The 72,089-nt window shown below is 42.7% G+C and overlaps 2 protein-coding genes across 2 annotated transcripts in view; both read right to left on the reverse strand.

The window, feature by feature from the left end:
- Window positions 1-18,953: 18,953 nt before the first annotated feature.
- Window positions 18,954-41,975, reverse strand: LOC111978571 (eukaryotic translation initiation factor 3 subunit C-like). The gene is made up of 14 exons (XM_024008692.1): window positions 41,875-41,975; window positions 41,724-41,789; window positions 40,274-40,463; window positions 40,059-40,184; window positions 37,587-37,638; window positions 37,050-37,162; window positions 25,723-25,847; window positions 25,140-25,302; window positions 23,228-23,319; window positions 22,741-22,882; window positions 22,040-22,168; window positions 21,649-21,742; window positions 21,155-21,342; window positions 18,954-19,184 (listed from the first exon to the last, which is right to left on the reverse strand). The coding sequence occupies exons 1-14, from the start codon at window positions 41,973-41,975 to the stop codon at window positions 18,954-18,956; spliced, it is 1,812 nt and encodes a 603-aa protein (XP_023864460.1).
- Window positions 41,976-71,622: 29,647 nt separating this feature from the next.
- The window catches only part of si:ch211-180a12.2 (uncharacterized), a 71,969-nt gene continuing 71,502 nt past the window's right edge, over window positions 71,623-72,089 (reverse strand). The window contains exon 13 of the mRNA XM_024006710.1: window positions 71,623-71,974. Within this exon, the coding sequence (XP_023862478.1) occupies window positions 71,943-71,974 (32 nt within the window). The 3' untranslated portion in view covers window positions 71,623-71,942. The remainder of the gene's footprint in view (window positions 71,975-72,089) is intronic.

Raw genomic sequence — 72,089 nt, forward strand, 5'->3', positions numbered from 1 at the left:
AGAATGACCTTTTTGCCTTTATTCAGATTACACCTGCTCACTTTCGGTTGTTTGAAAAGGAAATAATCTCCAAAATATCATTATTTTTTAAACAAGCCTTAGAAGGTTGATTGCAATTTCAGTTTAATCCACCTGAAAAGACAGAACAAATAATACAACAAATATTGTGGTTAAACTCAAATAAACTAATTGATAAAAAAAACTTTTTTCAAAGAATAAAAAAAAAATAGGTATAATTTCAGTGAATGACATAAATAGGACTGGTGGAGTTGTCACACATGCAGCTAACACAGACAAATGGCTGCTCTACCCAAAATTACAACCAATTAATTGCAGCATTATCACAAAAATGGAAGAGGCAAGTATTAAAGAAAGGTGTGATAAATAAAAACATATACCGATTTAATTGAAGGACCAAAAAACTGACAGCTGTGCCATATAAATTGCAAAATAGTTGGGAAGAGATTTTCGATGTACCCATTCCATGGGTAATGAATTGATACGTAAAACAACGCCGGATTCAAGTTATAATTTTTCAATTACTACAAAATTCTTGCAAACAATAGAATGTTATATATATGGGCGATACGATCTGCTGTGAGGAGGCAGAGTCATTAGATCATTTATTTTGGTATTGTCCATATGTAGCTCGTTTTTGGTCACAGGTCCAGGAATGGCTGAAGAATTGCAACATTTGCCTAGACCTAACGCTGCAGATAGCAATACTGGGTGATATGAAAAGCCATAGTCAACCAATAATATAATAATTATTTTAGCAACATTTTTGATTTTTTATTTACAATCTGTAGAAGCTATGAGAATAGAAAGGTTCAGTACTATTGTGAAGCATCACAGCACAGTTGAAAAATATATGGCAAATAGAAATCCAATATGGATGATGTTGAAAGATAGATTGGAGGGGTTGAATGGAGCTGAAGGGTGGGACTAATATCAAGATAACCAATGTAAAACATATGGGGTCTGTAAAATGTATATAGGTTCAGAAATTTTGTGAAACAGTACAGTTACAAATAGAAATCAAACTATCCAAATAGAGGAAGGACTAAAAATAAACTAAATATAACTATTGTAAAATAGATTGTGCCTGTAAAATGTGTATAAAATGTATAAACTGAAGGTAGAAGCCTACGTGTTTATTAGTTTACTCCAATTGGGGGAAGGGTGGTAGGGTTTGCGGGGAATAATAAAGGTATATTCTTTAAAAAGTATGTATATCTATATAGGTATGTGTATGTATATATGTGTATATGTATGCATGCGTGTATATATATGGATATATATACAGTGGGGAGAACAAGTATTTGATACACTGCCGATTGAATTTGATACACTTCACAGTTTGTGCCAGCAGCATACCACCCTGCATACCACTGCTGGCTTGCTTCTGAAGCTAAGCAGGGTTGGTCCTGGTCAGTCCCTGGATGGGAGACCAGGTGCTGCTGGAAGTGGTGTTGGAGGGCCAGTAGGAGGCACTCTTTCCTCTGGTCTAAACAAAGATCCCAATGCCCCAGGGCAGTGATTGGGGACACTGCTCTGTGTAGGGTGCTGTCTTTCGGATGGGACGTTAAACGGGTGTCCTGACTCTCTGAGGTCATTAAAGATCCCATGGCACTTATCGTAAGAGTAGGGGTGTTAACCCCGGTGTCCTGGCTAAATTCCCAATCTGGCCCTCAACCATCACGGTCACCTAATAATCCCCAGTMTACAATTGGCTCATTCATCCCCCTCCTCTCCCCTGTAACTATTCCCCAGGTCGTTGCTGCAAATGAGAACGTGTTCTCAGTCAACTTACCTGGTAAAATAACGGTAAAAAAAAAATTAAACAAATTAAAAAAATAAATAATAATAAAATAAAATAAAAAAACAGTTGAAGTGTACCTATGATAAAAATTACAGACCTCTACATGCTTTGTAAGTAGGAAAACCTGCAAAATCGGCAGTGTATCAAATACTTGTTCTCCCCACTGTATTTACCCCCCAAAAATATGCCGGATTGGAAATGATGCAGACAATTACATTGATGGAAGCAACAATCTATTAAGATGATCCACCCCTTAAAATAAAAATTAAAAAAAGATTGGTAGACCTGAATTGACTATTTTAATTTCTACATAATCCCAAAATCATGCTGTGTTTGTGGGTGCAAGGCCGTATTTTCAAAAAGAGGGGGGATTAGGGTTTTATCGATTCGCCACAGGGAAATAATATATTGTGAAAAGTCAAAGAAGCTTGGATAAACAAGCTCAAAACGAGAAGATCCTGATTAAGCTACTCTACAAACTGTTGCTCCTTTCCAGCGGTGGTGTTTGGTAAACAAAGGAAAAACGGCAAATGACTGGCAGCCTACGATTAACCATCAGATTTGTGGGAAGCAATTTGTAACAAGTTGCTAGAATAGTTTCTTACTTTGGTTTCATTGTAGGTTGCATGAGTCATTAGCCAGCAACAACGTGGCTAACATTAGCTACACTAACATGCTGACCAGACCACGTCAACGCGCGCATGTTGATTTTGTCCACCTACACCAGACGCGATCAGGACACGCAGGTTGAAATATCAAAATGAAGTCTGAAATATCAAAACTAACTCTTTGCTGTTGCTAGCTAATTTGTCCTGGGATATAAACATTGGGTGGTTATTTTACCTGAAATGTACAAGGTCCCCTACTCCGACAAATGAATCCACAGATAAAAGGGTAAACTCAGTTTGTTTCTAGTGATCTCTCCTCCTTCAGGCTTCTTCTTCTTTGGACTTTATACGGCGATTGGCAACAAACTTTAAGGTGACGTACTACCGTCAACTGGAGCAAACTTTAAGGTGACGTACTACCGTCAACTGGAGTGAGGATCTCAGTTCATCTTTCAATCCCCAACATGGGTATATGCTCCTAAAAAAACTATGGGAGATGGGAGAGGCGGGACTTGCAGCGCATCAAGCATCAGAAATGGCACCAAGTTCTATTTTACCGCATGGCTATGCAGACGCTCGTTTATGAACGCGAGCAGTGTGGGTGCAATGATTGAAAAACATGTGTACATTTATTTTGCAACGCGAGCAGTGTGGTCAACATGTAACGCTTGTTTTTCTAACTGTCCAGTGCAGTGGTTTGCGTAGATAACCTTTGATTGCTGTAAAGCACTGTCTGTTGCAAATGTTGCTACTCAATAGAATCATCAATGCATATAAATACAAGACACTGATGTCATGAGGGGCCTGTGAGGATCAGGTTACAATGAATCACGGTTCTCCCGCAGAGAGGGAGAGGTATAGAGGGATTGATTGGGGGGGGGGATTATGACCTCACGCCCATCGTAATTTATAAGGCAGTAGCCCAACTCCTTCCTAGTCTCTAATGTAAGAGACTGGAATGCATGTGCCTCATGAAGAATCTACCTTAGAACTGTAACATGCAAAAAATGTACTATGGACACGTTATATTTCATCAGCCAAAATGGTGGTATCAACGACAGATGGAATATGAAAATGAATGTCGTTTTTGTAATGTAATTAAAAGTTAAATGACGACGGTACAACGAAAACATTGTAACTTGAAGAGTTTTCATAATATGTACACGACGTTTACATACATGTGCGTTGTGTAGAAAATATCCAGATCAAAGAGAATGTTTTTTATTTTTTTATTTCACCTTTATTTAGCCAGGTAGGCAAGTTTACAACTCTCATTTATAACTGCGACCTGGCCAAGAATAAAGCAAAGCATTTCGACACATACAACAACACAGAGTTACARATTGAATAAACAAAACATACAGTCAATAATACAGTTGAAGAAAATCTATATACAGTGTGTGCAAATGAGGTAAGAAAAGGCAGGTAAGGCAATAAATAGGCCATGGTGGCGAAGTAATTACAATATACCAATTAGACACTAGAGTGATTGATGTGCAGAAGATGAATGTGCAAGGAGAGATACAGGGGTGCAAAGGAGCAAGATAAATAAATAAATACAGTATGGGGATGAGGTAGTTGGATGGGCTTATTACAGATGGGCTATGTCCAGTTGCAGTGATCTGTGAGCTGCTCAGACACCTGGTGCTTAAAGCTAGTGAGGGAGGTAAGAGTCTCCAGCTTCAGTGATTTTTCAATTCATTCCAGTCATTGGCAGCAGAGAACTGGAAGGAAAGGCGGCCAAAGTAGGAATTGGCTTTGGGGGTGACTAGAGAGATATACCTGCTGGAGAGCGTGCTACGGGTGGGTGCTGCTATGGTGACCAGTGAGCTGAGATAAGGCAGGGCATTACCTATCAAAGACTTGTAGATGACCTGAAGCCAGTGGGTTTGGCGACGAGTATGAAGCGAGTGCCAGCCAACGAGAGCATACAGGTCGCAGTGGTGGGTAGTATATGGGGCTTGGGTGAAAAAACAGATGGCACTGTGATAGACTGCATCCAATTTGTTGAGTAGAGTGTTGGGGGCTATTTTGTAAATGACATCGCCGAAGTCGAGGATCGGTAGGATGGTCAGTTTTACGAGGGTATGTTTGGCAGCATGAGTGAAGGATGCTTTGTTGCAAAATAGGAAGCCGATTCTAGATTTAATTTTGGATTGGAGATGCTTAATGTGAGTCTGGAAGGAGAGTTTACAGTCTAACCAAACACCTAGGTATTTGTAGTTGTCCACATATTCTAAGTCAGAACCATCCAGAGTAGTGATGCTGGGTGGGCAGCGATCAGTTGAAGAGCATGCATTTAGTTTTACTTTCATTTAAGAGCAGTTGGAGGCCACGGAAGGAGAGTTGTATGGCTTTGAAGCTCGTCTGGAGGTAAATACACACAGTGTCCAAAGAAGGGCCAGAAGTATACAGAATGGTGTCGTCTGCGTAGAGGTGGATCAGAGAATCACCAGCAGCAAGAACGACATCATTGATGTATACAGAGAAGCGAGTCGGCACGAGAATTGAACCCTGTGGCACCCCCATAGAGACTGCCAGAAATCCGGACAACAGGCCCTCCAAATTGACACACTGAACTCTATCTGAGAAGTAGTTGGTGAACCAGACGAGGCAGTCATTTGAGAAACCAAGGCTGTTTAGTCTGCCGATAAGAATGTGGTGATTGACAGAGTCAAAAGCCTTGGCCAGGTTGATGAATACGGCTGCACAGTAATGTTTCTTATCGATGGCAGTTATGATATTGTTTAGGACCTTGAGCGTAGCTGTGGTGCACCCATGACCAGCTCAGAAACCAGATTGCATAGCGGAGAAGGTACGATGGCATTCGAAATGGTCGGTGATCTCTTTGTTAACTTGGTTTTCGAAGACCTTAGAAAGGCAGGGTAGGATAGACATAGGACTGTAACAGTTTGGGTCTAGAGTGTCTCCCCCTTTGAAGAGGGGGATGACCGCAGCAGCTTTCCAATCTTTGGGAATCTCAGACGATACGAAAGAGAGGTTGAACAGGCTAGTAATAGGGGTTGCAACAATTTCGGCAGTTAAGAAAGAGAGAGGGTCCAGATTGTCTAGCCCGGCTGATTTGTAGGGTTCCAGATTTTGCAGCTATCTGGATTCGGGTGAAGGAGAAATGGTGGGGGCTTGGGCGGGTTGCTGTGGAGGGTGCTGGGCAATTGACCGGGGTAGGGGTAGCCAGGTGGAAAGCATGGCCAGCCGCAGAAAAATGCTTATTGAAATTCTCAATTACAGTGGATTTATCGGTAGTGACAGTGTTTCCTAGCCTCAGTGCAGTGGGCAGCTGGGAGGAGGTGCTCTTACTCTTATTACAGTGTCCCAGAATTTTGAGTTTGTACTACAGGATGCAAATTTCTGTTTGAAAAAGCTAGCTTTAGCTTTCCTAACTGCCTGTGTATATTGGTTCGTAACTTGCATATCACTGGGGCTATTCGATGCTAATGCAGAACGCCACATGATATTTTTGTGCTGGTCAAGAGCAGACAGGTCTGGAGTGAACCAAGGGCTATATATATTCCTGGTTCTACATTTTTTGAATGGAGCATGCTTATTTAAGATGGCGAGAAAGGCACTTTTAAAGAATAACCAGGCATCCTCTACTGACGGGATGAGGTCAATGTCATGCCAGGATACCCCGGCCAGGTCGATTATAAAGGCCTGTTCACTGAAGTGTTTTAGGGAGTGTTTGACAGTGATGAGGGGTGGCCGTTTGACCGCAGACCCATTACGGATACAGGCAATGAGGCAGTGATTGCTGAGATCTTGGTTGAAAACAGCAGAGGTGTATTTGGAGGGTGAGTTAGTTAGGATGATATCTATGAGGGTGCTCGTGTTTACGGATTTGGGGTTGTACCTGGTAGGTTCCTTGATAATTTGTGTGAGATTGAGGGCATCAAGCTTAGATTGTAGGATGGCCGGGGTGTTAAGCATGTCCCAATTTAGGTCACCTAGCAGCACGATGAACTGTGATTTTAGTTGTCTAAACGAGATCATAGTAAGTTCTAATACCTTGCCTTGTAACGGGCTACACGTCATAAAGACGGAAACGTGAGTTAAGAATATATGTGCAGAATAAGTTTACCAAGCGCTGCAGCTGAGGTTAACGACTAGTCGTGACCCCGAAACGCAACACGAGGTTGAAGACAAAGAAAATCTCTGAACAATCATGTCCATTGTCGAGTAGCTATTCTGTATCTAAGATTGTGAATTCAAGAAGGACAAACCAGTTATTCTCTTCAAATTATCGGTTGTCTACCCAAGCTGGGAGCGTCGACACGGCTGATGACTATTCTCACACAACGAGTGCAAGGAAACAGACAACCAAGAGAAAGAACATTGTGACGTGTGGACAATCAGAGACTTACACCTGGTAATGAAGGAGACGCGGCCATCAAAAGAAAAGGGCGTGGGCCAAACCTATCCCACTAAGTGGAACTCGGTCTATGAAGAGATACCCAACGGAGATCTTCAACACATAAATACATTAATTATAATTCTGACCCATAAGAGCAGCAGGTGTTAGGGCTAAACTAAGCATAGTTTACAAATGTATCCAAGTGTGCTTTTCTCTCGTGCACTCTCTCTCTCTCTCTCTCTCTTTAAATCTCCATCTTGTGTAACACGTGTCATATTGTGTTGGTCCGCTAGGGACTTGTTGCCATTGTAGGTCTAATCAATAGACTAGACTGTGTGTGTGTGTGTGTGTGTATGTTATCATTTAGTAGTAGTAGTTAGTAAATAAATAAATCAACTCAATTTGTGGTACGGAATGATTGTGAGACCTGGGCTTGTGCAGATTTACAAATTATGCGACGTTCCTAATGAGACTGATGAAATTAGTGACTAATGAAATCGATATTCTTGAGTTAAATCATTAAACAAACTTCTCCCGTGGTGCCCGAGGTTACGGAGTTAATGGTTACCTGATTAATGTAACGTTGTTATAAAACATAGTTAATTATTCAATAAATAGAATGTCATCACATTAACGAGAATACGTCACAACACTGATTTATGCTTGACATCACATTCAATGTTTACTCACTTGCAATCTAGTTAGTCAGGTATTTTGTTTTCTTAAACACTGAGTGTACAAAACATTAGGAACTCTTTAAAATGACTGACCAGGTGAATCCAGGTTGAAGCCAAGATCCCTTATTGATGTCACCGGTTAAATCCACTCCAATCAGTGTAGATAAAGGGGAGGAGACCGGTTAAAGAAGGATTTTTAAAAGTCTTGAGACATGGATTGTGTGTGTGTCATTCAGAGGGCGAATGGACAAGACAAAGTGCCTTTGAACGGGGTATGGTAGTAGGTGCCAGGCGCACCAATTTGAGTGTGTCAAGTACTGCAATACTGCTGGGTTACATCAGAGAGAGACTTCTACAAAGAGAAGGCATCTAAATCCTCTCTGACACCTTTACAAGCAGAAACAGCAATGAAACACGAAGAGGGAGGGGAAAGAGATCTTTCTCGTACTACTGTTGGATTCCCAGCATGGCTGTTTTTGTGTGGATTTTTTTTTTTACCTGGTATCACAATTCATTAGTGAGAGGATTCTTTACAGTGTTCCTTACATTGGTTAAGTTACGCCAGTGGTATTAAAAGTCAGGGTCACGGCCCCAGGGAACTGCAGTATGGTCGCCAAAATGTTTTAAAAAATGAACTTTTTTTTTGAAGACCATCAGGGACCAAATAAGGTGAGAAAATTGGTCAACTACAACAGCTAAGACATTTGCTACCTTTTGAAAACTGTGAGGTAACTATTAGTTGCAACAGCAGCAACTTAGCCATCTATTCACGTTTATTCATCAATGCTAAATCTTGCTCCTCAATGCTAACGTTACCCATTTGAACAAATATTGGGTAAAGGCTGTCGTTATGTTTATAAAATTTTATTAGTCACATGCAACGAATACAGTGAAATGCTTACTTACGAGCCCCTAACCAACAATGCAGTTAAAAAAAACATGGATAAGAATAAGAAATTAAAGAGCAGCAGTAAAATAACAATAGCAAGACTATATACAGGGGGCTACTGGTACAGAGTCAATTAGTTAGTTGAGGTAATATGTACATGTTGATAGAGTTATTAAAGTGACTCTGCATAGATGATAACAGAGACTAGCAGCAGTGTAAAAGAGGCGGGGGGGCAATGCAAATAGTCTGGGTAGCCATTTGATTAGATGTTCAGGAGTCTTATGGCTTGGGGGCAGAAGCTGTTAGAAGCCTTTTGGACCTAGACTTGGTGCTCCGGTACCGCTTGCCGTGAGGTAGCAGTGAGAACAGTCTATGACTAGGGTGGCTGGAGTCTGACTATTTTTAGGGCCTTCCTCTGACACAGCCTGGTATAGAGGTCCTGGAGGGCAGGAAGCTTGGCCCCTGTGATGTACTGGGCCGTTCGCACTACCCTCTGTAGTGCCTTGCGGTCGGAGGCCGAGCAGTTGCCATACCAGGCAGTGATGCAACCAGTCAGGATGCTCTCGATGGTGCAGCTGTAGAACCTTTTGAGGATCTGAGGACCCATGCTAAATCTTTTCAGTCTCCTGAAGGGAAATAGGTTTTGTCGTGCCCTCTTTACGACTGTCTTGGTGTGCTTGGACCATGTGAGTTTGTTGGTGATGTGAACACCAAGGAACTTGAAGCTCTCAACCTGCTCCACTACAGCCCCGTCAATGAGAATGGGGGCGTGCTCGGTCCTCCTTTTCTTGTAGTCCACAATAATCTCCTTTGTCTTGATTACGTTGAGGGAGAGGTTGCTGTCCTGGAACCACACAACCAGTTCTCAGACCTCCTCCCTATAGGCTGTCTCGTCATTGTCGGTGATCAGGCCAACCACTGTGGTGTCATCGGCAAACTTAATGATGGAGTTGGAGTCGTGGCTGTCCATGCAGTCATGAGTAAACAGGGAGTACAGGACGGGACTGAGGATCATAGGCGGAAATCCCAGGGGGGACGGGGGGGACACGACCCCCCCATCCTGGGAAAAATATGATTTGTCCCCCCCAATATATCACTGTAAACATAACTATGTAATTTCAATAATATTAATAATACGCAATGAAAGCACTTGTGCTGATTATAGACACTTAATAGCGCGTTTTTAAGTTTCACAAGATTGCGACCCCCCCGCCCTTTGCCCCACAATGATTTGATCCACTGCCAGTTCTTTAGCTTGCAAGGTAATAGAGGGTTCGTATCTACTGTCCGAAAGGCACTCAGTGTACGTAACTGATGTGAGGTAATCAGTCAATCGCTCCATAGCAATGTATATATTTTTTAATGTTGCAGGGTTCACACACTAGCTGAATTTGCAGAGCTAGCGCGCAAACTAAAGCAAACATTAACTATCAAGCTAGCTAGTACCTATTCCATTTATGTGGCGTCGTCAAGATGGAATATTTGCTATCGTGAGTTTATTCCAAGATTAGCATGCAGCTGTAGTGCTTCAAAGTCCCCGTGATAAGGTTAGCATAAACTGAAGTCCAAACTGAACAGAACTACACTCTCTTATACCATTGTCTTAAATATATTAAATGGTCTCGTTGCAAAAGCAAAATTGTCGCTAGTGAATATTATTTTTTTCCCACCTTTAACCAGGTAGCAAAGTTATAGCAAACACCACAGAAACGGAATTGGTGCTCGCTAGCTTTGCAAATTCAGCTATTGTTGGAAGCCTGCCAATATGAAACAAACTAGGTTAAAATTTCAAAACGTTGCAGCATGTGTTTGTGTAAATGTGTGTGTGTGCAGCTAGACCGGTCAGCCAGCCAGCCAGCCAGCCAGGTAGAAAAATGTCAGAAAAAAGACGACATCATGAGTATTTTCAGACACCAAAACGCAAAGTAAGAACTCTAGTAGCCTAATATCTCAAAGACCAGTTGATAAAATGTTCATAAGAAAGAAGTGAAATGCTAATGGAATGTTTCACAATGATTTCATTAGGCAGAGCAGGGCAACAGATGGCACACAGACAGCAGAGCTGTGGACAGATAGGCAGGGACCAGACTGGCAGGACAGACTGCAGAGACAGGGAGTCTCAGGTAAGTTTGTTGAGTCTTTGTTTGCAAACATTATGAAAGGTTCTCCATTTTTTTTACTTGTAAAATAGGACATAATTTGGAAAATGCCATGGATACCCCAGCTCTCAACTTAAACTGGTGAACTAAACTAAGATTTGGTTTAAGGCAATTGGTATTGCTGTTGTGATTATTGTGTAGTTTTGGGTACCGGTAGTTAGGAGTACAGCAAACACCTTATTTCTTTCTTAGAGACAGACTGAGTCAGTGAGGTGGTGAAAGGGAAAGAGCCAAGGAGAGGAGACTTCAGAGGACGTGTCACAGCCACGGCGGACCAGGTGTCACCCTTGTTGCCAGCAGCACCATAATAGGGACAGTGGCACAGCATCGTCCAGTTACCTCAGTGATGACACAGAACCATATCAGGCGCACACCCACAATTTATAGAACCGCAAACTCTTGCAAACAGAGTGTTGACGTTTCAAGAGAGAGGAACACTGCACTGATAAGGAACACTGCTGTAACTATTATTATTAGTAGTATTATAATGATTTAAACAAGTTGGGACAACCCTTCAGTTAACTACTGTACCTAACAATTATCCAGTAGTAGTGATTATGGTCCCTCAATATACATTTAACATATTACAACATAGTCTATGTGTTACAGCACTACTTTTGGTGTCCCCCTCAGGAATTGCTCCTGAGAAAATGTCATGTAATTGTCCCCTCCAAGGTTGATATCAGATTTTCGCCCCTGCTGAGGATCAGCGTGGCGGATATGTTGTTACCTACCCTTACCACCTGGGGGCGGCTCGTCAGGGAGTCTAGGATCCAGTTAGTTGCAGAGGGAGCTGTTTAGTCCCAGGGTCCTTAGCTTATTGATGAGCTTCGAGGGCACTATGGTGTTGAACGCTGAGCTGTAGTCAATGAATAGCATTCTCACATAGGTGTTCCTTTTTTCCAGGAGGGAAAGGGAAGTGTGGAGTGTAATAGAGATTGCATCATCTGTCGATCTGTTGGGGCGGTATGCAAATTGGAGTGGGTCTAGGGTATTGGAGTGGGTACAATATTAAAGTATCCAATTTTAGGGAAAATTTATGTATTTGTTTGATTTCTCGATAGCCATTGGTATTTGATTAGGATCCTTATTAGCTGTTGCAAAAGCAGCAGCTGCTCTTCCTGGGGTCCACACAAAACATGACATAATACAGAACATTAAGACAACAGCTCAAGGACAGAACTACATTATAAAAAAAGTTTTACAAAAGGCACATGTAGCCTACATATCAATACATACACACAAACTATCTAGGTCAAATAGGGGAGAGGTGTTGTGCCGTGAGGTGTTGCTTTATGTTTTTTGAAACCAGGTTTGCTGTTCACTTGAGCAATATGAGGGAGTTCCATGTAAAAATGGCTCTATATAAAGCTTTCTTGAATTTGTTCTGGATTTGGGGACTGTGAAAAGACATCATGGAACATTGAGTGGAACGTTGAGTCAAATATAACCCATTTTTAAAACCTCTTATAAAGTTGGTTTTGTAGCATAAACTGGGAATTTGATTTGACTAATTTTAGGATTGTCTTTTCATATCTGCAAAGTAGTTAAAACGCTATCAGTTCCACTTTAAACTTTAGATCACCGTTTACTTTGTGTGCTAAACGTGACGAGTTTTTTGCAATGGAAGTAATAAACTCAGCAAAAAAAGAAAAGTCCCTTTTTCAGAAACCTGTCTTTCAAAGATCATTTGTAAAAATCAGATTTTCATTGTAAAGGGTTTAAACACTGTTTCCCATGCTTGTTCAATGAACAATAAACAATTAATGAACATGCACCTGTGGACCGGTCGTTAAGACACTAACAGCTTACAGACAGTTGTCAATTAAGGTCACAGTTCTGAAAACTTAGGACACTAAAGAGGCCTTTCTACGGACTCTGAAAAACACCAAAAGAAAGATGCCCAGGGTCCCTGCTCATCTGCATGAACATACCTTAGACATGCTGCAAGGAGGCATGAGGACTGCAGATGTGGCCAGGGCAATAAATTGCAATGTCCGTACTGTGAGACGCCTAAGACAGCACTACAGGGAAACAAGACAGACAGCTGATCGTCCTCACAGTGGCAGACCATGTGTAACAACACCTGCACAGGATCGGTACATCACACCTGCGGGACAGGTACAGGATGGCAACAACAACTGCCCGAGTTACACCAGGAAGGCACAATCCCTCCATCAGTGCTCAGGCTGTCCGCAATAGCCTGAGAGAGGCTGGACTGAGGGCTTGAAGGCCTGTTGTAAGGCAGGTCCTCACCAGACATCATCGGAAACAATGTTGCCTATGGGCGCAAACCCACTGTCGCTGGACCAGACAGGACTGGCAAAAAGTGCTCTTCACTGACGAGTCGCGGTTTTGTCTCACCAGGGGTGATGGTCGGATTTTTGTTTATCGTTGAAGGAATGAGCATTACACCGAGGCCTGTACTCTGGAGCGGGATTGATTTGGAGGTGGAGGGTCCGTCATGGTCTGGGGTGGTGTGTCACAGCATCATCGGACTGAGCTTGCTGTCATTGCAGGCAATCTCATTGCTGTGCGTTACAGGGAAGACATCCTCCTCCCTCATGTGGTACCCTTCCTGCAGGCTCATCCTGACATGACCCTCCAGCATGACAATGCCACCAGCCATACTGCTTGTTCTGTGCGTGATTTCCTGCAAGACAGGAATGTCAGTGTTCTGCCATGGCCAGCGAAGAGCCCGGATTCCAATCATTGTCCCAACGTCTGGGACCTGTTGGGTGAAGAGCCTGGATCTCAATCCCATTCCCCCCAGAAATGTCTGGGAACTTGCAGGTGCCTTGGTGGAAGAGTGGGGTAACATCTCACAGCAAGAACTGGCAAATCTGGTGCAGTCCATGAGGAGGAGATGCACTGCAGTACTTAATGCAGCTGGTGGCCACATCAGATACGGACTGTTACTTTTGATTTTGACCCCCCCTTTGTTCAGGGACACATTATCCCATTTCTGTTAGTCACATGTCTGTGGAACTTTTTCAGTTCATGTCTCAGTTGTTGAATCCTGTTATGTTCATACAAATATTTACACATGTTAYGTTTGCTGAGAAAWAACGCAGTTGACAGTGAGGACGTTTCTTTTTTTGCTGAGTTTAGTTGTGCATTTCAACAGGGAAATGGTTGTGTTTTTGTATTCTTATGATTGGGACCTACTMGCTTATTACGTCCAAGTTTATGCACTGCTTATCCTTTAACATCATGCTGTGTGTGAATGCTGTCTTTCCATCGGCCCTATGCAGTGGTGTCGTGGTGCTTGAAGTGGGTATACTCAAATTTTGCCAAAAAGTTCCCAAACGGCCCACCCAGTGAAGGAATGGCACCCGGTGTGAAAAATCCACAGTTTTCGTATAGATTGTTCACTCTCAAATCTCACTTTTTTTTATATAGAAAAAGTCAACAACAATGCTTAAACCACAATCTGATTGGATTGGCCTGTCAGGGCCTGGCTCCCCAGTGGATGGGCCTCTGTCCACCCAGGCCCATCCATGTCTACGCCCCTGATGTAAACAGGCATGATGACAACTGCGCATCACAAATTGTCCACTAACCAACACGCCGGACTAAACTTTTTCAATACCTGCTTTGCATACCCATTGTTGCCTTAGTTAGAATTTACTGTAGATATAAGTTGAAACATCTTTTCTACCCTACCGGCTACTGATGTCATTCTTCTGTGAGCTGCTCCATGCCAAAACCAGCTGAGAGCTGCACACTCTTACTCCCTGCAGATGATATTCCGCTGAAACTAAGCTGTGTGCACAGCGAGCATGTGACTATATTTCATGTGCTTTGTGATTGTGTATGCTACTTTGTGCACGATCTCTCTTTTGTACTACATACTTAAGTCATATACCTCCACTACATTACTTTTATACGCATCAGTAGGGATTAAGTAGTGAGTATAAATAATGCCCACTGAAAAAAAAGTGGGTTTACGCTTATACACTCCACTATACCAATAGCCCTTTGTGTTTTATAAAAAATGGACTCTCCTACATGAGTGCGCTGAAGGCTTATAGGTTTGTCACTGCGCAAACATGTCTATAATAGAAATGAAGGCTGTTAAGATATTGATGTCTCAAGAAAGGAGTGTACATATTTGGCCTSGCGAAGAGGTGTTATACAGTGCATTCAGAAAGTATTCAGACCCCATGACTTTGCCATATTTTGTTATGTTACAGCCTTTTTCTAAAATTGATTAAATAAATGTTTTCCTAATCAATCTACACACAATACCTTAATGACAAAGCGAAAATAGGTTTAGACATTTTTGCTAATTTATTAAAAATAAACAGTAATACCTTATTGGGTGGGCCCAATAAGTATTCAGACCCTTTGCTATGAGTCTCGAAATTGAGRTCAGGTGCACCCTGTTTCCATTTATCATGGAATGTTTTTACAATTTGATTGGAGTCCACCTGTGGTAAATTCAATTGATTGGACATGATTTGGAAAGGCACACACCTGTCTATATAAGGTCCCACAGTTGACAGTGCATGTCTGAGCAAAAACCAAGTCATGAGGTCGAAGGAATTGTCCGTAGAGCTCCGAGACAGGATTGTGTCGAGGCACAGATCTGGGGAAGGGTACCAAAAAATGTCTGCAGCATTGAAGGTCCCCAAGAACACACTGGCCTTTATCATTCTTAAATGGAAGAAGTTTGGAACCACCAATACTCTTCCTAGAGCAGGCCACCCGTKCAAACTGTGCAATCTGGGMAGAAGGACCTTGGTCAGGGAGGTGATCAAGAACRTGATGGTCACTTTGATAGAGCTCCAGTTCCTCTGTGGAGATGGGAGAACTTTCCAGAAGGACAACCATCTCTGCAGCATTCCACCAATCCGGCCTTTATGGTAGAGTGGCCAGATGGAAGCCACTCCTCAGTAAAAGGCACATGAGAGCCTGCTTGGAGTTTGCCAAAAGACACCTAAAGGACTGACCATCAGAAACAAGATTCTCTGGTCTGATGAAACAAAGATTGAACTCTTTGGCCTGAATGCCAAGCGTCACGCCTGGAGGAAACCTGGCACCATCCCTACGCTGAAGCATGGTGGTGGCAGCCTCATGCTGTGGGGATGTTTTTTAGCAGCAGGGACTGGAAGACTAGTCAGGATCGAGGGAAAGATGAACAGAGCAAAGTACAGAGAGATCCTTGATGAAAACCTGCTTCAGAGCGCTCAGGACCTCAGACTGGGGTACGTTCACCTTCCAACTGGAAAATGACCCTAAGCACACAGCCAAGARAATGCAGGAGTGGCTTCAGGACAAGTCTCTGAATGTCCTTGAGTGGCCCAGCCAGAGTCCGGACTTGAACCCGATCAAACATCTGGAGAGACCTGAAAATAGCTGTGCAGCGACTCTCCCCATCCACCCTGACAGAGCTTGAGAGGATCTGCAGAGAAGGTGGGAAACTCGCCAAATACAGGTGTGCCAAGTTTGTAGTGTCATACCCAAAAAAGACTCAAGGCTGTAATCGCTGCCAAAGGTGCTTCAGAGTAAAGGGTCTGAATACTTATGTAAATGTGAGTTTTTTTAGTGTAGATTGATGAGGGAAAAAAACTACTTAATCCATTTTAGAATAAGGCTGTACGTAACAAATGTGGGAAAAAGGGAGCTGATTACTTTGCAAATGCACTGTACTTTCGGTTTCGTACACAAGCTTCAAACAGCTGAAAATACAATATTTTTGGTTATGGAAAACATATTTCACAGCGGTTTAGATGATAAAAMGATTCTCTACACTATACTTGCTTGTTTTGTGACAATTTATGGATACGATTGCGGCTGGTCAGATCTGCACACCAGTAAATAGCTAACATTAGACCGCATTGGAAATGATGCAGACAATTACATTGGAAGCAACATTCTTTCCGCAATATTAAGCTGATCCACCCCACAAAAAAAAACGAAAAAACGAAAGAAAAAAAAACACTAGACCGCAAGTAGTCAGATGGCTCGTTGCAGAAAAAGGTGCATGTTCAAAATGATAACCAGCTAACATAAGCTAGCTATGTTGGCTATTAGTTCCTATCTAGCTAGCATAGTAGCTAATATAGCTAGCTAGCCAACACCACAGATGAAAGGGTTAGTTATCGTCATCTTTGCCTAACAGGTCACATAGCTATATGCTAAGCTAGGTCACAAGCACTTCGCTACACTAGCAATAACATCTGCTCACCATGTGTATGTAAAAAATACAATTTGATTGCATGCAGGTCAAGGCATGTTGACACAAGCCTGATTATTAGTGAATTAACTAAACTAGTATTTGCAACAGGAGTTCGATTTTGGTCACTATGTCCAATTCATCCTTTTCTCAAAACTGCACCATTCTGTTGAGCTTGCCGCTGCTGATTATTGTCTCTGTTAGACATTCCTCGGCATTGTGCAGTGCTCGTGGCTCAGGCGGTGAGTGGCGTCTGGCATAGCAGCAGCTTTGTTATGTAGAGGGACTATCGGCAAACCCAATATAAAAGGGCTGATAGCCTAGAAAAGACTAATATCGGCTTAGCCGATTATCGATTGATCTCTATACAAAATATTAGGAACAACTTCCTAATATTGAGTTGCATCCCCTTTTCGCCCTCAAAACAGCCTCAAATTAGACTGGGCATGGATTCTACAAGGTGTCGAAAGCGTTCCACAGGGATGCTGCCCCATGTTGACTCCAATGCTTCCCACAGTTGTGTGAAGTTGGCTGAAAGTKCTTTGGGTGGTGGACCATACCCGTTCAAAGGCACTTAAATATTTGGCTTGCCCATTCACCCTCAATGGGGCACTCACGCAATCCATGTCTCAATTGTCTTAAGGCTTAAAAATCCTTCTTAAACGTGTCTCCTCCCCTTCATCTACACTGATTTAAGTGGATTTAATAGGTGACATCAATAGGGGATAATAGATTTCACCTGGATTTACCTGGGTAGTATGTCATGGAAAGAGCCGGTGTTCCTAAWGTTTTGTGCAGTCAGTGTACAACAATTGAAACAAAACAAAAACCTTTCAGTTATACAACTTATCAAGCTTTGGAAATACACAGAACAAAAATAAACGCAACATGTTAAGTGTTGGTCCCATGTTTCATGAGCTYAAAAAAAACTAAAATGTTRCATTCGCACAAAAATATTATTTCTCTAAAATGTTGTGCACAAATGTCTATATACTTCTGTTAGTGAGCATTTCTCCTTTGKCAAGATAATCCATCCACCTGTAAGGTGTAGCACATCAAGAAGCTAATTACACAGGTGCACCATGTGCTGGGGACAATAAAATGCCACTTTAAAATGTGCYGTTTTGTCACAACACAATGTCTGAAGTTGAGGGAGCGCGCAATTGGCATGCTGACTGCAGCACATCTCTCTGTCCAACASAGCTGTTGCCCGAGAATTMAATGCTCATTTCTCCACCATAAGCTGCATCCAATGTCGTTTTAGAGAATTTGGCAGTGCGTCCATCCGGCCTCACAACCGCAGACCACGTGTAACCACGCTAGCCCAGGACTTCCACATCCGGCTTCTTCACCTGTGGGATTGTCTGAGGGCGTGTGTGTGTGGGGAAAAACTCACTCTGATTGGCTTGGCCTGGCTCCGCAGTGGGTGGGCCTGGCTCCCAAGTGGGTGGGCCTATGCCCTCCCAGGCCCACCCATGGCTGCACCACTGCCCAGTCATGTGAAATCCATAGAMTAGGGCCAAATTAAATTATTTCAATTGACTGCTTTCCTCATATGAACTGTAACTCAGTAAAATCGTTGAAATTGTTGCACGTTGCGTTTATATTTTTGTTCAGTACAAAATATGCAACCTTTTCTGAATAGCCATTCAAGTGTTTCCTCATTAGTTTTGGTTTCCGTTGCATTTTCTTCAAACAGGGTTACTCAAATCTTAATTTAAAGTACAGTAAAATGTATAATCTCCCTTAAATCACAGGCTGTACCAAGCAAATCATCTTCATTTATGGCATTGAAGCATCCTTCTTTAATTGCCAGAGGCAGTATCCTGGTTCTCAACTGCGCTCACAAGGATCTTTGATTTCTTGTTAAGCGACAGGTGACATAGGGTTCTAGATCATAGGTGTTTTTGATCTGGTTATAAGTTGTGAGCTTTGGATTTAGCCATATATCAGTTGCCCATTTTTCTTTGTAGCTAAGTGTGTTTGATCAAGTTGACATTGCATCGTAACTTGTTTCTAAATTTTCTTTGTAGATCAGCTTCCTTACATATATCATTAAGTTCCTTTGTCCAAGGGTCATTGTGTGTTTTAGTGGCACTGGCACCAGTGCCACCCAGGGAAAGAGTTAGTCCGGAGCCCTGTAGCCTGCCGGATGTTGCCCAGCAGGTGTGTGTGCCCCTACATGTATGAACAGCTTGGCATACTGGGTGCTGCCCTGTTGTGTGTGTGTGTGCCCACACTCACGTTCTCATACCTGTACAGGCGGGTCAGCGTGCTGAATATTATCCTGCAGGTGGCTCATGAGCATCAGGTCACGGGCTTGATACCAGCGCGAGTGAAGTGCGTGGTGGTAGATGTGGCACAGGATGGCACATGTGCGGATGCGGTCTGTGCGGTCCTTAGCGTAGATGAACTTGCACAGGCGGTCCATGATGAAGGCACTGTCCTRGCCTTCGCTCTCCTCCGCATCCTGCTCAGACTAGGGAGGAAATACAAAGAGAGAAGGGGGAGAGGGATAAAGTGACAATTCAATAGTAGGCGAGTATAGTGTTGCACGGTATACCGGTACCACYAAATCAAAATGTRATGACACTTAGTACCYTTTCATATGATAATAACCYACCTTTTCAGCCCTACKGATCRAAAGAACCTACTGGCGCCTGCCTGTTAWACAATGTTTATAAAGTRAGCAACAGTTCCTAGTCTCTTGTACCTMCAGGTCCAATAATATCCACTTCACTTTTCAAGTGCATATCACATATGGCAGCTGTAATCAGCCATCAGCAACCCCTACCAGCTCTCACCTGCTTCTCTCCATCCACACTTCCTGRGCATCTATTCCTCCGTCAGTTTAAATAATATACACTACCGTTCAAAAGTTTGGGGTCACTTAAAAATGTCCTTATTTTTGAAAGAAAAGCAATTTTCTTGTCCATTAAAATAACATCAAATTGATCAGAAAGTGTAGACATTGTTAATGTTGTAAATGACTATTGTTGCTTGAAATTTATGATTTTTAATGGAATATCTACATGGGCGTACAAAGGCCAATTATCAGCAACCATCACTCCTGTGTTCCAATGGCACATTGTGTTAGCTAATCCAAGTTTATAATTTAAAAGGCTAATTAAACATTAGAAAACCCTTTTGCAATTATGTTAGCACAGCTGAAAAATGTTGTTCTGATTAAAMAAGCAATAAAACTGGCCTTCTTTAGACTAGTGGAGTATCTGGAGCATCAGCATTTGTGGGTTCGATTACAGGCTGAAAATGGCCAGAAACAAAGCACTTTCTTCCTGAAACTCGTCAGTCTATTCTTGTTCTGAGAAATGAAGGCTATTCCATACGAGAAATTGCCAAGAAACTGAAGATCTCGTACAACACGGTGTACTACTCCCTTCACTGAACAGTACAAACTGGCTCTAACCAGAATAGAATGAGTGGGAGTAACAACCTAGTTTAGGCAAATTTGATTGGCACTGGAAGAAAGGAAAAAGGGTCTGCTACTCATGAGATGTGCATCAAAAGGTAGGATTCATATAGGCCTAATTGTATGCCTAAACCACTTCAAAAACTATTTCTTGTGCTCCTTAAATTCAGTTTGGTGCCTAATGTTTTAAAAGATGGGAGCGGTATGTGTGTTTGTGGGAGAGAGAGGGATGTGTGTTTTTATGAGAGTGAGGGAGACAGAGTATGTGAGGAAGGGAGGGAGAGTGTGTGTGTGTTAACTGAAAAGCAAAGGTTTCATGCAGTGTTTTCCCCTTACTGACACAATGACATGCAAATCATGATGCATGTTTTTTTCTTTCCTCCCACCAAATCACAGGTAGGCCTTTGCAAATATGAGCAAATTAGCCATTCTATGCAGTATTCTATTTTTCACTTAACCGTGTGGAGTTAAACTCYATGAGTTYTATTGAGTAGAAGTGTGAATTTCAGCGACAGGTTTCTGGAGAACATTTAGAAAATGTGACCAAGCGTTCAGGGGACAGGGCGAACAGGATGCTAGGCCACTTTTTTTTTTCGACCGCTAGGATTTTTTAAAATTATGGTATCGTAATACTAGGCCTGGTATCGTATTGTTACGACACTAGGCAAGGACAAGGTTGGGTTATGACTAGGGGTGTGATGTTTAAACATTTAAAAGAAATTGGGATTGTTAATTTGTGAATTCACGTCCTTTTATGATTCTTCGTTCAAACGTTTTACACAAATTCCTAGTAAGTATCCGCCACATTGCTTACATCTCTCCTATCCTGCAATTTAAAACGAGAAAGAGACAGTCATTTCAGACTATTGAGAAGCAGCCATGGGGTCCATGTAAATATAATTACTGAAACATACATTCCCATTCAAGTTCTATGATTGGCGCACCGGCTGCCATATTGAGTGTACCCATAACCTGAACGTAATGTTGTGTTCATGATGGYTCTCTGTCCATTTCCTTACCTTGGTCTCTCCCTGGAGGCCAAGGGCGCGGCGGTGAGCCTTGTAGTCAAACTTGTAGTAGGTGTGCATGATGCGGCGTAGGTAGATGCGGCAGCCCTCCTCCGTGCTGCCCTTGGTCTCCAGGTAGCCCAGCAGGCGGTCGATGATGCCGCACACACGCCCCTCGTCCTTCAAGTTGTCCACGTACTCTGGGGGAGAGAGAGTGAGTGATTTAAATATCATCATGTGAAATTTAAAGTTGGTGTGAAAAAGAGATCAGGATATGGGTTTTCATAGGTAAAAAAAAGTGATCCCAATAATGTGTGTTATGTACATGGTACAGGTTTTCGTAGGAATTATATTGCTGTCTATTCTATTAATCCCTTTACTTCATATGTGTCTATAGTGATTGAGTATCAATTAAGTTGGTCATTGACAGACGCACAAGTGACTTGGATAATGCGAAAATGCGGGTGMGGGTCTAAAATAGCGAGAACACTATGAGAGGGCCTCACCTTGAGAGTGGGGGTCAGTGTTCTGCATGATCTTGGTGAACTCCTCGTCCATCCTCTCCACCAAGGTCAGAATGCAGCCACGCACCCTGAATGGCTGAGGAACAGATAGAGAAACTGAATTTATTTGTACCATCTACTGCAAACTGCAGCCTATCACATGAAGTGTATTGCCATGCCTGTCTTCTTGCCAAATGGCAATAAGTAAAAGACTAATGTATTTGATAGGTGCTTGTTCTTGACTGTATATGTATGTATTTTTTAGAATATTAGAACTTTAATTTTCCTGTGGGGAACTACTCATTTGGAGTAGTTCAAATAAATGAACCAATCAATCATTCATTCACTGAAAGAAACTCAATCAACCACTAAGAGTTTTATGTGAGAGAATTACCTGTGAGTCAGTAACGGCCAGGTTCTCGCTGTCCTCGGCGATGTTCTCGCCGATAAAGATGTTGTTGTTGTTAAAGAGGATGTCCAGCAGCTCGTCAATGCAGTCTAGACACTTCTTCCACATATCAACCTGGGAGAGGGGTGGGGCGGGACAGGTAAAATGGATGAGGAGATATTAGTGTGAATTGGTGTCACACTCGGGCCGGATACGGGAGAATCCAGGACGAAAAACGGGAGTTTATGGTTGTCAGCACCAATTCCTGATAAATGTACTTGGAGAATCAAGGTGATTGATGCTGAGAAGACATTTCTAAAAACAGATCAAGTACAACTTGTCCAATAACTTTGTTTTTACATTTAATACATTCCCCCATCACATTTCCCCCCAACTGCTATGGGGGGGACATTAAAAGGGATGGAATTGCCATTATTGTAGAATTGCACATGAAATATTCTTATTTTTTTCCTCAAATGTGTTGTAGCAGAGGTAGCAGAATTAAGACCGCTCAGGCTCAACCCCTTCAGACTACGGCGGACAGTCTATTCCGTTAGCATAGCCACACCTCCGTGGAGTGGGCAGATGGACGGTAATAAAACAGGAAAGTTTTAGCCTTTAGCAATTTAAGCATTTAATAATTTAACAAATAAGCATTTAACAATTTGGAATTTAGCAACTTAGCATTTAACACCAGTGAGTCTGACCTTCATGAAGGCGGCCAGGTTAGGGTTGTAGTCGTACAGGGAGGCGATGATGTTAAACTTGATCTTGACCAGGATGCCCTCGCCCAGAATGTTCTCATTGGAGATGTTGGCCAGGGCGTGGAGAAGCTCGATCTGGGCAGCTCTGAACAAAGCAGAATGTAGAGGAGGGAGGTAGAGAGAATAACGGGTGTAGGGACAGTGTTAAGTTAGTTTACGGTCTTTTTCAGGCTTTGGTGTCATATCGGCTAGGGCTTTTACTGAATGGCGTTTTTATCTGGTCGCAAAAGAAACCCCAAAACCSCACCTGACGTCCCCTTGTAGACATGACAGTGCTATATCTGTGAAAGGCAAKAACTTTGCATAGCCTTAGGTACAACTTATACCATATTGTTTACTTCAGCATGGTTTTCAGATCTACAAAGGGCCATCGACTAGGGCCACATTTTGGGGCCGAGTATTTATGTAAATGTAGTCAAATGAGTCGTACCTGTCTGTTCCCTTCTTTCCACGGGCCTGCAGAATCTCGTTGAGTTTCTTTACAACCACTGTTGTGTTGATTTCTGTTCCCTTGGCAAACATRTTAAAGGGTAGGAAGCATGAGTTTTTACTCACTAAAGTYACAACACAGTGTGGTCAAAGARTTAGTAACTTAGTTGAAGGCACGATCTGGTTAGCTATAAATACAAACAGTTATGTTTTTTTAAACATATTTATTCACTTATTTCTGTATAACCACAATTAACTATTTTCTCAAAGTCATATGGAGAATCTACTCTGCGTTAGRTAGCTCAAGCTGGCWWATGTTAGCCACTAGCCATGCAGACAGACTGCTGGCAGTGATGAGCTACAATTTACCAATCATGAGGTGGTGTGATGTAAACAGCCAATCAAATTCCCCACACCTGGGGGGGCGCATGATCCTGCTCGCCTGCTTCATGCGGCTCTGACTTCTGCACCGGCAGYCTTGCCTCTGGTGCAAAAGGAAAGTGGAAAATCATTTCTGCCTGCTCTAATTGTTTAGTACCTCGTCTGTTCTTCGTTTTTCGTCCTACAATTTATTTGGTCAACTTTTTGACGTGTTTTGAGTTTTTCAACCTTAGCTTAGTACTAGCGCCCTACAGTAGCTGACTGACTGTGCTSTTGTGATAACTTCAATCTGCCTGGAGCCTTCCTCAGATCAACGTTTTATTGTTGTCTCTTCCCCTCGTCCCCTGTGCCCAATGCCGACTCTGGATTATTGTCTCTGGAATCTACTCTAGATTTGCCTCACTARAGGATTAGCTGACTCTCCCCTCTGCCGGTGAAATGGCCTCTCCCTTTGAAGTGCCTCTCTCCTTGGCCATTCTTTGGTAGCCAACTCAGCCGTATATCAATCTCCACTCTCTGTACTTTATATCTGCTGGCTTTTRTGTGTGTGTTCTATGGGTTCCTGTGCTAGACCAGGTGGTGTTGTTTTTTGGCTTACTATTTAGTTATGTCGCCCGTGGTGGTTGGCTAGCTAGTCTAGTTAGCTGGCTAKAATAACAAACRTTAGCTGGCTGGCTAAGAACTGCATATACTGGCAACATTGTTTGATAACTGGTTAGATGGCGTTATGCATTTCCAAAACCTTGGTTTACTTTAATGTAGCTGTAAGCTAGGTGTTTATAGCAACTGGCTGACCCATGCAGTGCTAACATAACGTTAGCAGGCTGGTTGGCTAGCAACCTCAACAAATCAGCTTGCAACAATACATTCATAATGTATTTGCTTGTAAGAGCTGAAAATGTAATTGAGTGCAAACGATTTGGTTGAATTTTAAGTTATTTCTGCTGGAGTTCACATTATAGGGAATAGGCTGGCTTGCCGGGTCCTCCATATTACATCAGAACCCACAAAAACATTTTCAGGCATGACTACGGCATTCTGATATGTTTTATGTAATAACACAAACAATTTAAAAGTGAGGTGCAACTTTGCATTGGGACTTTTGATGCATATACTAACCATATGTTAAATGTGGTTACGTTCATGCTACCTAACCTTTAAGGTTCTCCTGTCGGGAAAAGCAATTAGCACTATCCACATTCACTGGCAGGTTTGGCTCTGTACTCAAAGCATTTCAGAGTAGCAGTGCTGATCTAGGATCAGGTCATTACAATCTAAAAGGTAGAAATGATCCTAGATTAGCAGCACTTCTACTCTGAGATGCGTTATGACCAAATAGGACCATTGGGTCGTGTTCATTTGGGGACTAGAGAGAAAATGCTTTAAAATGTTTTGCAATGAAAAACAAAAAATGTGTTTCTTATTAGTAAAGGTCAGGTGGTCCCTCTCCGTTTGTCAATTCTTACATTTGGCGGTTAATGAACACAAACAATACATACAGATAAGTGGAGTGCCATAACTTGATTACCCACCTTAACGAGGGGCACTCCTCCCTTCACCTTCTCCCATTCTTCTTCGTCCTCCTCTTGGGCCTCTTCCTCTGCCTCTTCCTCCACACGCTCCTTCCGCTTGTGTCTCTTCTTCCTATCCTCCTTTTTCTTCTCACTGGTGTGTCGCTCGACCTCACTACCAGACCTGGCAAGACAGAATGAGGTGTTGTGAATACATTTTGGTCAGTGTGTAAAACTMATTTGATGTCAGAGACGAGTCTCTAAAGCAGAGGGTAGGCAACTACATTCAGTCGTCAGACAATTTTTTCATGCGCAGCAGGTTGCGGGGCCGGGACATTATTWTATATATTTTTTATTAACTAAGAAAACATTGAGGGGCCAAATAAAATCGCTTTGGGACCAAATGTGTCTCGCAGGCTGTCTGTTGCCGAGCACTGCCCTAGAGTATCGTTTAACATACAGAGTGAGATATAGTGAATGAAAGTCAGAGGTAGGATGATTAGACTTCGAGGAATGTTCGGTTACAGAGGCAGTGATATTGACTCTAGACTCAATCCACAATAATTCCATCCTAACGCACAAGGTACAAAGAACAGGGACTGACTTCTTGAGGAAGATTTTGGCAATGGCGTTATTGCCCTCTTCGTCTTCACTACCACTGCCGCTTTCCGCTGTGTCTGAGTCCCAGTCTTCGTCATCCACATCACTACTGCTGGAAGACTCCTCATCCTGTTGAAGACATATACTGTTATTACATACACGAGTTAGATTAAAGCCTCCATGCAGTCTTAATGTCATTTTTAAATCATCCCTGTATATCTAATCAATCACTATTAATTTATTGAAAACACCACCAAAATATATTTGTAATAATTTATTTCCCTGAACCTCCTTGGGCCACTGAAATCTTCAGTCCGATTGATACAAATTTGAATCGATTTACATATACAGGCCTGATTGGCTAATATAGTAATCTAAAGCCCAACCCCTTACCCCTTCAACAAAGGCACATGGTATTCAACCTGTCAGTTGGAGTTGGACCCAGAAAGCGACAAACTTCGACAAGCATGTAGGATTAATTTTGACATCAAAACTAAAAAAGGCATATTTCTCTGCCTCTTTCTCTCTCCTACTGCATCTTAATTTGCAGTATCATTGTTGTACTGTTTTCAATAGGTCATCGGAAGATGCAGTAGGTCTCCAGAAGATGCAGGACCAGATCGTAAACAAGGTTATAAAGAAAGTCTAAATCATAGCATGCAAGTATCTTTTCCAGTTATTGTTTTACATGTGCTCAAGCTCTGGAAGGTGTCACTGTGAGAGGAAAGATCATGGAGAAAGTAAGAGGGTGTTAGCTAAACATAATCAGATAGGTCTAAAATGTAGAGCAGCAGCATAGTTGTCCTCGATGGTATGAAGTACAAAAGTAGTGGTTTTATTTACATTGTCCTCACCAGCATGCTCGAACACTGACATTACTATAACCTCATCCCATGACAGGAAAGGCGGAAGAGTTAGTATTGCAAACACACAATTACACTGAGCTTCTCAACAACAACTTGTTAGGCAGAACCTGTTGTGATTTGTGATGTTTGGGTGAAAATCTACCAGAGAATAGATCTCCAGGAGGATGGTTGTTGACCACTGCCCCTACACACACTACACATGTGTTTTCAAGTAGTCATACAGTCAATCGCAGATAGACCCATAGCCCCTACCCATTGACAATTCCTACTAAAAATCGGTTATAGGTCATGGTTCAGCTACTACGCTCTCTGAAAAAAGTAATATAGAACTTTTGCCCCCATAGCAGAACAACCTTGGGTCTATATTAGGGATGTTAACGATTAACTGTTGACCCGGTTAGCGGCCAAAAAATACATTTGACCGTTCATGCTTATCGGACAATGGGTGAATTAGCTAAATGGAGTGGAATTCAATTGACGCGTGTATATTCGTTAGTTCGTCATACAGCTTATTTATCAAACACACACAGGATATGCTACAGAGCCGAGTAGGCTATGAGCAGAATAATWTCACCTGTTGGACAACGCAGCTCTCAAACAGCTGGATGCTGCTGGAGTGAAACGTGTTCTTATAAGCACAGTCATTGCGCAACAATTCTAAACGCAATCGCATGTTAAAAACATAGTTTTGATTGCCACAATTAACAAGAGGAGGATCTCAGCTTGATATTGCTACTATTTTTATTAATTGAAGCCAGTCATCCATTTGCGTGCATGGGCAATACAATAGGCGAGGCTATGAGCGCATCACCCACCACCTAGCAACTGGAGGAAGTATGCATTTTAAAAACATACTTCAAAATTGTTTGAAACCTGGACGTTTTACTTTATATTATGAGGCACGTCTTACCTTGCTTCAAAGTAGCCAGCCTAGCCAAAATCAAACCATAGAAACGTAGAGGCAATTTTATAAAGACTTCCTAATTTGCCATTAAAACAGCATTTCTCTCCTGTTCTATTGGTTTTCATATCAACTTTCTTTCACTGTCCAGAAGCGAAAGGCACAATCCTAGTCACATTAGCAACCCATCTTAGTTGTTGCATCTTTGGACTCCCCCTCTTTCTACGTTGGAGATTTTCAGCTCTGTCACATATGGAACCACGTGCATCAGGTGCGCTATTTAGAATGGTATTTTCCCGGGAATAGCATTTTGGAAAATGTTTGAAATGATGTTTTATATTGGTTGCTTCATTAGAGAAGTATGTTCAATAACYTAGCATTTTGGGGGGGCTGTGAGAGGATTGGCTTGCTACTGTTGCATGTTTCAATGTCAGTTCCTTGTATACACGCATAATATTTTCTGTTGGTCACGTTTAGGTCTTTTTTAAAAATGTAACCTTTATTTAACTAGGCAAGTCAGTTAGTTATGAACAAATTGTTATTTACAATGACGGCCTACCAAAAGGCCTCCTGCGGGGCCGGGYGGGCTGTGGCGGTTACGAAATTTAGTCAGCGGGTGATTGTCAAGCAAATAAACTGTCGGTCTCCACGGTAATTGACCGTTAATTAGCATACACATTTAGCATCTGAGTTTTGAGTTTATTTTATTTTTTACAGGGACAGTGCACATTAATCAACGTTTCAGTAAAAGTGCCGGTTTTAGCCAGCCGGCTAATTTTCAACCGCAGTCCCTGGGCAGGTTATCTCCTGGCTTCCATACATAGCCTACAAGCCACTGATGCAGACTTCGAACATCTAAATTTTAAAAATCCATCTAAAATAGCCCACACCTTCACAATAAATCTATTCATTTAGACAGGTCTAAAGAAGCATGATATGAAGAAAACATAGTCTATTACAGAAGAACAATAGCCAAATGGCTGTGGGCTACACTAGTTCATTTAGCAGACAAGATTTTCTTAGTATTCTGTGGCATTATTTTATAGTATGAAGAATACAATTGAACAAATCTGGATAAAATAGGAAGGATATTTTCAAATGATTTGAGGGCGTGTGCAGATGCGGCTATTCTGTGTTGAGCGGTTAACAAAGAAATAGGTAGTACTATATGCTTCATTTACATTTATTGATGTATAGAACAGTGTGTTATACAAACGTTGGGCTATATATTGATTTTTAATACATTGTAAGGCTGCATGATGCGACTGACAATTTGAAAAAAGTTGCTTGAAAGGCACGAGCTCTGCTTTTTTGCGCAGGCTGTACACACGCCAATAGTCTCTCATTCACAATTTGACAAGCACTTGAAAATGCCTCGAATTGTGTGGCCGTTGTGCCCTTGGCCCGGAGTGCTGTGTCATGCCCTTTTCCCTGAGCACTCTGAAGCACCTCTCACTCACATGGCTCTTCATCAAGTGTTTGGGTCTTTCTCACAGACTACAAGTGAAGACAGACACTTTGGGGACGCAACAGCGCACGTCCTTATCTAATTCTGAAGATATTGGAAGAATTGCGCACATTTACTTTTGGTCAGCCAACAAGATTAGTAGGCCTAACGAACAGCAAAAGCACTAGTCTATGTCAATCTACTATTCCCCATAGTACAAAAGTTGATCTATTCTGTGCGAGAAATAAATATTGCAAACAGTCTGGGATTAATACAACCAATAGCATCAAAAACATTTTCTTTTTAACACGATGTGGCTGACGCAACAGATCAGAACATTCAGCTTTAAATGTTGATAAAATATTAGGCAATTTCTTCACATTATAAAAGCAGCAATGTGCACATGGCAGTAGGCTATAAACACGAATGTTCCATTAGCAGAAAACACCATTATCAAAAGTGACAGCAAATGCAATTATGCATGTAATGCTTTTATTATAAAAAGGTGCATGTTTATGGTGAAAAATATCTTCCCCAAACTTGAAACTCACACGCTGCTTATGTATGCCAGTTAGGCGCTACACTCCTTCTAAAGTGGATTAACGTGCTTACATTTAAGAAGCTATTTGGCCACTTTAGTTACGATACAACCCTTATTAAAACATAGGCCTATGAGCTAGGCTACATGAGGTGTGTGACTATGATTCGAAAAAGGCGTCGTTTCTGGCCTTATGCCGGGCATCATTCACTACAATAATGGCGCCAGAGAGGATGGCTGCCATTTTATGGGCTCTTAACCAACCGTGCTATTTTGTTTTTTCGCATTGTTTTTAACTTATTTTGTACATAATGTTACTGCTTCCGTCTCTTATGACAGAAAAGAGCTTCTGGACATCAGAACAGCTATTACTCACCTTGAATTGGACTAATAATTTTTCTTTAATGAGTTGGACGAGAGGGATTTACTCCAAACACCCGAACAGGCACTCATCCCCGTAATTCGCAGGAGAAAGAGACAGAGGTTCCGTGGAAGGAGATTGGGTTGCCTTGTGAGGATCAGGCGACGAGTGGCTAATCTGACTTTGCCATCGGTACTATTGGCCAACGTACAATCGCTGGATAATAAAACGGACAAACTTAAAGCATATATATCCTACCAATGYGACATTAAAACGAATATCTTATGCTTCACCGAGTCGTGGCTGAACGATGACATGAATAACATACAGCTGGCGGGTTATACACTGTACCGGCAGGACAGAACAGCAGCCTCTGGTAAGACAAGGGGTGACAGTCTATTTATGTTTGTAAACAACAGCTGTAGTACGATATCAAAGGAAGWCTCAAGGTTTTGCTCGCCTGAGGTAGAGTATCTCATGATAAGTTGTAGACCACACTATCTACCTAGAGAGTTTATCTGTATTTTCCGTAGCTGTCTATTTACCACCACAAACTGTTGCTGGCACTAAGACCGCTCTCAATGAGCTGTTTATGGCCATAAGTAAACAGGAAAACGCTCATCCAGAGTCTGCGCTCCTTGCGGCCGGGGACTTTAATGCAGGGAAACTTAAATCAGTTTTAGCAAATTTTTACCAGCATGTTAAATGAMCAACCAGAGGAGAAAAAAAATCAAGACCATCTTTACTCCACACACAGAGACACGTACAAAGCTTTCCCTCGCCCTCCATTTGGCAAATCTGACCATTATTCGATCCTCCCGATTCCAGTTTACAAGCAAAAATTAAAGCAGGAAGCACCAGTGATTCGGTCTGTAAAAAAWGTGGTCAGATGAAGCAGATGCTAAACTATAGGACTGCTTTGCTAGCACAGACTGGAATATGTTCCGGGATTCTTCCGATGCATGCCAATGAGAAGTACACCACATCAGTCACTGGCTTCATCAGTAAGTGCATCAATGACGTCAGCTCCACAGTGACTGTACGTACATACCCCAATCAGCTCCGATGCTCGGCAAATGTGGCAGGGCTTGCAAACTATTAGACTCCGAAGCTCAGCCGAGAGCTGCTAAGTTTCACAAGCCAACCAGACGAGCTAAATCACTTCTATGCTCTCTGCGAGGCAAGTAACACTGAAACATGCATGAGAGTATCAGCTGTTACGGACGACTGTGTGATCACGCTCTCCGCAGCCGATGTGAGTAAGACCATAAAACAGGTCAACATTCACAAGGCCGCAGGGCCAGATGGATTACCAGGACGTGTACACCGAACATGCGCTGACCAACTGGCAAGTGTCTTCACTGACAATTTCAACATTTCCCTGTCTGAGTTTGTAATACCAACATGTTTCAAGCAGACCACCATAGTCCCTGTGCCCAAGAACACTAAGGTAACCTGACTAAATGACTACTGACCCGTAGCACTGACCCGTACGTAGCACGTCACGTCTGTAGCCATGAAGTGCTTTGAAAGGCTGGCTCACATCAACACCATTATCCCAGAAACCCTAGACCCACTCCACTTTGCATACCGCCCTAACAAATCCACAGATGATGCAATCTCTATTGCACTCCACACTGTCCTTTCACATCTGGAGAAAAGGAACACCTATGTGAGAATGCTATTCATTGACTACAGCTCAGTGTTCAACACCATAGTGCCCTCAAAGCTCATCACTAAGCTAAGGACCCTCAGAATAAACACCTCCCTCTGCAAATGGATCCTGGACTGTCCTGACGGGTCACCCCAACGTGGTAAGGGTTGGAAACACATCCGCCACGCTGATCCTCAACCCTGGGGCCCCTCAGGGGTGCGTGCTCAGTTCCCTCCTGTACTCCTTGTTCACTCATGACTGCACGGCCAGGCACAACTCCAACACAATCATTAAGTTTGCCGATGACAACAGCCTGATCACCGACAAGACAGCCTATAGGGACTGTGTGGTGCAAGGACAACAACCTCACCCTCAACGTGATCAAGACAAATGAGACTTGTGGACTACAGGAAAAGGAGGACCGAGCACACCCCCATTATCATTGACGGGGCTGCAGTGGAGCAGGTCCAGAGCGTCAAGTTCACCAACAAACTAACATGGTCCAAGCACACCAAGACAGTTGTGAAGACAGCACGACAAAACCTATTCCCCCTCAGGAGAATGAAAAGATTTGGCAGGGGTCCTCAGATCCTCAAAAGGTTCTACAGCTGCACCATAGAGAGCATCCTGACTGGTTGCATCACTCCCTGGTATGGCAACTGCTCAGCCTCCGATCGCAAGGCACTACACAGAGGGTGGTGCGTACAGCCCAGTACATCACAGGGGCCTAGCTTCCTGCCATCCAGGACCTGTATACCAGGCGGTGTCAGAGGAAGGCCCTAAAAATTGTCTAAGACTCCAGCCACCTTAGTCATAGACTGTTCTCTCTGCTACCGCACAGCAAGCGGTACCGGAGCGCCAAGCCTAGGTACAAGAGGCTTCTAAAATAGCTTCCACAAGCCATTAAGACTCCTGAACATCTAATCAAATGGCTACCCATTTGCCCCCCTCTTTTATGCTGCTACTCTGTTATTATCTATGCATAGTCACTTTAATAACTCTACCTACATGTACATATTACCTCAATTACCCCGACTAACCGGTACCCACTGTATATAGTCTCGCTATTGTTATTTTACTGCTGCTCTTTAATTATTTAGTACTTTTTTTTTTTAAAGGTATTTTTCTAAAAACTTCATTGTTGGTTAAGCATTTCACTGTAAGGTCTACTACACCTGTTGTATTTGGCACATGAGACAAATATATTTTCAAATCAAATTGTATAATCGGCTAATACCAGACTACTCTTTATTTAATCTTGTCTTTACACATACTAAATAATGTGTGAAATTTGTTTTGATTTAGAATGGACCATTATCATGCATCTGTCTCGAAACAGGGGCAGCGGGGGAAAAAAACCATGTCATCTATGGACTTAAATAGCGAATGGATGATGCTTTTCCCGTGGTTCATGTTCATGCCAACCATGTAGGCTATACTCCTGTTGTAAAGATAAGCAATGTGCTTAATATTAGGAAAGTTGAGAAATAAATAGTAGGCCTAGCCTATAGATTGCTGATGGGATCTTCTTTCTAATAGAGGCCATCACTCTTGCGCAATTGCATAGCCTATACTGCCCTACCAAGCAAAAAGGCAGTAACTGCTCATAGCGTTGGATTGAGAAAAATGGCTTTCATTTACATTGGTTTCACAGTAACTTTATGCTGTTACTTTTAACATGACCCCCATTTTCTCCAAAACACAGAGGTAGGATACTTGTCCACCTGATTAAGCATGAATTTATTTATTTTAGAAAAAATGACAACTCATTTTCAACCAAATGAGCAGTTACTGCCTTTTTGCTTGATAGGGCAGTATAAAAATGTTGCGCAACACGAGCTCATGGGCTTTCATGAATTGTTTTGATTAGATTTTCGATTACATTTGCATTGATTTCAGAGCGGTTAGAGGGACAATAGAGTGCTGCAGTTTGGTAGGCTACTATTGACTATCAGCAGCATCAGAGCTTGGAGAAGTCTAATTACTGTGACTAAACGGACACATGGATTTWAAAAATGTTATTTAACTAGGCAAATTCTTATTTACAATGACGGCCTACCCCGGCAAAACCCTAACCCGGATGACGCCGGGCCAATTGTGCGCCGCCCTATGGGACTCCCAATCACAGCCAGTTGTGATACAACCTGGAATCGAGCAATTGTCTGTAGTGACGCCTCTAGCACAGATGCAGTGCCTTAGACAGCTGCACCACTCGGTAGCCCGAATTTGACTGCCTTCATGACTCGTGACCGCCAGTGTGGCGGTAATAAAGTCACCGCAACAGCCCTAGTTACATTATTTTAATCTATTTGGAACAAATGTAACCGTTTGTTAACCGAGAGTCGGTTAGTTGGCAGCAATATTGACAGAAATGTGCAATATAACTTTTTCAGTACACATTGTGGCTAAACCATGCCCTTTGAAAGACAGTAGGAATTATCAATGAACAGGGGCTAGTCTCTGTGATTGGCTGTATGATTAATAGAAGACATTGGTAGTCATTACAGGCATCTGGCCTATAAAGGAGCTTAGTCAGATGGTGRTGGGGCTATCAGGGCTGTAGGAACAGAGTGCCTAGTTCTGGGATGCCCAGGGAACCCATCCAAAATATGAGATGCAACACATTGAATCACTTTCATATCCATACCAAAATGTGCTAGATTGAAACTAGAATATTCACTGCACACTCACCTTATGATTATAGAATGTGGTGGCATAAAAATTGTTATTGGTGACCCAATCACAGCCAAAGTAAAACATTTTATTTGGGGTTATGACAGTTTATTACAAAATCAGTTTGACAGTATCTCAATCTGAAGGAAGTGTATTTGAAGTGGCTGAAATGATTCAAAAAGGTACTGAGAAGTGATCGGAAGATCACAAGGCAATATTTGTGTATGAGTGTAGAAAAGATGTTGCTTTTCCCCCCTAGTCTGATTATGCCTCTGTTCTAGCGAGTAGGGCTGAGCGATTAGAGCTTTGAGGTCAGTTCGGTTTCAGTTTGATAAAAAATGCACTGTGGGTCGAATGCTGTATTTTTTATTTGCATTTTATTTAACTAAGCAAGTCAGTTAAGAACAAATTCTGTAACAGAATAAAAATGAATAAGTCCTATGATGGTGGTGACTGCCAATTACTGCTTATCAACGACCATTTATTCAAATTACAAAAATATATTTCAGTTGTGTATAGTACATTTGTTTTAGGCCTATTTGATGACTTTATTATTTCATTCCAAGATCTCTATAAAGCTGCTGCCTATGCTGTCCGACAAAATCACTATTTTAGTAGTTCCTCAAAGTAAACAAGACATACTTTTATGACTGTTGAATACCAACTATCAATCACTTAGATCATGTATTTTCAGGTAGAGTTTGGTCAATTAGTTGTTAAAAAAAATATGTTAATTTCTCAGCATTYCTAACGAGTCCTGCGCAGCTTGTGAGCGTTGTAAAGGGACACAGATGGGTTTCTGAGAATCTTAGCTTTCAGAAATGGGATCATAATAGCTTATAGCTCCAACCGTACAGAAGTTAGAGACACGTTGCAGGAGAGAAACATAGAGCACTGTTTATCACAACCGCATTTAGCGGCTATCGGAAGTTACGCACGTAACCACGGTTCTATGAACTTAGCGATGCATTAATATTTTATGCAGAGCTTCTTTTGCCTCCCACAATGTAAACTTTGCAGCATAAACTGTCAGCCTACACTATCCCTAGGTTGGGGATCCAGTAAGCTACCTTCAGCGTATTTTCGAATTTGACGTGACATGCATTTACCTAGGTACCTGTACATAACAAAGCAATGTCAGAATCACAAATATAGCTAAATGTCATGTCAGTATCCTAGCTAATTGCGGTCGAAGCTAGCTACTTACCAGCTAACATTAGCTAGCTAAATCCCAGAATGAATCCCAGAATGGAACCTCACAACCYCAGATCACGTGTATGGCGTTGTGTGGGTGAGTGGTCTGCTGATATCAACGTTGTGAACATATTGCCCCATGGCGCCGTTGGGGTTATGGTATTTGAAGGRATAAGCAATGGACAATTGCATTTTATCGATGGCAATTTGAATGCACAAAGCTCCCGTGACAAGATCCTGAAGCCCATTGCTGTGCCTTTCATCTGCGCCATCACCTCATGTTTCAGCATGATAATGCATGGCCCCACGTTGCAAGGATCTGTACACAATTCTTGGAAGAATGAAAATGTCCCAGTTCTTCCAGGGCCTGCATACTCACTAGACATGTCACCAATTGAGCATGTTTGGGATGCTCTGGATCAACGTGTACGACACTGTGCTCCTGACAATATCTAGCAACTTCGCACAGCCATAGAAGTGGGACAACACTCCACAGGCCAGAATCAACAGCCTGATCAACTCTATGCAAAGGAGATGTGTTGCGCTGCATGAGGCAAATTGTGGTCACACCAGATTCTGACTGGTTTTCTGATCCACGCCTGTGACCAACAGATGAATATCTGTATTCCAAGTCATTTTAAATCCATAGATTAGGGCCTAATTCATTTATTTTTATATGAACTGTAACTCAGTAAAATAATTAAKATTTTTGCGTTCATGTTTTTTTTCAGTATAGTTTGTCGGATGAAACGTCTGCCTACTTACAGAAAGCAATTCTGACATTACTTTTTATGTAGCTAGCTAAAGGTACCCATGTAAATACAAATGTCACATCAGGTTAGTAGCTAGCTAGCTATCCACGTTGTGGTCGAGGCTAGTAGCTAGCTAGCTAACGTTAGCTCGCTAGCAGCAGAGCCACAATATCAAGACCGTCATATTGAAGGATAATAGCTAGATAGAATAATAMACTTCTTGAATGCTTGCTGCCACTGCCGGATGCAAGATGTAGCTATGGGACAGCCCCTTTATGGAGGATGAAAGCMGCAAATCCACTGGCTAGCTACCTTGAAGTGTGCGGTGCATATGCTCAGGTTCGATCTTAATTTTTATGCCACTTGAGTGAGTGAAATAAAATCAAAGCCAAATCAGATGAAGTGATTGCTCTGACGGGAGACAGTGCAAAGAAATACTTGCTGCATTGCAGCCAGCTACTGCACAAACCCTTGCTTTGGCCGTGCATAACTAGCTACCTCTCCTATGCATGTCAACAATGAGGAATACCAATTTGACCGGGTGGGACTGGCAGAAGTAGGAGGATATGGTCATTGGTCTATTATAATCAGATCGCCTTGTGTCGTTATGTGGTGGGCCAAAAGTTAAATTCCACTTGAAGAGGATGAAATTCGAGATGTAAAAAAAATAAGAATAACTTTTACACAAAAAGGGCATTATCATATTCTAAATGTCAGTGTTATTTCACCCATTGTGGAAATATCATAAATTATGAAAATCATGTTTTAGACTGCACTGCCCCTTTAAAGTGATGGTAGACAATGAAATTGACTGTCGGTGGGAGAAGGCTTGACAAAAATAGATAAAATGGCACATTTCTGACTTACTAAACTTATTCTTGTAGAATTGTCGAGTGAGTTAACTGTGCACTACAACAGAGCCACTGAGCGCGTCCTCCATCTTACCGCTGCTCCCTTCAGGAACTTGCTGCTGTCCGGCGGCAGTGCCTCGGCGGCCGGTTTCTTCTTCAGGAAGCTCTTGGCGTCTCCCGGCTCGTCATCACTATCTGACGACACCCCTACAGACATCAAGGAAGATGGGTGATTCTAAAAGAAACAGCAGTTAAAACAGTGACTAGTCCATAGAATGAATGCATCAATGTCATCCTGAGATTGTAATGGTGGAGAGTCAATCCCCAAAGACTCTAAAAATGGGACCCGATGCGTCTCTGCTTGGCACTCGGCACTAAAGAGATTGATTGGGGGTAAGTGCCTGCAAAAGAATAGCCTCCTGTCCAGAGGGTTTACTTGTACATCAAGCTGCCTCTCTATCGAAACAGGAGGGAGGCTCCTGCCCTATTGGCTCTAATGGCTTGGTAAGGCTACTTTCTTTACTATGAGCTAGCACCCAAATTACCAAAGCAGACGTTTGAGTCTTTCATTAATGGCATTTACTGTAGACATAGATCGAGGTGTAAMGAAAAGGCATGGTAAGAAACTCACCTGATTCAACCTCATCCTTCTCATCCTCCTCATCCGCAGAGACCATTGGGTTCTGAAAGAGAGACAAAAGATTACTATTATACCACGAAGCCATTAGTAGGAACTAAGCATCTCACACTGGCTCAGAGTGTCTTGGGAAAGATGCATTAAGCCGAAAACACACGGGGGACGTCTTACAACGAAGTGAATTCTGATTTACATAAGTAGTCACACCAGAGTCAATACTTTGTAGAAGCACCTTTGGCTGCGATTACAACTGTGAGTCTTTTGGGGTAAAGGTGTCAGCATGCTACAGTTCGGCTGTTCGCTAGACGAAGTCGGCTAGCTGAACCGAACGAGTGTGCTCGAATGCACCATAAGATATTTGCTTGAAAAACAAATAAGGGGAAAGCGGCAAATATAACCCTGGGACKYTAGAGGGCGATAAGCTGGTWATAGCCATCTACGGCCAAACAAGTGAAGAGAATACACACGGGAGATTAAAATCGTGTACAGAGATACTTGACTCGCATGAACATTTTATTGATGCGAATTGCCCGGGATCAACTAGATTTGATTTACCTAGCAACACATATAATAGGCGAGATACGGAGACAGAAGATGCCTGGTACAGGTTCACAACGGTGGATGAAGGGGCATACAGCCGCAGAAGACCCTCGATTTACCACCACCAGCAGTCCTACAAGGTACCACAATGCCAAGTCCTCACGTTTTCCTGGGAGAGGCAGCTTTCCCCCTACATGGAGAACCTCGTGAGCCCTTATCAATTTCACTTCTTCTGTTTCTAATTTCCCTTGTTACTGCATACATGTATGCACCACTATATAATAGGTGCCATTTTATCAAGGCTTTTGGAATATGGTTCCTGAAACATGGTATGGTGTTTTTTTGGTTTAACATATATGACATATATTCTCATTACCTCAATAAACCTGGGGGTACCTGGAACTACCACTCTCGTTGTCGGAGAGTCCGAATGCATTCGGCATCATGGCTGCAAGGATGAGGATTCTTGGATGCAGACTCAGTTCTGTGTGCACTGTGAACCAGTAGAGTTTATTTATCTTGTTAATAAAATGAAACCTGATTCTGGGATGGCTCAGAGTGGAGTAAATTAGATTAGACGGTACTACTACTACACAAGTAGAAGAAAATCGGTGGCACACTGCTCTTCTGTATGTTGTCAGCACTTGATGTTCAAATAGAATGCATTGAAACAACTTGAAGGAATGCCAACAGAGCTTTTTCAGCACACAAATAAACATGTATTCTTGCTTCCGAAAGTAAACCACAATCCCAAAAAAGTGTCTGCTGAGAACAGACGTGTAAAAGTGTCGATGGAATAAAATGTTTTAGAATAGTTAAATATTCCTGAATATAAATATTTCTGAACAATAGTACAACAGTGTGTTATTAACAGACCTGTAGATAACAAAAGTGTCTATGGAAAAAAATGAACGTTTCTAGTGTCTGACTGTTTGAAATTCCTTGCTCAAGGAACCTTACAGATGACAGCTTTGCACACTCTTGGCAGTTAAGGCAAAGGGTGGCTACTTTGAAGAATTTCAAATATAAAATATTTGTTTAACACTTTTTTGGTTACTACATGATTCCATGTGTGTTACTTCATAGCTTTGATGTCTTCACTATTATTCTACAATGTAGACAATGGTAAAACCAGACTGGAAGTGTGCAGAGACTTTTTCCTATTTTTTCAGTTTAACATTTTGCCTCCAGCACCTCCACTTATCAGTTTTGGGTGTGTGGTAGATTCTGCCTATTATCTACAATTACACAGGTAGCGATGCACAAACAGTCTAATCTGACAATTTATTAGATTTGACATTCCAAACATATTGCTCACTATTTGTCTGCTTCAGAGACAAGAAAGAGAATGAGAAAATTTGTTTTGATCAGCCATGGAAATAAAAGTGCTGAAAACGTGGTGGCTGACTATTTAAGAAGACGGAGAACAAGGTATAGGATCAAATATACCRGAGTGTTGGTGCAGGTACAGCCGACTAACGCTAGCATTTCATTAATTTATCGATACTTGGAGTCAAAGTACCGATATAATATTTTTCAAGATAATATTGCAATAAAAAACTATTGATTCCCCCCCCCCATCACCACAATTTATAAGGAAATTTGACCAGCATTGCTCCTTATAGACGCATGAACATTAGACTTGCTTCCTAATTTGACACACTATATGCTTGTGACACCGTTGAAGCTCGCGGTCCGTCTTCTCTCATTCACTCTCATGCATTCGATTTCCACGTTCCCCGGGTAATTGACTCCAAAAGGTTACAAAAATGTTGCCAAAAGAGAACGCATATTTGGACTATTTAACGTATCTTTATATGTGGGTTCCTTATTGGTAAGTGTTATTTGCTATAAAAAAAAACGTTAAAAAAAAKAACAGAATACTAAGAATCTACCATCCTGTGTTYTCATAGCGAAAAGCCTCACCTCCTTGTAGCTGGCGATCTCCGTCTCGTAGTCCCTGTTGTACTTGCGGATCTTCTGCCGCAGGGTGCTGAGTGCTTTGGCGTTGTTCTTGTTCATCTTCTTCTTGCCTTCTTTGTCCTCCCAAAGCTGTAGGGAAACATTAACCATCATCGTGCTTAGGCATAGTGGTAGGAGTGTGTGTCTTAATAGGAACAGTGTGAACTGTGAAAGGTTACCTGATTTAAATAGTCTTCTAGGTCGGACCGAAGGCGGATGTAGAAAGGAGGCATCCCTTCCTTGTCCACTATAGTCTTGCTTTTGAGGAACGCTCGACATAGCTGCTCAAACTCCTCCAGACACTTGGACATATCTCGGATCTTCATGGCGTTGCGGATCGTCTTGATCAGGTTAGTTAGCTCCTCGAACCTAGGACATAATCCTTTTTTAAATGATTGTTTATTGAGATAGCCTACATTAAATACAACACCTGTCACGTTCCTGACCTGTTTTCCTTTGTTTTTGTATTTATTTAGTATGGTCAGGGCGTGAGTTGGGTGGGTTGTCGATGTGTGATTTTTATGTTGGGATTTTTGTGTGTTCGGCCTGGTATGATTCTCAATCAGATGCAGCTGTCAATCGTTGTCCCTGATTGAGAATCATACTTAGGCAGCCGGGGTTACACGTGTGTTTTGTGGGTGTTTGTCTTTCGTGTCAGTGTTCGTGCCACACGGGACTGTTTTTCGGTTAGATTCTCTTTGTTATTTTGTTTCGTGTAGTGTTCAGTTTATTTCATAATAAAACATGGGCACTTTCCACTCTGCGTCTTGGTCCGATCCCTACACCTCCTCTTCAGACGAAGAGGAGGAAATCAGCCGTTACAACACCAGTTTGATTTTGTTTAATTTGACCTAGGAAAATAATTGTGTGTGTGTGTGTGTGTATCCCAACTCTCATTTCCTGCAATTGTACATAGTTTAACTAGACTCATGACATCTTTTAGGTAGGCTATTTAATGATAAGGAAAATAAAGTCTAGATCCGATTTCCACAAATGTTATTCCGCTACCAAATATGTTATATTATGATCATTTATATGAACCTTCAATTGAATTATACATTCTCTTTGACAAAAAGTGATTTGATCAATTGTTAGCGACAGAGTGACAGACACATTGTTTAAGTTTACTTCCCAAGCAAAGTCAAATTTCTTTGACTCCTCCTAGTTCAGCTTCTGAATGTCAYAGACAAACGAACGATATTCCCATGTGCATCAGTCTCATATTCCTCTGGCGTTTAACAGCTTGTTTCTAGCCTAAAGCATTGCGGATTTCTGCGTTGTTTTAGATTAGTATAAAGAACTGAGAATTGCACAAAAAAAAATATTATGCTCCCCCATAGGTTGGGAACCCCTGGGGTAGATGGCATAGTCTAGGGCAGGCATACCAACACATACTAGATTGCATCAGAGTCAGGGGATGGTAGCCTAGTCCCAGATATCTTTATGTTGCACAGCCAACTCCTATGGGTGGTAGCCTGGTCCCAGATCAGTTTATGCCTATGCTATATTGCCAACTCCTATCATCAGGCATAAAAGCCCCCATAGGAGTTGGCTATACAGCACAGCCAGATCATGGACAAGGCTAAGGAGATGGTTCTATGGATAATGGAAGTAGAGTAAATGACTGACCTCTTGTCCTTGGCACTACGCACCACTCTCTTGGTGTCTTCCTCATCGTCACGAAGCAGCAATGACCTACGGGGAACAAATGTGGAGAAGTGAGAAAGCTGTGAAAACAGTCAGAGTGACTGAGGTTTCAGAGAGAGAAAGTAGTACTGACTGCTTGGTGAAAGTAGTGCCGGGTACTTTAGGGGTGACCTCATCAGACGACGAGGAATCCTCGGACTCGCTGTCGGACCCGGTGGCAAAGAAACGTGACATTGCTGACGGCTGCCGTCAATCTGTGGGGGAGGAATCATGATATTTTATAATGGAGCTCAAACACATGGAGCAACTTGAAATGACAAATAACATTTTCTCTTAATAACCAAGTGTTCTCCATAAGCGCAATTTCCATTTCATAAATAAACAAGCCTTCATTTAATTTAAAAGCTTCAATTCACCAGTCAGAAAAGCCTGCACAGCCTTTTCTAGATAGAATGAACCAAATACATCTTCTAGTGATCTATTGATAGGACAGGTGCCTGTCAGTCACAAAGCGAGCAATGACAGGGAAAAACTGCTGGTTCGTCAGTCTGCCCTGCCTCTCGGTACCTGTGTTACTTTTTGTGCGTTGTGATTGGCTGCAGTCAAATTTATTTTCAACGGAGGAGGGAGAGTATGACGCTTCTTCATCGTTTCCTGTGAGTGAATGTACAAATCACGTGTAATGTAAGTGGTAAAGAGGAGTTGAAATCCACGTGATTATGGTTTTGTGGCACATTCATTTATTTTCTTTTGCGTGTTTCATAGGCCTATAGCCAGCCATGGAATCGGGGCGCATAGGCTATTTACGGTTGGACGATTGACGACGAACAGCTTGTATTGGCTAGTTTAATTAAGGTGTTGAACTGATGGAACAAAGTCAATCTATATCCCTTTGTTATTCATTAATCATATAACGTAATTATGTCCATGGTATCGCGTCGGGACAAATAAAACAAAACCTTGTTTGTATTTTCCTAGGACTCGAATGTCCTTGTCGAGACTTGCCAGTGAATGCTAAAGTGAGAAGAGCTGGCCGATAAACTGCCTGAACTGATGCAAGAACAATAAATAGAACGATAAGTTTATAGGTCCCGTGTGGCTCAGTTGGTAGAGCATGGCGCTTGCAACGCCAGGGTTGTGGGTTCATTCCCCACGGGGGGACCAGGATGAATAAGTATGAACTTTCCAATTTGTAAGTCGCTCTGGATAAGAGCGTCTGCTAAATGACTTAAATGTTAAAATAACAATGTGCAATGTTTTTTCAAATGATCCTTTAAACTACCACTGCTGGTTTGATGGTTGTAGCCAACAATTGTCCCATTAACAATCACCTATATTAGCATACGTATTTCATTTCAAACTGCACATTTCTAGTGTAGGCTACTTATCGTAATGAACAATATCAGCAAAATGCCTGAAATAAATTATCGGTGTTGATATTTTTCAGTTTATCGTCCCAGCTCAAGTGTAGGCTAGTGACGGGCTGTTCACGAACTAACAGCTCTTTTTCAACTGATATTTCAGGTGAACTGGTCACTAAACCTTGCGTCCTGGTTCATGGGCTCAAGTCCTTATCCAAGTGCTCAAGTCCTGGTCCAAGTGCTCAAGTCCTGGTCCAAGTGCTCAAGTTTGAGTAACTGGGTCCTTATTAACTCCAATTATTGACCAGGTGTGATATAGTGTAGTGGCAAGAAGGATTTAGTCAATAAATTGTTTTCTATCCATTTTCCTTTCTTTCTGTACCTCCAAATGTTTTCATGTTTTGTAATGTTACCAGTTTTTGAACGTTGCAAATAGAAATTCCTTTAATAGAGCCAACGTTATTCCTTATTCAATATGTCAGAGGCATGTTTGTTCTACATAGTATACATTTATATCTGAACTAGAGGTCGACTGATTCATCGGAATGGCCGATTAATTAGGGCCGATTTCAAGTTTTCATAACAATCGGTAATCAGCATTTTTMAACACCGATTATGGCCGATTACATTGCACTCCACGAGGAGACTGCGTGGCAGGCTGACTACCTGTTATGCGAGTGCAGCAAGGAGCCAWGGTAAGGTGCTAGCTAGCATTGAACTTATCTTAACATAATCACTAGTCAACTACACATGGTTGATGATATTACTAGTTTATCTAGCTTGTCCTGCGTTGCATATAATCGATGTAGTGCCTGTTAATTTATCATTGAATCACAGCCTACTTCGACAAACGGGTGATTTAACAAGTGCATTCGCGAAAAAAGCACTGTCGTTACACCAATGTGTACCTAACKATAAACATCAATGCCTTTCTTAAAATCAATCCACAAGTATAGATTTTTTAACCTGCATATTTAGTTAATATTAGAGGTCGACCGATTATGATTTTTCAACGCCGATACCGATACCAATTATTGGAGGACCAAAAAAAGCCGATACCGATTAACCGGACGATTTTTTAAATTTATTTGTAATAATGACAATTACAACAATACTGAATGAACACTTATTTTAACTTAATATAATACATCAATAAAATCAATTTAGTCTCAACTAAATAATGAAAGATGTTCAATTTGGTTTAAATAATGCAAAAACAAAGTGTTGGAGAAGAAAGTAAGTGCAATATGTGCCATGTAAAAAAGCTAACGTTTAAGTTCCTTGCTCAGAACATATGAAAGCTGGTGGTTCCTTTTAACATGAGCCTTCAATTTTCCCAGGTAAGAAGTTTTAGGTTGTAGTTATTATAGGATATTTCTCTCTATACCATTTGTATTTCATATACCTTTGACTATTGGATGTCAAAGGTATATGGAATGGATCAAGGACAGGAGAGGTGTTCAGAGGTGCTTAAAGAAAGGCGCACAGGTAGGCCTCATGAAAAACAATGTTTCATATYCTCTTTTTAATCACAGTAATAGACYGTGATTTGTCAGTCAGTGAGCTTGATAACATGAAAGAATCATTTTCATAGCATCACTTTCATATACTGTACATTAAGACAAATCCTTCTATGTTGAGTTTTAGAACGCAGTTTACATAACCTGATAATGACTTGATATTTGAGTGCATTCACAACAAACCTGCAGACAACTTACAAAATGCAATATTGCATTTGAGGGTTAGTTTTCCCTGATGAAAATTGTTATTTGATGCATGGCCTACTATTTCTAACTGGTAAAATAAATTCCTACGTCTTTTGTGAGTAAAATCCTTTTRCCCCAAAAATTGTAGGTACATTTTTGTGAAGAGGTATGAGGGTTGTGATATGGGTCATTTAATAGTAAAATTCTTTAAGGGATCAATACATTTCTATATTGCTTCCCCAGTATCTGCATGAACCATCAGGCCAAGTGTTTTTGGTTGACCCTGCTGGACAGAAAGAGAAGGAGGAATTGGAACACGCTGCATTCAAATTCAGGTCTTAGTTATTCCATTGTACTGGATCTAATACTTATTAGCATTTTACATACGTTCATAAGTGTAATACTTTTTCATGACATACTGTAAAAAACTCTCTTGGCTGCTGGCTCTGTCACTTTCAGACATGGGCAGAGCAGACTTGAACCACAGGGGTTCTCTTTAAAGAGAGAGTAATCCAAAAGGCATAGACACACCCCTTGACTTTCAATTGGCACCGTTGACCTGTATGTATTCTCTCCTGATTGGCTCTGTGGTGCACAGTCTGGTAGTCTGACTAAAGTGCCATAGTTATGAGGAGAGACATCCTCCTTTGTATTTATGGGAACAAATATTTCCTAACACTTTGGATCCTATTCTTGGACAGTTAGAAGACACAATGCATCAATGCAACAAAAAAATATATTACTAATTACTGTCCATGAGTAACCTCAACCTTGTGGGTCTATGGGTGTTTGGGCAAATAAAGTGCCAACTCAATTCTACCACTGCCTAGTCTCTCATGCCTCTGAACGGGGACACAGGGCAATCGTTTTTAATCTAAACCAGCCCTTTCTTACTGGAGTACACTAACCCCTAATTGGGGCTCTTTTCTTGACACATATGAGCAGTTTACCAGATAAGAAGTCAAGAAGATCAAAAAGTAGATTGTAATAAGGGTGTATTACATCCTGTGCTGGCCCCATTGTCATATCCATTCTGGATTCTGAGTGTTAAAATCATAGCTGGAAAAATGCCTCTATGTATGTGTATTCATTTTCCGCCAAGACAGAACTGCCAAAGGGGGTGGAGTTGCAATCTCCTGCTGAGACAGCCTGCAGAGTTCTGTCATGCTATCCAGGTCTGTGCCCAAACAGTTCGAGCTTGTACTTTTAAAAATCCACCTTTCCAGAAGTAAGTCTCTCACTGTTGCCGCTTGTTACAGCCCACCCTCAGCCCCCAGCTGCGTCCTGGACACCATAGGTGAATTAATTGCCCCGCATGTATCTTCAGAGTTTGTACTGTTAGGTGACCTAAACTGGGATATGCTTAACACCCCGGCCGTCCTACAATCTAAACTAGATGCCCTCAATCTCACCCAAATTATCATGGAACCTACKAGGTACAACTCCAAATCCGMAAACTCGGGTACCCTCATAGATATCATCCTGATCAACACGTRCTCTAAATACACCTCTGCTGTCTTCAACCAGGATCTCAGCGATCACTGCCTCATTGCCTGCGTCCGTAATGGGTCCGTGGTCAAACGACCACCCCTCATCACAGTCAAACGCTCCCTAAAACACTTCAGCGAGCAGGCCTTTATAATTGACCTGGCCCAAGTATCCTGGAAAGATATTGACCTCATTCCGTCAGTAGAGGATGCCTGGTTATTCTTTAAAAGTGCTTCCCTCACCAGCTTATATAAGCATGCCCCATTGAAAAAATATAGAACCAGGAACAGYTATAGCCCTTGGTTCACTCCAGACCTGACTGCCCTTGACCAGCACAAAAACACCCTGTGGCGTTCTGCATTAGCTTCGAATAGCCCCCGCGATATGCAACTTTTCATGGAAGTTAGGAACCAATATACACAGGCAGTTAGGAAAGCAAAGGCTAGCTTTTTCAAGCAGAAATTTGCATCCTGTAGCACAAACTCCAAAAAGTTCTGGGACACTGTAAAGTCCATGGAGAATAAGAGCACCTCCTCCCAGCTGCCCACTGCACTGAGGCTAGGAAACACTGTTACCACCGATACATCTACAATTATCGAGAATTTCAATAAGCATTTTTCTACGGCTGGCCTTGCTTTTATTTTTGTGGTAAATGGCCAAGGAAGTTGTATGGAACTTCCCAACATCCCCTCCCAAATAGATATGGAACCTTCAAAAACACATGGAGCAACAGCGAAAGAAATGGCTGAGGATATACTAAAAATGTCTGGTATGTAATGACATTTAATTCCAAGTAAATGTAAATTATTTATTTTTATGTAGTTGTGTGGGACAGCCATATGTTCAGTTCATGCCTATGAGTTCAACAAAGCCAACAACTGCTTCATGTGTGCCACTGATAAAGAACCTGGATGTGGCCCAAAGACTGACTGGGTTAGTATGTTTATAAACTTTTGACAACAGTGACGGCATGTAAGACAATTTATGATATAACACAATGGATGGCTAATTCGGCATACTGCATTGATATTTGATATTATTTATAACGTGTTACGCTTTGTTTTGATTTGATTTAATGTTTTGCATGCCAACGGTGTTGTGCCTGTGCTGTGCCTAGGAATGAAGACAAAAGAGTTGAGTGAAGAACACAAACTGGAAGTGCAGTCTTTGTTGTTGAAAATGTATGCTATACCCCATCCACACTGAAGAGGCTGAAATGTACATCAACCAGGGATAAAGAGAAAGTTAACACTGTGAAATGTTTTGTACTTAATTGAAGGTAAGTGGCTGATGACATGTTGGAAAATATTAACTTCTTCGGGGTAGCCCCCCTTCTCAATTTCCGCCTAAAGACATACCCTAATCTAACTGCCTGTAGCTCAGGCCCAGAAGCAAGGATATGCATATTCTTGGTATCATGTGAAAGGAAACACTCTGAATTTTGTGGAAATGTGAATTGAATGTAGGAGAATAGATCTGGTAGAAGAAAATACAAGGAAATAAACATATGTTTTCTGTTTTTTATTGTTGCTGCATCTTTCAAATGACCAAGAACAGCCAAACATACAGATAGGATGCTGGGGATGATTTGAATGAAGAACATAAGATGGCAACAATAGCTAAGCAAAGTTTTAGACAGATAACTTCAAAAATGAGCGAGCTACATGACATTGAGCATGAAGTCACCCAGGTGTCCCACACAAATGTACCCAAGTGGCCGAATTGGTACAGTGATACATTTTGAAGGAAAGAACTATATACAAAATACATAAATGCTATTCTAACACACATCAAAAAATATATATAAAAAATATTTTTTTAAAGAAAAGAAAAAAGAAAACAACAAGGGTAACTATTTACACATTTTCTATTTACAATATTGTGAAGACCCTCAGTCCTCTACACAATATTGTGCTGCTGGTGCCATGGCCCATAGCAGTCTCTTTCTGCTGTAAAGCAGAGGCTTACTGAACAGGTGGTGCAGGTGATGGGGCATTTCCTGTGACAAAGGGCACAGCGACGTCTCCCTACTGTGCCCTTTTTGCCCTGAGGCACATTCATGCCTGCAGAGATTAATCTGGGCAGGTGAACACCACTAGTTGGAGCAGAAGTGACCGAGGTAGAGGGGACAGAAGGTGCTACAGTGGACTTGCTGTAGCTAGCAAGCTCCTGGATGAGCAGCTCCCTGAAAGCTAGCTGTGAGATGGGGGGCTGTCCACAGCTCTTGGCCATTTCCTTCTGGAGGATGAAGGCATTCACCACAGCAATGTCAATGAAATTATAGAAAAATGTCTTGTACCATTTCGTGGTTTTGTGGAGAATGTAGTATCCTATCAATTTCTTCTATAATTTGGGTTACATCTGTATATCTAGACTTTGTTTTAGCTTTTCCTGATTTATTTGCCATAATTTAAATATATAAAATTGCTGAAAATGCTCTTCACTATGTACTGCTATGCGTAACACTTGTGGCTCCATCAAGTAGGATTTTCGATTGGTGAATGAACCTCTTACGCCAGAGTTTACGACAAAGGCTGGTCTTCGAACGTATAACCATTACATATTGCCGTTTACATCAGCTCATTGGCTATCTTCCAAGCTAGATTTCAAGATGATCAGTGGTCATAGGGCCAAAATACAGTCAATCAACGATAGACCGCTCCTACCATTGGTGCACAATGAGGTCATTGATTGGTGTCTTCAAATTGGTTTGTTTCGGTCAATACGTCCCAGGAAAAGAGCCATCAAGTGTGATTGTGTTACTAACAAACAGAGGATTGCAAAGAACCTAACCATGACTGGATAAACGTGTGTTTAGTGTGTGTATTTACCACGAATGTTTCGCACAAAGTTGAATGAGACGGAAATCACGACGCAAGCGGTTTACAAATGTTTCGTGTTAAGCTATAAAACTGGATTTTATCAAACAAAACTAACATTCCCTGTGGAGCTAGGACAATTGCAATGCACACATTGTATATAGATTCTCTTTTTTTCTACCATGTTATTGACTTGTTTATTGTTTACTCCATGTGTAACTCTGTGTTGTTGTCTGTTCACACTGCTATGCTTTATCTTGGCCAGGTCGCAGTTGCAAATGAGAACTTGTTCTCAACTAGCCTACCTGGTTAAATAAAGGTTAAATAATTTAGCAAACACTAGCCCAGTGAACAATATCAGTACCTAACGTTAGCTAGCAATCTACGTATGATTGATGCACAAGTCGTATACCCAAAGACACCGAATATCCTGGCCATATTGTGGCCAGAGTAGCTAGCTAGTTAACTGACAAGCTAGCATGTTAACGTTAACTAATTCAGATAAACGAGGTAGCAAGTAAAATAACAATTTGTGCCGTATTTCTCGCACTGTGAAATGGATAACTAGCCAACAACATAAATAACGGTGAACTCTTCCTTTTCACGGCAAAAACGACGACAGGTTAGCTGGAGTGCTGCTAAAACACTCGGCCCAAACTTTCCCAGCAAATATAAACGCCAGACAGATCAAAGAAATCATTGCGAGGGACTAACCTACGTCCTTTTGAAAATCGTCCTGTGGTGTGTCTGATTACTTGGGAATGATTTATAATCCAGTTTTGCGGGCACTTCCGGGCACTTGAGTCAAGAAAGGAAGTGAGGGAAGAATTCACAAAACAGTTTATGTGGCGTGTATCGGCGGTTGACATTCAAAGGTGCCTTACCGCCACTTACTGTACTGGAGTGTGGGCCAGAGAAGGAGAGGAACGGGTTAGAAGTTAGGCTAAAGGGTTTTAAGGATAAGGAAAAGGTTAGCTAAAAGTTTAGGTTAGGGGAAGGGTTAGCTAACATGCTAAGTAGTTTCAAAGTAGCTCAAAAGTATACTGAACAAAGATATAAATGCAACAATTTCAACGATTTTACTGAGTTACAGTTCATAAAAGGAAATCAGTCAATTTGAATAAATAAATTAGGCCCTAATCTATGAATTTCACATGACTGGGCAGAGGCGCAGCCATGGGTGGGCCTGGGAGACGCACAGCCACTGAGGAGCCAGGCCCAGCCAATCAGAACAAGTTTTTCCCCACAAAAGGTTTATTACAGAAAGAAATACTCCTCAGTTTCATCAACTGTCCGGGTGGCTGGTCTCAGACGATCCCGTAGTTGAAGAAGCCAGATGTGGAGGTCCTGGGCTGGCGTGGTTACACATGGTCGGCGGTTCTGAGGTTGGACGTACTGCCAAATTCTCTAAAATGGTATTGGAGGCGACTTATGATAGAGAAAGGACCATTCAATTCCATGACAACAGCTCTGGTGGACATTACTACAGTCAGTATGCCAATTACACGCTCCCTAAAAACTTGAGACATTTGTGGCATTGTATTGTGTGACAAAACTGCACATTTTAGAGTGGCCTTTTATTGTCCCCAGCACAAGGGGCACCTGTGTAATGATCATGCTGTTTAATCAGCTTTTTGATATGCCACACCTGTCCGTAGGTGCTTGCCTACGGAGCTGTGATGGGAACGGCACCTCCGTACCTTCAGGCTCTGATCAGGCCCTACACCCAAACAAGGGCACTGCGTTCATCCACCTCTGGCCTGCTCGCCTCCCTACCTCTGAGGAAGTACAGTTCCCGCTCAGCCCAGTCAAAACTGTTCGCTGCTCTGGCACCCCAATGGTGGAACAAACTCCCTCACGACGCCAGGTCAGCGGAGTCAATCACCACCTTCCGGAGACACCTGAAACCCCACCTCTTTAAGGAATACCTAGAATAGGATAAAGTAATCCTTCTAACCCCCCCCTCCCCCTTAAAAGAGTTAGATGCACTATTGTAAAGTGGTTGTTCCACTGGATATCATAAGGTGAATGCACCAATTTGTAAGTCGCTCTGGATAAGAGCGTCTGCTAAATGACTTAAATGTAAATGTAAATGTAAATTATATTGGCAAAGGAGAAAAGATCAAAGGAGACATGCCATCAACAAATGCCGACTCTACACATCCAAGTATATCAGACCAAACTATGAAAGACAAGCATTGTAATTTTGAATTCCATATGGGGGTGTGGAAGAGGTGAAAAAATTATTGTTGTCTATCAACAATGACAAGCCCCCGGGGTATGACAACTTGGATGGAAAATTACTGAGGATGATAGCAGACAATATAGCCACTCCTATTTGCTACATCTTCAATTTAAGCCTACTAGAAAGGGTGTGTCCTCAACCCTGGAGGGAAGCAAAAGTAATTATGTTACCTAAGAATAGTAAAGCCCCCTTTACTGGCTGAAATAGCCGACCGATCAGACTGTTACCAACACTTAGTAGACTTTTGGGAAAAATGGTGCTTGATCAGATACAATGCTATTTTACAGTAAACAAATTGACAAGAGACTCAGCCCACTTATAAGGAATGACATTCAACAAGCACAGCACTTACACAAATGACTGATGATTGGCTGAGAGAAGTTGATGATAAAAAGATTGTGGGGGCTGTTTTGTTCGACTTCAGTGCGGCGTTTGACATTATCGATCATAGTCTGCTGCTGGAAAAACATGTGTTATGGCTTTCCACCCCCTGATTTATTGTGGATAAGAGTTACCTGTTTAACAGAACACAGAGGGTGTTCTTTAATGGAAGTCTCTCCAACATAATCCAGGTAGAATCAGGAATTCCCCCGGGCACTGCCCCTTACTTTTTTCAATCTTTACTAACAACATGCCACTGGCTTTGAGTATAGCCAGTGTGTCTATGTATGCGGATGACTCAACACTATACATGTTAGCTATTACAGCGACTGAAATGACTGCAACACTTAACAAAGAGCTGCAGTTAGTTTCAGAATGGGTGTCAAGGAATAAGTTAGTCCTAAATATTTCAAAACTATAAGCATTGTATTTGGGACAAATCATTCACTGAACCCTAGACCTCAACTAAATCTTGTAATAAATMATGTGGAAATTGAACAAGTTGAGGTGATTAAACTGTTTGGAGTAACCCTAAATTGTAAACTGTCATGGTCAAAACATGTTGATACAACAGTAGCTAAAATGTGGAGGTTTGTCCATAAAGCACTGCTCTGCCTTCTTAACAACACTATCAAGGCAGGTCCTACAGGCCCTAGTTTTTTTGCAACTGGACTACTGTTCAGTCGTGCAGTCAGGTGCCACAAAGAGCGACTTAAGAAAATTACAATTGGCTCAGAACAGGGCAACACGGCTGGCCCTTAAATGTACACGGAGAGCTGACATTAATGATATGCATGTCAATCTCTCATGGCTCAAAGTGGAGGAGAGATTGACTTCATCACTACTTGTTTTTGTAAGAAGTGTTGACAAGCTGAATGCACCGAGGGTCTGTTTAAACGACTAGCACACAGCTCAGAAACCCATGTGTACCCCACAAGACATGTCACCAGAGGTCTCTTCACAATCCCCAAGTCCAGAACAGACTATGGGAGGCACACATTTATACATAGAGCCATGACTACATGGAACTCTATTCCACATCAGGTAACTGATGCAAGCAGTAGTATCAGATTTAAAAAAAACAGATAAAAATACACCTTATGGAACAGATAAAAATAACCCTTATGGTCTCTTCTGTGAAGAGACACACACAGGTACAGACACACGCATACGCACACAAACACTAGCACACACGTACATTGTAATATTATTGTATGGTGGTATTATAACTTTTTGTATTGTAGATATGTAGTGGTGTAATAATGTTATATAATGTATTGTTTTATCTTTTGTTTTATGTGTAATGTAAGTGCCTTAATGTGTTTGGACCTYGTAAGAAGGCAGCAGCTAATGGGGACCCTTAATAAATACAAATAGAAACCGTACAGCAGTGTGATCTGCCATGACTCGTGGTTGCCGCGGATCAGCGTGAGGCGGTCAGGGTAGCAGACCTGGACAGGGCAAGACAAATGTGTTTTGTTTTTAAATATCCTTGCAAACATGCCAGTTTAAAAAGGCATCACGATTACTTTCAAGAATTTCCCCATAAACACTTTATCATGAGGACCTGGACAGGGATTTCAGGGAGAGAAGAAAGGTGAAGGAGACAGTATAGGGAATGAGATGGACAGCCGGTATGGTGATTCAAAAGGACAGTGGGCACGGAGAGAGAAAGAACAGTCAACTGAATCCACAAAGCGTAGCGTCACACCAGACACAGATGTAGGCTAAAGTATGGGTGATACATTGTGTGCAAATTAATTACACAAAAGCCAATAAGCAACACAGCCATAATTCATATGTTTACTGTACATGTGCTTGATCCGGTAGACAAACAAACTTTATCTCAAACGTTATCAACCAAGATAAATTGTGTATTGCAGTGGTTACCAAAAATGTTTGGCCTCATTACTGAAAAAATGGCTTCTGGCTAACAGCTGTGGCAAAGCTTTGGCAAATTTGCGGCAAGCTCATATTTTCACATGCAAATTAGTTTTGCGGGGAACTGTTGTTGTAAACTTGCGGCAACTTGTGAACTTCTGGCAAACAATTCTGGGAAACTTGTGGCGAACATTCTGTTTGCCGCAAACTCAGTATGAATATGCAAATTAGATCAGGCTTTTGGTTACTGTGTTAAACATTGAAATGTATTCTACATAAACCAAATCAAAAAACTTTAAATTAACTTACTTCACAGAGAGAAAAAAACTAAACATACTAAATGTAGTAAATATACTAAACATGTTTTCAATGTCTAACAGATAAAAATAAATCCAATACAAATCATCAGCATGGTAATGAAGAAAATAGCAAAGATTGGATATTTCGCAAATACATTTTTTTATCTTTTTATGTAGCTGCAATATTTACATGAGAGAAATGTGAACACTATGGGGATGTTGACCTTAGGATATTTAAAGGGACAACTACATCATTATTTCCATGGGCCAAGTGATAACTGAGCAATAGATTAACCAATGGAAGTTTAAAAGACAATTAACACAATTTTAATAACAATTAAAACAACAAAAACTAAATCAAACCCAGTTCAGAAACATTTACTTTTTGAGTGAACTTTGAAGATGGTGGCCCTGTGGTAGCCCTGTGCATGCACTGAAACAATCAGAAAACATAATTAGGATACTGAAAACAATTTATATTTTGGCATCTTAAAAGGGTAGACATTTAGTTATGCCTAATATGGCAATTCATATTCTTTTTCCAAAATGAATCATTGTTACTCAAACACAGCATTGACATAATTCAACCCAAGGGGTTTGGGTTGTGCTTCTAACCCAGCGCCTTGGATTGAGCCCTTGACCCAACTGCTGGGTAAATTAGACTATATTGCTGGGTTTAAACAACCCAGTGTTTTGGGTTATGACATAAACCCAGCACATTTGGTTGGGGGATTGACCCAGTAGCTGGGTAATTTATGTAATCCTTGGGTTATTTTCAGTGTCATCCTAATTAAAAGTTTGCTTGCTTATTTTTGCCTTCTCCCATCCCACCCACTCCCTTTCCGACACACAATCAAGATACAATGTTGAATTTCAAATCATTAATTTCAGTGAAAATATACAAGAATATATAATTTGTTTAAATAACACATTGAAACAAAGCCTTATTGTCTAAATATGTGTTATTTCACAAGACAAGATTTCATAAGATTGATTAGAATTTATTTATATTATTTCATGAACCAAACAGTCCAATTATTGGACTAAAGCCTCAGTTGAAATTGATGTGCACACAAAGCATGAGTGTGTGACAATCTGTTTTAAGTGGTATTAACACAGATCTGTCTATCAGACAGTGCCAGAGCTAATCCATAGATATTCACATTCACTGACACACTTCGGCTATCTTCGGTGACAGCACACACACACACCATGCTGTTTTGCCATACAATAATGTTCTACATTTGGGTCGAGTTAAAACATTGTTACACAAAACAAGTGTAAAATATTCAATTTGAAGGTCACTCTACTAAGGACATGAACTAATGACTTACTTTTTATTTTATTTTATTCATAAAGCTCTTCACAATCCCCAAAATGTAACATTTGTATTTAAAATAAATTGTGATAGAATGAAAGAATACCAGAACGAGCCACATAACTTACTGTAGGAAAAAAGCAGGCACAAATGCATTAGAAAACAAACTAAAAGTCAATTTAACAGAGCGATAAATAGTGCCTAAAGAGCATATTAGCATTGGAATGAGACACTCATGACTCATCCATCCATGGATCTATTAAATTCACAGGAACACATCAGCAGGAGGTCTGTGTTTCCTCCTGTCACTTCTCACACTACATACGAGAGCAGATAGTTATCCACTATTGTTCAGTGGAGGAAAAAGACATGCTCGCAACAGTCTTACTGCAGGGATTCTGTTCCTGGCAGCTGATACACTGTGGTGTGTAGGAATTTCCATGCTGGGGCACAGTGGGAGAGTTGATATCAAACACATAATAGGACTTGAAACCAGTAGCGGTGTGTGGGTGACAACCTATGTGTTGTAATAATTGTGTTGTTTGCTCTATAACCATATTTCATATGCCTTGCGACCGTGATACAGTACATAGGCCTTAAGGCCGAGACAATAAGAAGACACAGTGGCAAAATAAATTCAACCACACCTTTGTTTTATCACCGGATAGCAACCTCTGTCCAGTGAAGTCCACAAAGCATATTGCATGTACAGTAACAGAAAGCTACATGACCTAGAGCATGGTCAAGCAAGTAACATTTTCCGACCACTAAACAACTATTGATTTTGAACCACAGAGAGTTACRGCAAATTGGAAAGAAAACAGGAGCTGCCTCCACTATTCCAGCACCATTTCAACTTCAACATCAAATCACCTCTGCTTAGTCTAATACAGTGACAACTAAAAAATACCAAAAACAATTTAAAATCCAATCAACGTAAGCTAAATAGGATGTGGCTATCCATGGTTCTGATTTCTGTGTGTGTGTGTGTGTGTGTGTGTGTGTGTGTGTGTGTGTGTGTGTGTGTGTGTGTGTGTGTGTGTGTGTGTGTGTGTGTGTGTGTGTGTGTTGTGTGTGTGTGTGTGTGTGTGTGTGTGTGTGTGTGTGTGTGTGCATGCGTGTTCGTGCACACACATACCAGCTGGCTGGTGTGTTTACGGACATATTCAATCTCTCCCTACCCCAGTCTGCTGTCCCCACATGCTTCAAGATGGCCACCATTGTTTCTGTACCCAAGAAGGCAAAAGTAACTGAACTGAATGACTTTCGCCCTGTAGCACTCACTTCTGTCATCTTCAAGTGCTTTGAGAGACTAGTCAAGGATCATATCACCTCCACCTTACCTGTCATCCTAGATCCACTGCAATTTGCATACCGCACCATAGGTCCACAGACGATGCAATCGCCATCACACTGCACACTGCCCTATCCCATCTGGACAAGAGGAATACCTATGTAGGAATGCTGTTCATTGACTTCAGCTCAGCATTTAACACCATAGTACCCTCCAAGCTCATCATTAAGCTTGAAGCCCTGGGTCTCAACCCCGCCCTGTGCGATTGGGTCCTGGACTTCCTGATGGGCCGCCCCCAGGTGGTGAAGGTAGGAAACAACATCTCCACTTCGCTGATCCTCAACACTGGGGCCCCACAATGGTGCGTGCTCAGCCCCCTCCTGTACTCCCTGTTCACCCATGACTGCGTGGCCATGCACGCTTCCAACTCGATCATCAAGTTTGCAGATGGCATAACTGTATTAGGCTTGATCACCAACAATGACGATACAGCCTATAGGGAGGAGGTGAGGGCACTCGGAGTGTAGTGTCAGGAAATCAACCTCTCACTCAACGTCAACAAAACAAAGGAGATGAGGACTTCAGGAAACAGCAGAGGGAGCACCCTCCTATCCACATCGACGGGACAGCAGTGGAGAAGGTGGAACGTTTTAAGTTCCTCGGCATACACATCACGGACAAACTGAAATGATCCACCCACACAGACAGTGTGGTGAAGAAGGCGCAACAGCGCCTCTTCAACTTCAGGAGGCTGAAGAAATTTGTCTGGTCACCTAAAACCCTCACAAACTTTTACAGATGCACAATTGAGAGCATCGTGTCGGGCTGTATCACCTCCTGATACGACAACTGCCCTGCCCTCAACCGCAGGGCTCTCCAGAGGGTGGAGCGGTCTGCACAACTCATCACCAGGGGCAAACTACCTGRCCTCCAGGACACCTACAGCACCCGATGTCACAGMAAGGCCAACAAGATAATCAAGGACAACAACCATCCGAGCCACTGGCTGTTCACCCCGCTACCCTCTCAAGGCCATCAGACTGTTAAACAACCATCACTAACACAAAGAGACTTCTGCCTACATACAGACTTGAAATCATTGGCCACTCTAACAAATGGATCACTAGTCACTTTATTAATGCCACTTTAATAATGATGTTTACATATCTTGCATTACTCATCCCATATGTATATACTGTATTTTATACTATCTTGCCTATGCCGCTCGGTCATCGCTCATCCATATATTTATATGTACATATTCTTGTTCCATCCCTTTACTTAGATTTGTGTATATTAGGTAGTTGTTGTAGAATTGTTAGATTACTTGTTGATATTTCTGCACCGTCGGAACTAGAAGCACAAMCATTTCACTACACTCGCAGTAACATCTGCTAACCATGTGTATGTGACCAGTAACATTTGATTTGATTTTGTGCAAGTATAAAAACATGTTGACTCACCCTACCTGTAGAGAAACGCCAATGCCATCCTCCTCTCTTTCATGTTGACGAAACGGTCTATCACTCTGTCATACAGTACACACTTTTATTTTTTGTTGTCCTAGGCTACCTGGCTAAAATACTTGCTCACTTGCCTAACTTCCATTCATGGGCAACGTTAGCTAGTTAACATTAGCTTTCTACATCTAGCTACATATTGAACTTCCATCCAATGCATGAATTAATAGTTGGCTCAGAATGGCCGTTATAATCATTGGCCAGTATGGAGAATTAAGTAAAACCACAAGTCCAAATCCCTATCTCCATCCATGGCCATTTTATATCTCGAAGGGGCCATTTTAGCTAGCTAGCTAGCCACCGGAGGCCAACAATACAATGAGACGCAACCATTCAAATTTTCATCTCAATGACGTATGCTCTCAATGGGAGTGACGCCAAAATCCAGGCTGGCTTCCCTTGACACTTTTTTTGGGTGTGCCAGGACCATTCACAGTTGAGCTCGCTCAGTTTAGCTCAACGCTGATTGGTCAATTTTGTATACTTTTTTTATCATGGGAGGCCAGATGCTCACTGGCTTCCTTTGCCTTCAATGCTACGGGCAGCAACAATGTCATACTCGTTTGGACCAGACAGCATCAGATAGATGGCCTACATTTAGAGAGACAGAGGGCTGCTGTTTCGCTTGCTCAAATGATTTCTCCTGTGAGATACATTCCTTTTGCGWATTGAAGGGAAATTATGAAACAAAGGGAGACGAAAMATCAATTATTTTTGTTTTTTTTATTGGTACATTTTTGTTGGGAAGCCCAGCTTCCCTTGTCATCCATGAATACACACCACTGCCTGAAGTACACATCCAGTGTCCCAAACAGTGTACCTTGCTCCAATGGCGGTCCACTAACGACTGTAAACACCTGTGAGCAGTCCCCAAGAGCCAACACAAATGGGAAGAGTCTGGTCACCTCCACCTGGTGCAGATACTCAACCATGTAGGTCCCAACCTGTTAGAGAAATCATTTGATTTTAGAATATGAGGACTTGTGCAAAGCAAGGATGCACACTGACAATGCCATCACAAAATTTGTGTAGTATAGTTTGGTTATTTTATAGCCAATTACACTGGTGTAGGAAGGGTTCTCAACGAGATGGACATTTCTATCACGCTGACCCCTACCACTGCGCTCGTTGTCAGCAGGATTTGTCCCATTTGCTATTGTCCCATTTGCCCCATTTGTCCCAATTGTCCCATTTGCTATAATGAAGCTTGTGTGATTTAAATAGTATGTTTATTATTTTCCTGATTGTGTTTTGATAAAGAAGGTATTAAACTCAGCAATCTAAAGGAAGGTTGTTAACCATGGATGAAATGTCAGGCACCAGAAAGATGTATTTTGTTTGTTTAAATGTATGCTTAACAATAATTATTTAATGTTTGTATCCTTACATTTTTATATAAGAAACTGAGTGTCTTGAGGGGAGTGTAAGGAAATTAGCATTACATTAAGGTTTATATAAATTATAGGTGTGAACAATCCTGTTACTCTGGTTGTGTAAGTTGCTGTTTTCACATAACTCTGTGCCTAATTCACCACGGCTGTGCACATCTCGTGTTCTTACCCCCACCCTCTGTACTCTGAAACTTGCATGTTCGGAACGAGSTGTCTCTGTTCCCGAACGAAGTCTCTCCTTATCCTCTATTCTAAGAACAAACAGTTCTTAGTACTCYCAGGAGAATAGAGGACTCCGAATATTTGGCCACCTCATCCAGTAGATATTTGTTGGTTCGACACATTGAGACAGTTGTGGTGGATTAAGGAAATGTCGAATAAAAAACATGAGCTGGCACACACCCAGACTTTTTATGTAGAGGTGCTGAGTAACTGCGAACAAACTATAAGCTAAAGAGTCGCACACCCCATATATAAACTCCCAGTAATTTATTGGGTAAATCACGAACGTTTCAGCATCACTGTGCCTTCTTCAGGGTGACGAAGGCACAGTGATGCCGAAACATTGGCGATTTACCCAATAAATTACTGGGAGTTTATGGAGTATGCAACTATTTTTTTTATAGTTTATGGATTAAGGAAATGTAACAAGGTTGGGCTATGTAAGGCAAGCCCCAACTCAGAATCATTGGGCTCTCAACAATCACCTATGGCTGGTCATTGACCAGCTCCATTACTGCAATAATTCATTTATATTAAAATGATTGTTTCAAGAAACAACAAAGTCTCTCCTTATTGGTTAGAATTTCCATGATAATTTCCATACTGTACATATCCATAAAAATGTTTGACATCACACTTGCTCAGATCTACATTCTCACTGTATCCACACCCAATGATGTTTAATTATTGTGAGAGTCTGCCCCACATTACTTCAAATTGTGTTATGTTGTAGCCAGAAAAACAGTTACTTTCCATTGTAGTTAATCACTTGTCTGGCTAACACCTAACTCTTGAAGTCCTAACTTCATAGTCTGGTATGGCTCTTTGATGTTGTCGGCACAATGTGTCAATAATGAAGGGGGCTGTGGTTGGCTCTCCTCTGGTTGGTTATCCTCAGTCTTTCTCACTCAAAACACCCCACAGCGTAACGTCAACGTAGGGAGTCAGGTGCAGTTAGCGAGTTTAATAATAATGAACGTAGAACAATACAAAACAAGAGAAACGTCTGACAAGGAAACATACCAATACTGCCTGAAGAGTGATGCTAGGGAGCTCTAGGTAAAGGGGGAGAAATCAGGGTAGTGATGGAGTCCAGGTGTGCCTCATGATGGGGTGCAGGTGTGCGTAATGAGGGTTGCCAAGTGTGCATAATGACGGTTTGCCAGGACAGGTGAAATCTCGTGCCGGAGATTGGGAGAGGGAGTAGACATGACAGTATACCCCCGACGCGTGGCACCAGCCACAGGACAACGCCGGCCAGGAGGACAGCCCCGAGGGTGGGGAGCGGGCCGGACGGCGAAGGTGGAATTATCGGATGATGTTGGGATCTAGAATGTTGCCCACCGGAACCCAGCACTGCACCCCTCCCAGTCCACCTGGTACTGGAGCCGACCCCCACGACTTGGAATCCAGGAGTGATCTGACGACATAGGCAGGGCTCCCCTCGATGTCTAAGGGAGGCAGAGGTGTGTCATGGTGGACGGCATCAGCCAGGGGACCAGGAACCACCAGCCTGAGAAGGAAAACATGAAAAGATGGTGAGATACGGTAGTTAGTGGGGAGTTGTAATCTGTATGTTACCTTGTTGACCCTCCGTATGACCATGACTGGCCCCACAAACCGCTCAGCTTCTTACAGGGCAGAGAGAGCGGGAGGTTCCTGGTGGAGAGCCAGACATGATCAGGATGGAACACGGAAGCCTCACTGCGGTGGTGAGCCACCTGCTCTTTCTGATGGCGGATCACGTGGACATCATTCCATACCTCTTCTGTTTGCCTGAACCACTCGCCCACTGCAGAAGCATTGGTCTGGCTCGTAGTCCACGGAGCCAGGGCTGGCTGATAACCCAGAACACACTGGAAGGTAGTCAGCCCGGTGGAGGAGTGTCGCAATGAATTCTGGGTGTATTCAGCCCATGGAAGGAATCGAGCCCACTCCCAGTCCTGGCAGTGACATCTCAGGAACTTCCCCCGCTCCTGGTTCGTCCTCTCCACCTGCCCGTTAGATTGCCATGGTAAGTGAGGCTGATCGTGACCCCTAGATTATCCATGAAAACCTTCCATACACGTGATGTAAATTGGGGGCCACGATCGGAGACGATATCCTCCGGAAGGCCATAGTGCCGGAAGAACTTCTGGAACAGTGCCTCTACAACCTGGAGAGAGGTACGGAGAGAGGGATGAAACTGCATGATTTTGAGAATCATGCAGTTTCAAAATGGTGGTGAAACCATCAGAGGATGGGAAAATCAGTGACGAAATCAACGGACAGATGAGACCAGGGTTGCTGAGCCACGAGAAGGGGAAGGAGTTTACCTGCTGGAGCGTGCTAGGGAAATTTAGATTGAGTACATACTGAACATAAGTTGACATAGTGTGCAACGTCCTGCGTCAAAGTGGGCCACCAGTATTTCTCAGAAAGGGATTGAGTGGTYCGGGTGATACCTGGGTGTCCAGTGGCGAGGGATGTGTGCCCAGGTCAGCAACCAATCTCTGACCCCCGTGGAGATGTAGCTGCGCTCCGGGGTGGCCAGGTGGCAGGAGCCCTCTCCAGACCCTGGTGGATGCCCACATCTACATCCCAAAACACGGGGCTAATAATACAGGAGGACCGATTAATGGGCTCGCGGACACTCACAGGGCCCTCCACCAACGTGGAACCACAGGGTGCGGGAGAGCACATAATCTGACATTCTGGTCCCCAGGCGGTAATCCTCCACTCTGACTAGGAGATGGTGGGATTATGGAGTTGGAGCCACGGGAGGCCAAGGATGGCTTTGTGCAAGGGTGCAGAGGTAATGAGGAAGGGAAGGTTTTCCTGGTGCTTGGGTCCCACGTGGAGAGTYAGTGGAGCTGTGACAGATCCCAATGGTCGCATATCCAACGCTTGGACTGGAAATGGAGAGGATAGCAGCTATGAGGTGATGTGCAGGAAGGAGGCAAGGGCCTGGTCCATAAAATTCCCAGCAGCACAGGAATCCACTAGAGCTGTAGAAACAATATATGAGGGACAGCCAGGTGAAATCCATACTAAAAAAGGTTTGGCGGAAAGTGATGATTCACACCTAACCCAAGAGATGGATGATCACGGGGCCATCCCTCGGCTCTCGTGGATTCCGGGTTGGGACACTATTGAAGCTGGTGCCCCAACTGTCTCTGACAGTGTCGCTCAGCCGCGGGGAGGCATGTGGCCCCTACCTCCATTGGTTCAGGCTCTGACTCAGAACACAAAGTATTCAATTAATTATACGCTTCTTTTAACAATCAGTTTTAAACACAAACATCTTTCAACATGTACCTGGCAAGACTGTGTGTCGCTTGGTGTGTCCACAGTCCTATATATTCATGTGTGTGTCCGAGGACCTCCCCTCGTGTATAAAAAAGGTGGTGTTTACAGAATACTCACTGCGTGTAAGGCTTTTATGTTCTTCTTTACCTTAAGGCTATAGGTTAAGAAGCCCCTGTTCAGGGTACGCTCAGAGCGAGGTCCTCCTTAAGAGGCCACAGCTGAGGTAACTAGCAGGACTGAGTTGAGTAGATAAGTGTTCTTAAGTGAGGTATCCTTGGGCATGATTGTTAATCAGCCAGTTGAGGGCAACCTAAAGTCCAGCCCATAGTACTGAATTGTACCCATAGTACTGAACAGTAGGACTGGTGAGGTTTGTTGGAACGAGGGCCCGGAGCCTGGTGACACCTTGTCCTGGCGAAGTTCTATTAGACGAGGGACCTGCGCTCGGTGACCCCGGAAACGACACTGGCCCCGGCGAAGTCTAATTATAACGTGTTGTGTTAGTTTTTTGTTAACAAGCATGCCCTTACAAGGTTACTTGTAAGGTATTATTGTGAGTGTTTCGTTATTCCTGGTACTTCACCTGAAGTAYAGGTTAGAAAATACGAGGTAAGATTGGATTTTTGGGACAGTGTTACGCAGTTAGATGGAAGACATTGGTACTCTGTAGGTAGTTTTGCATATCTGGATAGAAAAAAAGAGGATCTATACCACCGTTATTGCAGTAGGTGATATTCCGGTGTGGAGGCAACGTTCTGCCCTAGGCCCATCGACTATATAATATTTTGATAATGGTATGGGTTTTCCTGTGTTTTTGGAAAGAGTCTAAAGTATAAACAGTGCTAACTGGTTTTCTTTATTTGTCAACCCCTGTGTGTGTGTGAATGGAGCAGGAGCCATGGGTGCACACTGGAGCAGAGGACACGGCTTGCCAGACCCCTTGACGGGACCCCTGAAGGTTATGGCAGATAAGTGGGGAAGAAACATTCTTGGTCAGGTGCAATTATGACATCAGGAAGGTGGCTTTCCATTGACAGGGACACTGAGTGTGACACTGTTAGACGAAGTTAGGGAAAGACTAACAGATTATGAAGGGACTAAGAAAGGCAAGAAAGATAAGATAGACTGCGTTAAATTGAGCAAATGGAGGCAGACAGGCGCACACAAAGGCAGGAACCATTCAGTGTAAAGCCCCGTCAGAACCAGTAGAACAATACAGTGAGCAAGAATAGGAAAGACAATGAGAGAGATTTCCCACCTCCCTATTCTTCTCCTCCTAATCTCTACCCAGCACCACCTGCGCCCGTTGCTGCGGCTGCCACTGTGGACCTCCTTCCTCCGCATCCACCCTATCTACAAGATGCCAGAGCTCTGCTTCCCACAGCGTCACCTCCCCCAACACCACAGTTCACGCCAGAAACAGCGCCTGATGTCGACTCCCCTGTGATGGCTGTGATAGATCGAATGGTTTCTGATCTGGTGGTGGGGATGATGTCAACTCCTAAACCACAAATGAAGGGTGCGGCTGGAGGAGCGAGATGGACAGGCAGAAAGAGTCGCAACCTGCTCCTCGAGGGCGCTCCTCCAACCAGCCCAGACGTTGATAAGACTCAGAAACTGCAAGCCGCCCAACTAACATTCTATCAAGGAGCGGTGCCAGCAGCGACTGGGGGTGGTGCAGGTGGTGGTGTGAGAGCCCGACCGGGTGTAACCTGTTTTTCATGCGGTAAGACAGGCCACTAGCTGCAAACTGTTCAGCACAGCAGCCGAGGGGAAGAGGCAGAGGTGGACCAAGAGGCAGAGGAGCCCCAAGGGGGGCCGCTAGAGGACATGGGCCAGCAGGAGCTCCAGGACTGTGGTATCCCCCTGCTCATCAGCCATGGCAGCCGCCACCCAACGAATGGCCGGGGCCCGCCTCACAAGGGGGCCCTCCGCCACAATGGGGCCCTCAAGGGGGCCTTCAGGGAAGCGGCCACCCTGGGCAACGGCAGACGGGGCCACCCCCGGAGTAGGAATATTGACATGAAGGGGAGACAGGGATAGTTGTGTTATAATCGTCAGAGCAACTAGAGCTTTTGATTTTAAAGAGTCACACCCTTCCTCGAATTGAGCCAACAGTGGAGGCTCGCGTCAAAGGTGAGTCGATCATTTTTCTTGTTGATACCGGGGCTGCAATGTCTGTGATTAACTGTAAGGCTATGATAAAACCTTCCGTGTCTAGTGAAACAGACACGGTCTCCCCTTCAGGTCTCCCCTTAAGGGAGCATGTAACCATGTCCCTTCCTGTCGCCTTTTGTGAGTAGTGTCAGCATCAATTTCTCTACTCCGACAATTGCTCAGTCAACCTAATGAGCAGGGACCTCTTGTGCAAATTGGGCATTAATATAACATGTGGCCCCTCTGGGCTGACTGTTATACATGAGAAGGAGGAGGGAGAGCAATTGATGCTGATGTCTGAGTTTTGTGACTGGTATTATGCATGGGACGTTGATAATGAGGTGCTCGATATTGCTCGTGATTTCTCAATGGTCTAAACCCATTGGGGCCACGAGGGCAGTTTCATGTCTGAAGCAGGCTTACATTGCWCCTCCCACTTTTCACCATTGACAAGAGACCTGAAATATGAGAACAAAATGGCTGTTAGAAAGTGTAGCATCAGAATTAGTTCAGTGCGAGGGTTTGTATTGTAGCAGGGATTTCTGTCCCTTCGGGGTTAATCTAACTCGTGCACAGAAAGAGCTCTACATGTATGAGGATAGCGCACAACCTGTGTCCTTTGCTAAATCACACAGTTGGGTGGGCGGATACTGGGGTTTGGATGGAGGGAATGGTGAATGCTGTTGATTTGGAAATGCATCCAGATGGGTCAACCTATTCACCCAGCACATTAACGTTGTGTTACCCGTTTAGCTGCAAAATGCCAGTTGACAGTTGGGAGAGCCAAGCATGAACTTGATCAGCCCTCATTTGTCACAAACATCATGCTCTTGAGTGAGGACTCACACCTCTTGCAGGGGTCCCCGATTGCCTATGGGCAAGGGATAAGTATGATTTTGGTCGAATGAAAGGGACCGAGCCACTTGTGGTTACTGCTACAGACACCAGGTGCCCCTCAAGAGCACAGTATCCACTCAGTAAAGAAGCTATTGCTTGTATTACTCCTGTACATGCTTCATTGGTAGAGAAGGGAGCYCTAGTCCTGTGTCCAGAGTCCCTTGCAATACCCCTATCTTGCCAGTAAGAAAAGCCTCATGGGATTGGCGTTTTGTTCAAGATTTAAGGCCAGTTAAGAATGCTGTCTTTGTCTGTGCCCCTGTGGTTCCCAATTCAACTACGTTGTTATCTGCAGTCCCAGCCACAGCTAATTAGTTTCTGTTATTGATCTGGCTAAGGCTATTTTTTAGCATTCCCGTTGCTCTGGAGTCACAGTTCTGGTTTGCTTTCACGGTCCTCGGAAAAAGGTACACTGAGTCCCCAGCAATTGGAAAGTAAGAATGTTTTGAATCGCTTGGACTGAATAGGATGGTGAAACTCATAGCAGAAACTGGCCTCCCCTGGGTCACGGTAATGCCATTGATGTACATTTACATTTACATTTAAGTCATTTAGCTGACGCTCTTATCCAGAGCGACTTACAAATTGGAAAGTTCATACATATTCATCCTGGTCCGGGCGGGCACATAGAACTACTGGGCTGGCCCCCCATGAGATTTTGACGGGTGGACCTATGAGAATGCTAAATACCCCTCTCCCACAGAACAAGCTGACCCTGATGGGCTACGATGACGATATGGTAAGTTACTGTACTGCTCTAAACAATGTTCTGAAGGCAATTTTTTCCCAGGGTGAAAGCATCCTTGCTTCATCCCATGGTGGGAATCCTACATAAGCTTCAACCTGGTGACTGGGTAATGGTCAAGAACCTGAGGAGGAAGCACTGGAACCAGCAGAGGTGGACTGGACTGTTCCAGGTGTTGCTGACAACCCCCACCYCTGTTCGAGTAGCTGAGGGGTCTACGTGGAGCCACGCCAGCCACTGCAGGACGGTGCCATACCACCAGGGGGATGATGGACTTCAGGATGGCGCAGGGTCGTCGTCGAGGGACTAGATGGCCATGGGAGAGCCAAGCGGAGACTCTATGAATCATGGTGTTTGCCTTTGTTCTTGGCTCTCTCGTTACAGTTGCCATATGGACAGTGGTGACTGAAGAGGTGCCAAACGATGAACTGAACGGAAATGGGATCAGCATTTATATCATGCAGACCCAGTGGACTGTGCCAGATGCCAGAGAGATGACTGTCCTATTTGCTGTGAGGAGGCGTGTGTCTAGCAATCTGTATTTTCTGTTTCTCATTTCAATTTTTTGTATTGTGATAATGTCTTGTGGAATAAAGGTTGTAAACTCAGTTTCCCAACGGAGGAAGCTGACATGGAAATAGAGTACTCGACAGTGAGGTTTTCTAATTAATAAATTTTATTGGTTTTCATAACCTGTACCACGTAAGTTGCCATGTATCTATTCTTATTTTCTGAAGAAGGAACCTGGTCATGGTCGCACCTGTCGATTGATTTCCTGACTGATCTTCCCCCATCACAGGGAAACACTACGATCCTGGTCGTTGTGGATCGTTTCTCTAAGTCCTGCCATCTCCTTCCTTTGCCTGGTCTCCCTACGGCCCTACAGACTGCGGAGGCCTTGTTTACGCACGTCTTCCGGCACTACAGGGTGCCTGAGGATATAGTGTCTGATCTGGGTCCCCAGTTCACTTCCAGGGTCTGGAGGGCGTTCATGGAACGTCTGGGGGTCTCGATCAGCCTCAGGTTTTCACCCCGAGAGTAACGGGCAGGTGGAGAGAGTTAACCAGGATGTGAGTAGGTTTCTGAGGTCCTATTGCCAGGACCGGCCGGGGGAGTGGGCAGCGTTTGTGCCCTGGGCAGAGATGGCCCAGAACTCGCTCCGCCACTCCTCCACTAACCTCTCCCCCTTCCAGTGTGTATTGGGGTATCAGCCGGTTCTGGCTCCTTGGCATCAGAGTCAGACCGAGGATCCTGCGGTGGACGACTGGTTCCGGCGCGCGGAGGAAACATGGGACGCTGCCCATGTTCACCTTCAGCGGGCCGTGCTGCATCAGAAAGTTGGCGCAGACCATCACCGCAGTGAGGCCCCGGTGTTCGCACCGGGGGACCGGGTCTGGCTCTCCCAAAACCGACCCCTCCACCTGCCCTGTTGGAAGCTGGGTCCGCGGTTTGRGGGGCCATTTAAAGTCCTGAGGAGAGTGATCGAGGTTTTCTACAGGTTACAGCTTCCCCCCGAGTACCGCATTAACCCCTCGTTCCATGTGTCTCTCCTCAGGCCGGTGGTGGCTGGCCCGCTCCAGGAGTCTGAGGTGCGGGAGGTTCCTCCCATCGAGGGGGCCCCGGCGTACTCCGTTCATTTCATACTGGATTCGAGACGTTGGGCGAGGGGCCTTCAGTACCTCAATGGACTGGGAGGGGTATGGTCCGGAGGAGAGATGCTGGGTTCCGGTGGAGGACGTGTTGGATCCTTCAATGCTGCGAGAGTTCCACCGTCTTCGTCCGGATCGCCCTGCGCCTCACCCTCCGGGTCGTCTCCGAGGCCGGTATCGACGTGCTGCTGGAGCCGCACGTCAAGGGGGGGTACTGTCACGACTTCTGCCAAAGTCGATGCCTCTCCTGGTTCGGGTGGTGTTCGGCGGTCGATGCCGCCGGTCTTCTAGCCATCGCCGATCCATTTTTCATTTGTTTTGTCTCGTTTTCCCACACACTTCGTCCTCATTTCCCTCATTATGTGTTGTGTATTTAACCCTCTGTTCCCCCCATGTCTTTGTGTTATTGTTTATTGTAAGCGCTTGTGCACATTTTGTTTGACTGGTGTGCGTCGGGTTATTGTGCCCATACTTGTATTTCTTATGCCGTTGGTTTTACTATTAAACTGCTCCGGCTATTATCAAGTTCTGCTCTCCTGCGTCTGACTTCCCCGCCACCAGATACGCACCCCTAACACTTACCTAATTTTCACATACTGTATATAGATTTTTTCTATTGTGTTATTGACTGTACATTTGTTTATTCCATGTGTAACTCTGTGTTGTTGTTTGTGTCGCACTGCTTTGCTTTGCCTACCTAGTTAAATAAAGGGGAAATAAAATAAACTATAAAAAGTCTCAGAGCTCTACGGACAATTCCTTCGACCTCATGGCTTGGTTTTTGCTCTGACATGCACTGTCAACTGTGGGACCTTTTTATAGACAGGTGTGTGCCTTTTCAAATCATGTCCAATCAATTTAATTTACCACAGGTGGACTCCAATCAAGTTGTAGAAACACTCAAGGATGATCAATGGAAACAGGATGCACCTGAGCTCAATTTCGAGTCTCATAGCAAAGGGTCTGAATACTTATGTACATAAGGTATTTCTGTTTTCACTTTGTCATTTTGGGGTATTGTGTGTAGATTTAGGAGGAAAATGTTTTATTTAATCAATTTTAGAATAAGGCTGTAACATAACAACATGTGGAAAAAGTCAAGTGGTCAAGGGGTTTAAGAAAAGTCATTAGGAAAGAATTCAGACCCCTTGACTTTTTCTACATTTTGTTACATTACAGCCTTATTCTGAAATGGATTGTCGTTTTTTTCATCATCAATCTATACATAATCCCTTATAGGGACAAAGCAAAAACATGTTTTTGGAAATTTTTGCTAATTTATATATCACATTCACATAAGCATTCAGACCCTTTACTCAATACTTTGTTGAAGCACCTTAGCATCGATTACAGCCTCAAGTCTTATTGGGTATGACGTTACAAGCTTGGCACACCTGTATTTGGGGAGTTTCTTCCATTGTTCTCTGCAGATCCTCTCAAGCTCTGTCATGTTGGATGGGGAGGTTGGCTGCACAGCTATTTTCAGGTCTCTCCAGAGATGTTCGATTGGGTTCAAGGACATTCAGAGACTTGTCCCGAAGCCACTTCTGCATTGTCTTGGCTGTATGCTTAGGGTCGTTGTCCTGTTGGAAGGTGAACCTTCGCCCCAGTCTGAGGTCCTGAGTGCTCTAGAGCAGCTTTTCATCAAGGATCTCTGTACTTTGCTCTGTTCATCTTTCCCTCGATCCTGACTAGTCTCCAAGTCCCTGCCGCTGAAAAACATCCCCACAGCATCCACATCCCCACAGCCACCACCATGCTTCACCATAAGGATGGTGCCTAGTTTCCTCAGATGCGTGAGTGCGACATCGTCGATCCGGTGGATTTAGATGCATCCAATGCAACAAAAAAAAAAACTGACAGATTATGATGGGTATTTTTTTTGTAATGTTACTTAGATTTACGCACTGGTCCGTCAATCGACTCTAGTTAATAGACACTTATTAAAACGTATGTTTTTATTTAACATTTTGAGTTGGGAAACATGTTTTTCATAAAGTTGAACATGTGCTCTTTATGACAGAATGTTAAAATTAATTTTTTGTTCAAGTTAGACTTCTCAAAAGGCACAGAATTGGTGGAACGACCCAGTAATAGTAACAAAAGCTAGTACCATGGACAATTGTGCATAATATATCATTCTCTGTAGGCTAGAGAAACGGTGTCCTTCAGTAAATTATTTCAGCGCATAAACTCACCCAAACTGTCCAGAAAGTCCTCCCAGCATGAGAAAGGGGGCTTGCTGGTGAGTCCATCTTCTGGTGTTTCAGTGGCTTCTTCGACAAGATGATAAACTTCAGATCAGAGTAGGCCTACAACAAACTGGAACATGAGGTAAGCTACTTCTTGGTATTTATTATTTTGTCAAACGCAGAGACAACATAAAATCCCATTAGTCAGTTGTAAAATAGGTCTATTAATTGTCCTACAAATAACTTTTCTGATGAGCGGTCTAAACYTGAGCAAATTTAAAAATGGGCATGTCGGTAACAGCTCGTAGAAATGTTGTTCTTGAGGCTGAGATGTCCAGTATACATCCATATGAGGAAGAGGATAACTGAACGCATGACTCATTTTGGCACGTTGCATGCGCATCATTGCGGGAAGCGAGATCAATAGGATCGATAGTGCACGGCTGCAATGTAGGCCATATTAATATTTTAAAACTATGTCTAAATCTATTACTTTATATCAAGATTTGTTGCAGACAGTGCTATACCACATGGATTCTTAAATCACCTGGCAATTGGAACATTCTTTCACTGACCCATGTCTGCTTGACTATAAAAAGACAATAACCTTGTTCCTTTTCTGTATAAGAGTCCAAATCTACAAGAGTAACCAAAGTAAACTAAATTAATATGTTAAATGTGGCTTTGGCTACACAAGCACCAACCCAATGATACAGCTTATGCATTGACATGGCACAGAACATAAGTAATATAATTATAAATAATTAAAAGGTTAATACTTAACTATTAACACTGAGATCAAGGCAGAAGTGTGTGAAATGTGCAATGTGAAGGCATGTGAAATGCACTCCCCTTGTTTCAATTGTGGTTGAGGTGAAAGCAAGAGACAGAGAACCACGTCTATTTTTGAAACGCATCAGGCTCACACATTTTGTCCCCATGCAAAAACAATGAACAACACAGTACAATGTCAGTGTAAAGGAAGATAGAACTGTTTTGTCCCCCCAACTAAAATGAAATTCTGCACAAAAAGTGAACCAAGATTTTATTGACAAAATTACATTTTTTAAAATGTATATGTTTTTAGAAGACTATGCGACAAACGTTGCGCTGAACCTGAAACGAAACATGACATGAATATGAAATGTATGAATCATACAATTACAAATGACATTATGCGGGAACAAGCATCAAATCAAATGTATTTGTCATAAGCTTTGTAAATAACAGGTGTAGACTAACAGTGAAATGCTTACTTATAGGATAAAGTGTGATATCCTGAGGAGTCGTATACCATAAGTATTTTATATCTATGTTATATAAAATAAACACCTTCTGTAGGCCCCATTCACAGTGAAGATGAAACCTCTTCATTGGGCTCTGCAACAACAAAAAAGACAGGAGTTAGAGTTATGTCTTGTTAATAAGTATGTCCTGTGATATACTGTCCGTTGCATATAAGTTAAGTGTATTTATTGTGATGCATTATATTCAT

The sequence above is a fragment of the Salvelinus sp. IW2-2015 genome, linkage group LG18 (genome assembly GCF_002910315.2).
Source record: "Salvelinus sp. IW2-2015 linkage group LG18, ASM291031v2, whole genome shotgun sequence".
In the NCBI taxonomy this organism is placed as follows: Eukaryota; Metazoa; Chordata; class Actinopteri; order Salmoniformes; family Salmonidae; genus Salvelinus; species Salvelinus sp. IW2-2015.